Below are 61,255 nucleotides of genomic sequence, written 5' to 3' on the forward strand. Positions count from 1 at the left end.
TTCCTATACCCATCTCCCCTGCGGTTGTTTGGACGTAGCCATGTATACAATGCGGTTAGATAGCCACCTACGATGTGTGCAGCCTCATATGCTAATGCTAATGCTTTCAAATGTTCGATTGCTTATTTCGTTATTGTTTTGAATTGATTTTATGCCGAATTGCTGTGATATATTCATACAATGAACAGGATTCAAGGAAAATTTCACTTTTTTCATAAAGAAATTTATTCACGAGAATGATTGATACATCAATAACATGTAGATATCATAAATGAATGAGCAAAACACTAATAATGCTGATAAAAAAAGATTGCATTTATTTTCTACCAAACACACAAAAGAGAATAATTGGCCATTAACCGTTAAAGGTTATATTAATATAAAGAAACTGTATAGTAAGCAATTGAAATAAAAAGAACAGTAAAGATAATCATGTAAGAAATAGAAACAATTTCCGTTCACACACATTGTATCATGCTTCAAGTACAAAAAATAGTTGTGAACAGAATAGCGATAAGAAAACTGGCTATTTTAAACAATAATATTTTACTTCTAAGTTAAAAAATAGTCGCGCAATGCTGTAAAATTTCCGGCCAGCTTATCCTTTCAGCAAATCGTTGGCTTTGTTTTCCAGTGGTTCGATCACTTTGGTCATGTCGCAATCCTTTACAATCTTAGCGTACAGTGTTTTGCGAACTTCGGTCAACGTTAGCCAGAACGGTGCCAGCTGCGATATCAAACGCAGATGTTCCTCTAGTTCCTTGATGGAAAGTCGACCACGGTAGCTGTTCTCGATTTTGACGAGGACCGTTTCCATCGGGAGAACACTTTTTCGCTCCGTCACAAACACATTCCGCAAATGGCGAGCCAGCTCTGGGAGGCGTCCGTATTTGATAGCTTGCTGTTCGATAGAAGGTCGCCGAGTCATTTGATCCAACGCTTTCGCTGCTTGTTTAGCACGAATTTTTTCAAGAAGAGACTTTGGAACGTTTTTCAGACCAGCGTGTAATGGGTTCTCTGGTTTAGCTTTGACTTCGGCATCTAAAGGTGGAGCAATGTTCGTTTTATTGACTACTGGAGTATTATTTTGGCGTTTTCTCTCCTCCACGCGCTGAAGGGCCCGTTCCATAGCAGTACTGCAATTGAAAAGATTCCGAGCAGCCGACAGGACATCTTTGGCTGAAGAAAAACGTTCTACATTCGGCGGCTGCGGAAGCTCAGCCTTCTCGATCTCTGGACAGCCTTCCACATCGAAGCCCGGATGCCAGCGAGTTACTTTTTCACAAGGAATGTGCATCGGTGGATCCAACTCTAGCAGAAATTTTTGGTGATACTCCATTACTTTTGCCCGAAGAAGACGATCGAATTTTTGAGATCTTTCAGCTATAACTTGCGGATTCATTGATTGATTTTGGGCGCTGCGTATTAAATTAGCATCTTCATCCTTTGGTGTTGTACTGGGTTTATCTTTAATGTTAGGTCTTATCACCAGCTGATAGGTATCGTGTTTTGTTACTGATCCGTAATTTTTTGTCAGTTCCAAAGTAAGATCAAATGCATCTGGGAATAAAGTTTTTATCTGCGCTAGATGGCTCTCGTAGAGGTTCTTCCGTGCCATTCGCTGCACTGGAAGCTTGAGCTTTTTGAAAGTAATCTGCTCTTTTCGATTATAAAACATGGCACAAACAGTATCGATGCGATTAAACAGCTCAGCAAGGCAGCGATATTTGTAGGGAAGCGGAAGAGTTGGTCTTCCAGCCGCGGTAAGGTGTTGGAACCGTTGATAGGCTGGTAACTTGGTGGGGCTGGCAGTCACTGGAGTGGCAGATGGTTCCTTTATTGGACTCATTAATGTAGACAACCTCTTTGGTGTGACATTCTTCGAAGGTGACATGAGTGAATTGTGATGAGCCTTGGTTGGGGTGCGATGAAGAGTTTTTGTAGGCGAAGTAAACTGCTTCTGTGGACTAAAATAAGTCATTAGAAAAATTATCATTTTAAAGTAAAACAATAAATTACCTTATCGGTACTTCTACTTCCAGCGTTTGAAATTGTTTTAAATTGCGGGCTGCAGTACCGGGACTAGGCGGAACAGTTGGCTTTCTATTTGAAGTATCCGTCCGCTTGCTAGCCATGTTATCCAGCTTGTCAAAACCGCTTTGCATTTTATTTAAAGACGCTTTTAATTGCTCCAAACGAGCACTTCGGTTTATCTTGCTTTTGATTTCTCCTAATGTCAAATTTGCAACAGCAGGTTTAATAGGATTCGCTTCATTTTTTTCGACTTGTTTAGTCGGTGTCGTCATTCCTTTTTCAATATTACTAGCGTTAGACTTTGCTGAGAACTCCCCATTTACTGGGGAGGACGATTTTGATAGAACCATTGCTTTAGCAGGGCTTGCATCTTTTTGTATCATTTTCTTCCGTGGCGACAGAGTACCTTTCTTGAAAAAGTTGACCAACTTCGGGTGTTCTAACATTTCCCGGGTCTTCTCGTTGACGGTGACTGCTCCAATGCGTCGAATGGTTCGCGTAGCTCGGGTAATCCGTTTGCATTCTGAGGCATCTCCAATTTGATCCGTTTCGGCTGTAGCAGGGGCATTCTTGGAAAGAAAATTTTTAGTATTGGCAAAAACGACCCGGTTGGACGTATCCAGTGATTGTTGTTCTGGATTATCGGAGGATCTGATGGACGTTTGTTCCAGAACCAATACCTTGTTGCGAGCTGCAGAGGCACCTATTTCATCCGTTGCCGCACGCTTTCGTGCATTAAAATATGCTGCTACTGTTGGTTGTGACATTTTGCTTCAGGTTGTAATGTTAACTGATATCACTAACTGTATTCAAATAATTAAAGATAAACGCGTCACTATAAATGTCTGACCACTCAGGTAGATTTCATGCAGCTAATGGATGTGAACCTTGTGAACTGCTAGCGGTTTCCCTCCAATTTGAATCCAACTGCAGCGAAATGCATTCCTACGCACGTCACACTCTCAACATTGAATCGGGCGAATACAGTTCGATCAATGTGAAAGAAAGGTAGGGTGCGTGCGGCAGACCTCTGTTTTCGGCGTTTTCGGAGAATATGTCTGTGCTGCCAGAAATTATTAAACTACTCGAAAAATAAAAACAGCTCGAAACGCGAAGTGTACTACCTATCCAGCTTTTTACGAGCCATAATGGCGGGCGTGCTCGTAATATTTAAACAGCATTTTTGACATTTTCCCAATACATCGCACGTTTTCTTTCCGCGTGTTCACGGTAAAACTAAAGGAATGTACGGAAAGAAAACGTGCGATGCATTAGGGAACTGTCAAAAATGCTGTTTAAATATTACGAACACGTCCGCCATTATGGCTCGTAAAAAGCTGGATTATTCATGTCAATTTATCCAGCTTTTTATGAGCCATAATGGCGGACGTGTTCGTAATATTTGAACAGCATTTTTGACATTTCCTTAATACATCGCACGTTTTCTTTCCGTACATTCCTTTAGTTTTGCCGCGAACGCGCGGAAAGACAACGTGCAATGTATTCAGCTTTTTACAAGCCATAATGGCGGACGTGTTCGTAATATTTGAACGGCATTTTTGACATTTCCCCAATACATCGCACGTTTTCTTTCCGCGCGTTCTCGGTAAAACTAAAGGAAATGTACGGAAAGAAAACGTGCGGTGTATTGGGGAAATGTCAAAAATGCTGTTTAAATATTACGAACGCGTGTGCCATTATGGCTCGTAAAAAGCTGGATTGGGGAAATGTCAAAAATGCTGTTCAAATATTACGAACACGTCCGCCATTATGGCTCGTAAAAAGCTGGATTGCGATTGACGCTCGCAACAAGTTGACATAAATATTTGACAGGTCGCTGCTGGAATTTTACTTGCAAACTGTTTACAAAATTCTTGCATTTCGCGTTTTTGATGAAATTTGCAATAAAACTTAAGGCCCGCGCAGAATTGGTACTTTGCGGTTGCGTTTGCGCAAATCTGACAGTTCTCCCATACAATTTGACAGATTATCTGTCAAATCTACGCAAATGCAGTCATAAAGTACCAATTCTGTGCGGGCCTTTAGAAGGTCAGCAGTTACTTTGCTTATTAAAATGACAAATGACAAAAAATCTTGGAGCCATGGAAAATAATCTGCAAAATTCCTTACCCATTTTGATACAGTATGTAGGCTAACCAACGTATTTTGGACCCCCTCAGCAGCTGTACATAATTTGGACACTTACAGCAAAATCAAATGCAAGTGTCCAAATTATGTACAGCTGCTGATGGGGTCCAAAATAGGTTGGTTACCCTATTGCCCCTTCCCAGATAACACAAAATCGTAATAGAAAGTCCACATTAAATCGTTTTCATGTCAATTTCACATTGGAATTGTATAATGATTAGAGTATGTCAAATCGAAGTGAACAATAAGTTGTTTTGCAGTCGTGCGTGTCTTCATATACAATTCATGACTGTGAATTATAAAGCAGGATAGACAATTGCAATATTTCATTATATCTATATCATATATTCAGGAGTATTTAGTTGCGTGTTATAAAAACTGCGCAAAATAGAATTACAAATAGTTGTCAAAATTTTCGCACGTATATCGCCTCCACTTTGGTACATATATGGTCTTATATGGCGTGAAATATAACTTTTTCGTTCAGATATGATTTCGTATACCTCAGTTGCAATCGAGATATACAAACCAAATGGTTTACTGAGTTTTATGACTATTTAGACTACTGTGATAATTATTTAATGCAACGTACCGCATTTTGTACTGTTAATCTGACACTAAAGTGGCTTTTAGTTTGATCTTCTAATGAGTTTGACTTCTTTTTACTCCTTCCCCTTCTTTTTCACTTTATATTCTTTGAGCGAAATCGTGTGCGAGATTCGACTGTGATAATCGTGTAAATCGGGGTAGTCTAAATAGGTAAAACTAAAGGAATGTACGGAAAGAAAACGTGCGATGTATTAGGGAAATGTCAAAAATGCTGTTCAAATATTACGAACGCGTCCACCATTATGGCTCGTAAAAAGCTGGGTAATGGCGTATGCTATCCAGCTTTTTACGAGCCATAATGGCGGACGTGTTCGTAATATTTAAACAGCATTTTTGACATTTCCCTAATACATCGCACGTTTGCTTTCCGCGCGTTCACGGTAAAACTAAAGGAATGTACGGAAAGAAAACGTGCGATGTACTAGGGAAATGTCAAAAATGCTGCTCAAATATTACGAACGCCGTCCGCCATTATGGCTCGTAAAAAGCTGGATAAATTGTGTTCGTAATATGCGAACAAACTTTTTGACAACTCTGCATCCATCAAAACTGGGCACTCTTCTCTAGTACGGCAGTGTTGCTCTTTCTTTCGTTTACGCAAAAGAAGGAGAGCAATTGTTTTGGATACACTTCGCATATTTTTGCTCTCCTTCTTTGGCGTAAATATGCCACCCCTTCGGCAGGCAACCATGTTTTCGCTGCCAACATCTCGTGTGTGCGAAAATGAGATAGCATGTCAACATTGCGTTTCACTCAACTGCCAGCAGTCTGATTTGGGCCCGCTGTCAAATTTTGAGCCCAGGACATGCTGTCGCTGACGTTCACTGCAGCTCGATATCCAGCTTTCCACGAGCGATAATGGCGGATATTGAGCACAAGTGAACACAATCTTTTGACAGTCATTGGAGGAGTGTCGAGTTCGCCCTGACGGAGTTACTATGGATACATTCATGATTGTTTGTTGTTCGAATGTAAAAATGTAAACATTGTTCAATTTTGCAAATCAGCTAAAGAGGAACATAATCCAGCTTTTTACAAGCCATAATGGCGGACGTGTTCGTAATATTTGAACAGCATTTTTGACATTTCCCTAATTCATCGCACGTTTTCTTTCCGTACATTCCTTTAGTTTTACCGTGAACGAACGGAAAGAAAACGTGCGATGGATTATGGAAATGTCAAAAATGCTGTTCAAATATTGCAAACACGTCCGCCATTATGGCTCGTAAAAAGCTGGATTGAACGGACAACAAGTTTTATGGATTGTGGCTTTGCAGTTTTCGCAAATTTCAGGGAGAATGTCCAAATACGCAATGGAAAGTTTCTTATCAAGTCGAGACGCTGTTCGAGAGCAAACTTGACAACGGCTCGACCAACATGAAGTTAATATTTGCGTTAATGTGTAAAGTTTCGAATGTTTAATTCGCACGATTGTGAAAAAGTATTTTGAGCCAGTGCCTTCAGCAAATTATGGCCGCAAACCACTATAAAAGTTTGAATCCGTTTAGTTATGTTCCACTTCAGTTGATCTGCAAAATTAAACAATGTTTACATTTTTACACTCGAACAACAAACAATCATGAATGTATCCATAGTAACTCCGTCAGGGCGAACTCGATGCTCCTGCAATGAATGTCAAAAGATTGTACCCACTTGTGCTCAATATCCGCCATTATCGCTCGTGGAAAGCTGGATAGCCGCCATTACCGCTCGTGGAAAGCTGGATAGTTTGTGGTATTACTGAAATGTCAAAAATATCGTTCAAATATCACGAACACGTCCGGCATTACCCAACAAACATTTTTGTTGATTTGTAGCTTATTCAACCCTTGTATAGCTAATTACCGGGTAACAAGCGCTTGATAACCTGTTATTCTACAACAATGTTTGTTGGGTATGGCTCGTAAAAAACTGGATACCCTCTGCAGCGTTACGTAAGATTCAAACGGGACCTTAAAGTTACTCGAATTTTGCTATATTTTCGCCTGTTTACCTAGGTTCTACACCTTTTATGGCATTTACATTGAGCTGTCGGGCGAATTCAACCATGTTTGTTTGTGTAGACTTATAGATGAACATCATCAGACAGCGAAGCATAACCACAAGCAAGAGCAGCATAAAAAACTGCTGTAGAAGTGTAGCGTAGTAAGCGGTGGTAGTTGGTTGATTTAGTTTTCTTCGGTCGCGATTAAAAAACGCATTTTTATAAGTTTAGCATTTTATTTGGTTTTACTTGAGCGTAAACTGCACGCAAAATTGCTGTCAATAGTGCGTAGCTTCAAAGCCATTGTGGAAAATTAAATGAAATAAGGTAAAGTGAACTGCAGAAGGATTTTCATTTTTTTGGTGGAAAGAACATTTATGGCAGGGCGAAGATGAGAAAGAAGCAGTGTGTGTTGTGTGAGTGATAGCGAAACCGGGAGACTTGTGTCGAGTTTTTTTTTTATTCAGGAGCTGTCAAAGCAATAAGACGAACATCATCGCAGCACACATTTTCTACGGGTTCCGTCGTTTTTTGCCAAAAGAAGGAAAATTCCCGACGTTTTTACCTTTTTTTAAACTCGTAGTGCGGACGGCCGGTGAAAATTGTAAAAATTCGATGAAATTAGTGCGATTTTCTTTTTTATTTGCTTTTTAGTTTGCTATCTGCGTTATTTTGGAAGAGAACCTGTAGTGAGTTGCATAAGTTGGAACGCAGGATTGTGTTTTATGCGAAGAAGAGTGCACGCACTTCCTGTTTCGATTTCGGTGATAGGGCGCATATAGCTAAAAAAGCAAAACTCGATAGTAACGGTGTGGAAGGAAGAAAATGAATGCAAAATCCGACACCAATCGTCATGTATTAACGATCCAGGCGAAAAAGAAGCGTCATAAGACGGGAAAGAGAAAGGCAAAACAACAAGCACAGCAAGTAGCAGCGCAGGCAGCCGCAACAGCTCAACAGCAACAGAGTCAGTTGTCGTCTCCCGATAATGAGATGAATCCGGTTCCGGCGAATGACAATCAACAACAGCAGTATTCGAGCTTAGCCAGCAGCAACAAGAAAAACAGTAGCTCCAACGAATCGATTGACGACCGAGATGAGGACCGGTACCTAGACGATGCCGCTGGATACAGCAGTGACGAACGGGAAGGAGAACAGGAGTGTCGGGAAGATTACTGCCGAGGAGGTTATCATCCGGTGAAGTTGGGAGATTTGTTCCTGCAGAGGTATCATGTCATCAGGAAACTAGGCTGGGGTCACTTCTCTACAGTGTGGCTTAGCTGGGATTTGGAAGAAAAACGATATGTAGCGCTAAAAATCGTGAAGTCGGCGCAGCATTTTACAGATACGGCAAAGGATGAGATTCAAATTTTAAAATCGATACGAAACGCGGACCCCGAGGACCCGAAGCGTAACAAGACGGTTCAGTTACTTAACGATTTTCGGATTACTGGTGTCAATGGGACGCACATTTGTATGGTGTTTGAAGTGTTGGGGCACAATCTGCTGAAATTGATCCTAAAGAGTAACTATCGTGGAATTCCATTGCCAAACGTGAAATCGATTATCCGACAAGTTCTAGAAGGATTGGACTATTTACACACCAAGTGCAAGGTAATACACACCGACATTAAACCGGAAAACGTATTACTGTGTGTCGATGAGACCTATATTAGAAAGTTAGCTTGCGAGGCGACCAAAATGCACACGATGGGTTGCCGGTTGCCGTACTCTTTGATTTCAGCTGCTCCTCCACAGTTTCAGGAGCAACCACTTAGCCAAAATATGAGCAAGACTAAGAAGAAAAAACTTAAGAGGAAAGCCAAAATGCAATCGGAATTGATTCGACAGCAAATGGAGCATATTCAACAACAGGAGTTTGGTACAGCTGGTGCCCTATTGGAAAATGGTGCTACCGGTGAAGGCGAGATGGTCTTGGCCAAGAAGCAAGACTCACAGGATGATCGAGATGATTGCGAATCTCCCATTGTGTCACCAGAAAGTCCTCGAATGTTACTGCTGAATGGTGATCGATCCGGTACCGGCTCTGGATCCTCCGGCGATGAAGATGAGCCCCCTGTAAAACCGAGCAATGCAGCAGCGAATTCTTCCCCCAATTCATCCAGTCCGGATCAGTCTGCTTCCAACAATAACGATGATTCGGTGTTAAAAAAGGCCTCTTCTTCCTCAATTCCTACTGCCTCGTCTTCGCAACCAACGTCCACATCTGGGGGCGGAAAACTTGACATCAGTGAATCGATGCAAAAAATTTTGTCTCGAGTGAAAGAACGAAAAGATCCGGCCTTCGAAGTGTGCGATGTAGAAGTAAAAATTGCTGATTTAGGTAACGCTTGCTGGGTGGACAAACATTTTACAGAGGATATTCAAACGCGTCAATATCGTTCGCTGGAGGTGATTATCGGTTCGGGATACAATACTTCGGCGGATATCTGGAGTACGGCTTGTATGGCGTTCGAAATGGCCACCGGGGACTATCTGTTCGAACCGCACTCCGGTGATAACTATTGTCGGGATGATGATCATATTGCCCATATAATCGAGCTGTTGGGGCCAATCCCAAAGCGGATTGCTCTGTCGGGTCGCATGTCGAACCATGCATTTAACTCGAAGGGTGAGCTGCGAAACATCTCCGGTCTGAAGCCCTGGGGTTTGGTCGACGTATTGCGGGAAAAGTACGAGTGGAGCTTGGAAGATGCGATTGAGTTCAGTGATTTCCTTAGCCCCATGCTGAATTACGATCCGAAAACGAGGGCCACTGCCTCCGAGTGTTTACAACATTCGTGGCTAAAGCATTGAGACGTTATTTAAACCGCGTGTGTCTGACTGTGTGCCTGCGCGAGAGAAGTGAAAAATTGCTAGACAGTTGCGCTCGATAGTGACAGCAATCGCAAAGTGAGTCAGGAAAAAAAACAAATTAAGAAATGAAAAGGAATCTTCTGACGGTGATAGAAATAGAGGAGCCATAAATGATATTGCAAGTGTATAGACGGAAAACGGCGGAAGGATACTGTAGTGACTAGTGAATCGCCAAGGATGGTGGGAAAGCGGAGACCGAGACGGTACTGCGGATGATGTTATATACAGTAGAAAAATTGTAAGTTTTTACATCTTTGTTGTATGTGTCTTTGTTCCCTGCAAAAATCTTACCTCTTTACTCTTGTGGCAGCGCAGCACTTGCACTAAACAGGCAATTGCAAGACCGGTCAGTGTTAGTGGTGGTGGTGGCGGTGGGCTAGGATGCCAAGTGAAATATTTTTCAAGCAGACTGAACCTGTTTCGTGCAGAGCGCTATGTTTCACAATCTGCTTTACTCATTTTCCTCATCAGTTTCTTTTTCTCGCCTCATACATCGGTTGGTCAATAGAAGCATATAGGAGGTACCGCTGCGAAGGATAAGCGAATAATTGTTCACTGTAGTTAGGCCAGGGCAACACATGCCGACAATAGTTGGTGTTTAACCCGAATGTATAAGTTAAAAGGTAAATTTCACTACCGTTTTTAGTAAAGTTATCTTGTGAATTTAATTGCTGCCAGTTTTTAAGTGTTGCCTTTTGTTAACATGCGGGGTAATTTTACTAGTTTTCTGAAATATTTGAAGGTTTGTGGTATCGAAAGAAAACCAGAGCGATATGTTAAAAGCCGATTTTTTCATCGCTTGTAGGTATTTCCAGAGTGTATGAAATTTCATTTAGGGTAATAGAACCTGGTTCGGCCGAGGCAAAAAGTAACCCTGGGGTGACATCGCGATTCTCGTTTCGAGTCATTTTGGTTCGTTTCGACCTCGTTAAACGAATGGGCGAAACGAACCAAAATCACTCGAAACAAGAATCGCAATGTCACCCCTGGTTCAGCTCAACACGCACAAAATATACTTACCTTGTATGTCTTACGACTAACATCGAATATCCTTGTAACTAATATCGAAATACGAAAAGAAAAGAATTCGGTATAGATAAATGCTAAATATAAAGGATGGTTCTGACGAGATTTTCAGACAAAGACAAAAAGGCGAATACCTATAATACATATAACACCTTTTTTCGCATCTTAATAATAAGGTTTTTTTTTCTACAATGCTTGGGTTAGTTATGGACTTTCGAAATAAGCCATGTCCGAGAAAATCGAATAATTTGCTTTAGAATTTTCTGGGAAATAGGAGAGAATAAATTTGTTAACTATTGTTTTCATTAATAAACTACGCACATATGCAAAATTTCATGAAATTCCGGATTCCTTAAGCCCATTTTGTACGATAGTTTTTAAAATTGTCCATCTTTGTCCACAAAATAAAGACAAGTGCATCCAGTCCACCGGAAAAGTTGCGGTTTCCCATATTTTACTGAAAAGCTGATGCATCATCTGGGCTGACAAAGGTGAGTCAGTTTTGAGCCTCTCGGCTGAAATACACTGTCGTGAATCGCATAACAGTCCCATTTATATAGGAAACTCCATAGAAAATGGGACTGTTATGCGACTCACGGCAGTACAGTGTATGGCGCTCTATTAGATGTCATACTCTTGATGGCTGGTTCAATTTCATCCAGCGATGGCGCCTCCGAGTTAACGCGATTAATTCGACGAACTGCAGGCGTCATACGCTGCTGGTTTTGTTGGTCTCCGACATTTAGGACTCGGAAGTGTTGTTCATAATGCTCAGTCCATAGCTTAAGTTGTTAAGTAACTGATGAGCTCTGTGCTTTGGCGGCATCTTAGTATTCATTCCGGCTCCACAAAGGCGGCGAGAAATATCGTACAACAAAAGTATATCACCATTGGTGACGGCGGCGGATTCCCCTTGTTCGACTAGGGAGTTAGTCCAGGCTCTCTTGTCCCGCCTACTAGCTCGTTTAACAGCCCTCTCCAGTTCGGCGTATCGTTGACGGGCAGCTGTCTTAGCCGATCTGGTTCGCGCTCGCTCAGTGTCGGCTTTTGCCTCTCTCCGCTCGTCAATCTTCCTCCAAGTTTCATCCGATATCCACTCCCTCCACCCGCTTTACCGAGGGTTTCGTCACTGGTCGTCGTGAAAGTGTTTTGATGCCGGTCCATCGCTCTTCGATTGTTCCACCAGGTGGTAACTCAGAGGCTCGGGATCGGGATTCGACAAAACCCTTTCACCTCAGGATTCTCCAATCGGCAGACGTAACGGCACACAGCTTTCCCCCGTCGTTGGACACTTGCGACGAACAAAAGTATCTCAGCGATAACAATATGATGGTCAGATGCAATATCAGCGTTGCGGTTAGTGCGTACATCAAGAAGGCTCCTTCGCCATTTTCAGCTGATACAAATATGGTCGATTTGGTTTTCGGTTCGGCCGTCGCGGGAAACCCACGTGACTTTATGTACTGGTCTATGGGAAAAGAGCGATCCACCAATGACCATATTGTTATTACCACAGAATTATATAAACAACTCCCCGTTTTCACTCATCTCTCCTAGGCCATAGCGTCCCATGACGCGTTGAACGTCCGCATTGTTTAAGCCAATCTTCGCATTGAAATCGCCCATGTGGATTTGGACGCTGTTCAGCTGACTGTAAAAACTTTCTTTCTCCTGCAGGTCGGCAGCATCTGTTGACGCATTGCACTGGGTTGCTGTAAAGTTTCTAACCCGTGTTCTGAATCTAGCAACGATTATTCTTTCGTTTATCAGTTCCCACTTCATCAGGGCCGCATGTGCCCCTGGGCTCAGTAGGAATTAAACTCCTTTTTCTCGAGTAGCATTTTCATCTCGTATGCCAGAGTAGAGCAAGACTTGCCCGGACGATGTCTTGTGTTCGCCAGTACCCGGCCAGCGGACCTCGCTCAGGCCCAAGATTTCAAGCCTAAGGCGGCCAGCTTCCCTTGCAAGTTGAGTCAGCTTGCCCTGCTGGGCAAGGGTCAGTATATTCCATGTTCCGATTCGTGTCCATGTTTTCATGTCCAAGGTCGTTGCCAATAATCCAGATAGATTTCTCGCGTAACTTTTCAAAAGGACCTAAGTAACATTGAGATACTCTCTTTGGTCTCCCTCGCTTTCGATTATTACGACGACAATAATGCAAAGTGAAATTAAGCAGCACTCGAAGATCAACCTTAACTGCAATTTCGGTAATCGAAAAGTTTTTCTTCAGTGCATGAAAGCTTGGAAAGCTATGTTTATGGAAGACGTTTAAGCATTTCTAAGCAAAATATACTTTCGCACTAACAAATCTATATCTGTGAACAGAGCTAGTGTTTAAGTAATACTTATGCCTTTTTTACCATTCTCAGCCGTAATGGAAAAGTAAATAATAATTTTCCGTGGCATAATTTGAGACAAAGTCTGCAGCTCGACGTTCTGTTTTTGTTGGGCAATTTTTGAAAACCTTTTAATTAGATCCACGAAACGAATTTTTAGCAGGAAAATCGTTTTCATTGATTATTCGTCATGATTATTAACCCGAGAAACGGGAAAAAACGGCAGCCGGTATTAAGTTTATTAATTTTTTTAAAGAAATATTTACTCGCTACATGAAATAAAATCGCTTTGAGTTTAATTTTGAACAGTAATAGCACAAAGCTTCATAAACAGTGGTTTCTTGTAACAGGGATAACATATAGTAGAATCAACGGAAATCTGACGGTTTAACAGTGCTTGAGTTGATCTACAAATATTGAAATATCTTGCAGAGTTGCAGGTAGTTGCAGCTAAAACCTGTTTGATCTTGTAGAGGACACTTTGAACAATTAATTTATTCTGTGTATCTTTTAGCTTGGAAGTCGGTGGAACATTTTTTAAATGAGTAATCAAAGTTGGAGTTCTATTTTTTTGAAGGACAATATCTATGTCGTTTCTATGGGGCGATTTTTTTGGAGTGAGGTCAAAATGAATTCCTTCTATAACCAAAATTTATTCTACTAACCTTGATTGTTATTCTCCATTTTAAAGATTTTGATTACACAAACTATGAAACTTTTACTAGCGTGATCAATAACCTTCAAAAATGAAAGCAAAATTTGTAAGCCAAATCCACACTAACTTGACAGTTTGTACGCTTGTAATAGTAGTTGTGGCGCTTTCCCAAGCAAACTAATACTTGTTTGTATAGCAGAAGGCATCTATAAACAATTCTAAATACTTAGTATACCCGATTAAAAAAAAGTGAAAAACGATTTTTGTCTATGCCTCAACGCACTGTGCGCCGTGGCAACCGAAAGAGAAGAGGCACAAAGAGAATCTTTCATTGGGACTTAGGTCCTTTTGAAAAGTTACGCGAGATTTCTTTTTTCATTTCCGTTAACATTTTGTGTTCCGGTACAGTAGGCTGTTAACCTAAGGTCCTTATCCCGCTGACGGAGCTGCCATCTTAATGTGAACGGGAGCCACTGTGCTCCCATCCCTGTTAGCGTACGACAACCGAGGTTGCGTACCCCAGCCGGCACCACGAGGAGGTAGGGAGAGGAGTTGGTGAACAGAGGTTATGAAATGTATATGTTCACACTTTGCCAGGCCACTTGGCTATATAGTATTGTGAATAATTGTTACGAATTAATGTCGCACGCTATGTCCGAAGATACTTATTATTTAACTTACATGCACCTCAGATTTCTCTTCACAGGATGTTAGTATTAATCAAAACAATTAATTTAGAGAAGGTCTTAAAATATTCTATCTTGGGTTTTTTGAAAAATTCAATTTTCAAGGTTATTTAGGGGTCAGCCCCTCTCAAGAGGTCATATCCGTTGTAATCGACCACCTCCGATTTCAACCAAATTTGGTATAATTGCTCATTCCGACCCCACATTCATTTTCCCAAAGTTTTGTACGGATTGATTAATCCCCCTTGCAGTGACGCTTCTCCATATTTCTCAGAATTTCGAAAATGCTCATTTTTCACTGCATGTCACTGCATGGGGGATTGTTCAATCCGTACAAAACTTTGGGAAATTGAATGTGGGGTCGGAATGAGCAATTATACCAAATTTGGTTGAAATCGGAGGTGGTCGATTACAACGGATATGACCTCTTGAGAGGGGCTGACGCCTAAATAACCTTGAAAATTGAATTTTTCAAAAAACCCAAGATAGAATATTTTAAGACCTTCTCTAAATTAATTGTTTTGATTAATACTAACATCCTGTGAAGAGAAATCTGAGGTGCATGTAAGTTAAATAATAAGTATCTTCGGACATAGCGTGTGTCGAAGAGGTCGAACTCTACTCGTCGACCATATTGTCGAAACAATATGTTCATATGCAATACATAAATCAAAACAAAAAGCACACTTGCGCCACCTGGTGATTAAATAGTGGGCTAAACTGTCTATCATAGAATGACCTGATCAATCCTGCCGAAGACAAACTAGCATGTCATCAAGTTGTTTAACTGCGACCAATATTTATAGAATGGTATACGTACACCACCTGGTGGATGAATTCTGAACCGTTAACCAAGGTTCACCATATTTTGTCTATCTCAGGGTGGCTACCCAACCGGGAAAAGCAGAAAAAAGACGGGAATTTGAAATCACCGGCAAAACCCGAGAATTTTGACCAATCACTGGGAAAATCCCAACTCTTAACATTTACTGTTAAGGTGAAACGGTACTGAATTCAAACAGGGCCGGACATCCTATATCTTAAATCCCCACAAGGATCCCTTTTTTCCAGCCATGTTGGGATTCAGTACCGTATCACCTTAACACTAGATATACCAGACCAGTCATTTTGACTGGTCGTGCAATTTCAATTTGAAATTTCTACAACATCTAACATTTGACTTTAGAAACGATGTTATGACTTTTGTAGCTATAAGTAGGGAATACATTTTATGAACTTAATGTTACTTTGTATTTTGTATATATTAGTAACAAATATAATTTTTGTTTTTGCCATTTATATCAGCACCAGTCAAAATGGACACTTACAGCAAAGTCAAATGGAAGTGTCCAAATTATGTACAGCTGCAGATGAGGTCCAAAACAGGTTGGTTACCTTACAACGAGGAGGTGGAGATAGAAGTTGCTGGATAAGAGGCTAAGGACCACTATAGGGTCTGTGTTGCACATTATTCAGTCGTTCATCAACCGTTTCTTATCCACCAGTCATTTTGACTGGTTTTGGTATAAATAGGTATATTTAAAATGCTGGTACATCTAGTGTTAACGTTTTCATGTTTGCGGTGTAGCTACATCGTGCCGTGCTGTACTTTGAACTCTTTTTCGTTGCAGCGATGCACCTGTCATCACCTTAACTGGTTCATTTTTAGGCTAGGATGTGTCAGCTCAAAAGTATCTTCTCCGTTAAAAGTTGAAACGGAGTACACTATCAGTATTAATGTATGTGATAACATGCGCAGACGAAGGATGAGCGAGTTGAATTCAAGACGTCTTCGGGTGTTGAGAACATGTTAGCTCATTCAGTTGTAATTCGTTACAAATCTAGTTACTGTTTTCAACTAAACGCCACAATTTTTATATAGCTCATCACACACACCTTTTAATTGTTGCATTATATTTAGTTTCTGTTTTTTCGCTTAGTTTTCGTATTTAGATTTTTATTGCCAAATGAGGAGTCCATTACCAGGGGACTCTATGTGCGAGTTCTTTGGTGCGGGGGTGTGTTGGTGGGCTTCCTTAAAAAAAATATTTCTCTTATCTTTTGCGATTAAAAAAACTGGGAAAATCAAATAAATTTTATCGGGAAAACCGGGAAAAAAGCGGGAAATCAAAAAATCATTTTGAGTGGCCACCCTTATCTACTCCCATTTAGCGAGAACAAGAACGATTTACACGAGTAGAACCCAAAAGTTTGAGACCAAAAAAACATCGATTTTTTCCAGACGAACGAATTCCTAGCGAGCAAATCCTGTAAAATGCCATAAGTAACTTTAAAGATCTCATGTTCGCGAATATTTTTGTAGAAGCATCGTTCTACGTGGTATGGATTTCGTGATATAAACGTCACAAATCTGAAAAAAATCCGATTTTCCGATTTATTTTTACTAAAACCCCTCCTTGTAAAAGGCCCCCCCCCGCCAAGTCGCCATTCATAATTTTATCATTTAGTCCATTCAATTACCTTTGCAAAACATTTGAAAATTCGGAAATCCGTCTATTTTTCGCTGAGATATAGCAGTTTCAATTTTAGGGTCAAATTTATCCCAATGTACAGGCAACGAAGTATTTTTTGTAAAGACAGAAGGTTAAAGATCAGAAAAAAGTAAAGGACCCATGCCATGTTTCTACCTTGAGAAACGATGAAACACTGGATAGGGGTTTATGCGAAGTATAGTACGCAACGATTAATAAATACCTGCACCTTTACGTAGTCTTCGCCGACACGCTACACGTTTCGCAGGTGTACAGTGAGTAATGCGAATTAAGTTAAGTTAAAAGGTAGAGCTTTGATATGTTATGCAGAGTCCTCTGGTTTGAGCGCCAAATGTTTCGCAGTTTTGCAAAGGCACCTCTGCCACTTCTGATCCGTCTAGTTAGCTGTTAGGCTCGTGGCACCACCAGAAGACGTTTTCCGGCTACTAAGATATTGAAGGATTTCTATCTGCTCAACCTGTTGTCCCGCTACTGTGAAGTTGGTGGGATTGCCAGCGTTCACAACCATTGGCTTAGTCATTTCTACATTGACTATGAGACCTGCAGCCTGGGAACTCTCGAAAAGATGATTCAGCTTGCTCTGCACATCAATTCGGCATTGGGCGATCAAGTCAATGTCGCCGGCTAGGCCAAAGTCATTTAGCTGTTCCATCGTTAGAGGATTTCAAGGCATGCCTCGATTTGGTCTACTGTTAATTACTCCAACTAATATCTCATCCACATCGATGAGATGAACTAGCTTATCTAGACTTCTTTTTCGCCCAAGTGAAGTGTTTTCGTGATTGAGTCGCTAAAACGCCTTTTCAAAGTCAACGAGAACCAGCAGAAGAGCACTGAAATTTATTGATTAGCTCTACTCTAACGTCATGCGAAGCGTTGTCATATAGTCTACACACGATTGGGAAGCACGGAATCCAGCTTGCTGTGGTCGGGCAGTAGTGCCAATTATCCTTTGGATACTTTTACAGAGTAGGTACTTTAAAAGTAATATAGAGCAATGTGTTTCCACGTCAGTCACCGTATTCCAGGGTCTCCTATTTAGGGACCTTGGCCAATATACCTTGCAACGAGTCCACCTGCTTGCTGGGCGTGCTTGCATTTCTTTTCTTGTAGGTTCTGCTATAAGATCACCCGTTAGGATCTAGTACAGAAGTAATGCGTTCCTCAGTGTTCAACTAGTCAATCCCCTAGAGGTTACAGATTACAAATTCAACAAATAGTTTTATGCATACACTATTGATTTGAAACCCAAGTACAAGAGACCGTGGAAAGTTCATATAAAGCAAAATAAACATTTCAATGTCACAGCTTAAAACAATTGAAAACATGTTAAAGCACGATACTGTCGAGCCACACATACTAATTCCTGATATTTAAATCAAGGCTGACATTTTTCTGCAAGGAACAATTATTCGCATATTCGCTATTTTTACAGGCAGGCCGCCTTATGGGTATATATAATTTAATTTAACGCATATATCATTCTCTCTCACCTACAGAACTATTTGCGGACGGCGAACGACTGCAGCAGACATTGCCAGCAGAAGAAGATTTTCGTAGTGAAGCCTGCAACAATATCTAAATTAGTTGCTGCGAAAAAATGCTGAACACTATAAGATTATATGAAATACGATTAAATCACCAGGAAGAAAAAACAAAACAAGAAGGATGTTTGTTTGTAACATTACAAATGAATATATAACAAAAAATTGGCATATGATAGACTCAAATGGTTGCTAACTGCACAGAGCTTTTCCCTGCGTCAGTGCTATCAATGCTGCTCTCCACAACAGTCCATTTTCAGCACGACAACCGTGGAAATACATGCTAGTAACCTACTTTGTACATTACCAACTACTGCTCCTGCGGAACCGGCAACGAGATATGACATTAGTATACCAACACGACGTTTCTTTGCCGGACCTCAATGGGAAAGCATACAATGACCAACTGTAGGATAAGAAAGATTGGTCGGTTGTAAGTCAGTTCAAGTGTGATTTCGAATCAAACTCTCCCTCCCCATTTGCTAAGTAAAGAAAGTAATTTGTAATTCTCTGTGGGCCAATTAGAGCAGGATGATAACACTGCAAACCAACATGCGATCAATTTTCTGTTTTGTCACTATGCTCAGGCTTGAGGGAATAAAATGTTCATCGCTACTAGAGGGGAGGGCTGAGTTCCCAAGGCATGATCTGAAACGGTTAAAAATATCAAACAAAGTAACAATAACGTTAATAAGTTATAGTAGTTAGTTTGATGAGATGATAATACCCGTGGCAAAGTTAGTGGAAAACTGTGTAATCCTATATTGTTGATAGACAAAAAACATTGAGATAGAAAACGTGAAAATAATGTCAAGTACAGACACTTTTTAAAGGATTATATCTTATTAGGAAAAAAAAGCAAACATTAGTAGCTTTACATAACACATTCGTACATAATGAAGAATATACACCTTCGTACCCATTGAGACACCTCCACGCATTGCAAAATACCCACGTACACAGACGGACAGAGATAGCTTTGCACGATCATCTTAAAGCAAACCCAAAATCCGACACATATGCATACACACGTAACCGTAACGTATTAGCTAATAATAGAGAATGTAAGCGAGAACGTCGTCAAAGTTGTTGGCCCTTCTTGGGATCGTCACCACAAACTATTGCCAGGTCGTAAGTGTTTGTTACTAATTTTTGGTACTCGGGCAGTCCAAAGTTTAGTGCTGATATCAGCTGAGTTAATGCTATGGAATATTCGGTTTCAATCGAGTCCAAAATTCAGTTTGTTATAACAGATGTTCAAAGTCGGCTTTGTTAATTTAATGGGAAATAATTGCATGCATGTAATTCCCGGCTTATTAGAATGGTGCTACATTCTATTTTAATTTGCATTGAACTACATGTTCTTTTCCATGTTTTTGCTCCCGTGTTCAGCTGTGATGCCTGGAATTCCCTTGGCTATAACATTGTTTGATGCTGAAAATCAATACATTTTAATTGTTGGATGAGTGTCTAACTATCGTTTTCCTCGGTATGTTTTGATTCCTGTTTTATTGGAAATGTTGATACGTGGATTGTAGCCGTAATATTGGCTAAATATTTCAAAAAGAAGATTTATCGCTGCAACTGGCAAATAAGACGCCCTGACCAATTTATTTTTGATTTTATTATTTACTAGTTTATATAGAAGCAAAAACTGAGTCATATAACACATGAAATTAAAGTTTTATGACAATAATTCAAATATAGGTCTCGAATTATATTAAAGATCCTTTTTAAATAATATTACACTTCCTTGTCTTCACTTCAACTTACGTTTAAAAAAGTCTATGAAATGCATAATATTTTACTTGAGTTTAAAAGTTTAAACAAATAACTTCAACCAAGTCTAATATACTAAGTGCTTCATTAGGCACCGTTAGGCGGAAAAGGTGGCGGCTCGGTAAGAATTGCAATATAAAATATTTATATACTGGCATTATTGACGATCCCAAAAAATTAAGAAAAATTTTGGCCTCGCGGCAGACCATAAGGACACAGCGCCCGTTGTCAAGCCGGAATACAAAATTTGAGATAAAAGTAAAATTATATGGTTCGGAAGCAGTGACGAAGCGTAGCGTCTACAGGGTAGAAAATATGTGTTTTTATAGCAAATATTAAACATACCAACCAACAACTACCAAACACAAACAAGGCCAGCGTAATGTTAGTAGAAAGCCAACACAAGTCGCGGGTGCGACAGCAAAACATAGGGCTTTAATGTCACTACTTATCCTTGTTTTCCACATTTTGTTCTGTCCGTTCGTAGGCATATAACTATCTATTATTGTTGGTTAGTTTATGGACGATTACTCACAGGCTAAAATAGAATAGATGGCATATTAAGACATGAAGCTATCACTGGGTTGCCATTGATTTGTGAGATGTAGAACTACAGCAGAATTTTTATTGAAATGAGATTTTATACACTATTGAAACCATAACAACTACTACTATCCAGAACAGACTTAACGGTTAACGGACTCGATAGGAAAGGACTCGTCACACACAGAGAATATTGCATGGCATGTACAGGAGAAACAGTGAAGCAAATAAAATCACGTGGAAAAAAATCAGCGCAGGTGACAGCGAGGGTACTATTGAGAACTCTACCCCGGTGGATTACATTATATCCAATGGAAGTAAGCGCATGTTATATCGATTATACATACCTAGATAAGAAGTAGAACAACAGAGTCAGAGCCAGAACGAAAACGTATTTGTTTTTCTTTCTTACTGTTTAATCTATTTATTTTGAACAACGGAGACTTGAGGCGTATGAAAGCTGTAATAATAACGATATAAATATAATTGAAAAAAAAAAAAGCAAAACCACTCTGTAGAGAAGTAGCGATTAATCTAGTAATAAATGATCATGGATAAGTAATTGTGGATGTGTTTGTTTAAACTAGTATCACCTTTCCGATGGTGTAAGCCATTTACTTGTCATATATTGCCAGAGTTCAAAAAAATTCTAACTAAATTATTCAAAAAGGTGTTCCGAAAGACGACTAGGCAAATAAAAACAATATTTCTGTCAATTCACTTCTAATGATGAGGTATATTGGGATAGGTATTGGTATTGGACGCTACTGAAATATGTACGCAAGGCTTTTAAGTTATTTATGTAAATAATGGTTTTGTTCTATACTACTTTGTAATCAGGGGATAAACTGCGTCAAGAAATGTGTTCACTTTTAAGTTTCTCAAATTGTAGGTCTACATATGTGCAAAAGTCAAGGTGTGTTCTGTATTTCAGTGCAAGAGAACAGAGAAAGAAAAATCGTCTTTCCTCTTGATCTGCCACTTACACATAATTTTGCGCTTAATTTGAAACTTTGACACGAAAATTTCATCTATAGTAACGAAAATTAACAAACACTTTCAGAATGACGACATTGAATGAAACAAGAAAGCACCACCGGTTGTTACGTGTCCGGCAGTTTATTCTATATTTACTGTCTATCAGCTGGCACGACGGGTCAGCCAGCAGCTCTATTATTTGTGCGCACTTGCTTTTGCGAGGAAACATCGGCCGGCTCAAGAAAGACACGTCGACGCACGCGGTGAATAATTATGTTCCGTCCTGCCATTCATGGTTGGGCAGTGAGATAATCAATCAACCGAGGAGGACGCGAACTGCGTGAGCAAAAAAGAAATGTGCAAATAGCGGTAAAAGTGGTAAAGAACCTAGGAGATGGGCGGCGTAGCGGAAAAGTGTCTAGAGTAGTGCCACTTTCCTTCCATTGAATGGGGTGCTAGTAATACTCGAGACAGGTTAGTAACGTTAATAATAGTGTTTAAAGAAGAAACTGCATCGTTCTGGTTGAGTTGATTGCATAAATTATTGAAGGAAGAAAGACACGATAAACAGAAAGTTCGGTATTTTGAACTTCAGCAATAGTTGCTGAACGGTTGTTCGTTGAGGAGTATATTGGTCTCTTCATAAAGTTACCTTTACTGTCAAGGCCTAGTGAAATTTCTAACTCATGAAATTATTTTTTTAATAGTTTTAGTGAGTACTTGACGACGAACATTTCAATAGGGCCCAATTCCAACATGTAAATAAACCGAGTGAGGGTTCTTTTTTGTATGCTGGTCCAGCAAAAAAGACCCGTCATCACTTTTATATCTGACAGCTCACGTGTGATTTGTGATGTATGTCAAAGTAATAAACTGTTTGGTTTGTATTGGCCATTTCATCGTTCAAGGCATACTCGACCAACGACAACCGGCGTTACGAGACGAGTTTAGCGAGTAATTAATCCTTTTCGTATTATAGGCCTGTAAACGTCAAAGCCTGGTTAAAAGTTAATCTGGACGCATAGAACAACCTACAATTCGGGACTGGAATGTCGCAAATAAAAACCATAAATGACTGGATTGCAGTATTTTTAGTCTTTTAGATTTCACAGCATAAATTTCAAATTTTTATTCTTAATAGAACTCATTATACCCTGGACCAACCTCGTATTTTCGTCGTGACCTTGAAATGCGGCCAGGCATATAAATTAATATTATTTGAAACGATAGTTCTTTTACAATTGACGACAGGACGGTAGGAGAAAGTAATAAAATTTTAAGTGAAGAAGAAAGAGCGGAAAGGTGAGAGAGCTCCGGGTTTCTTAAAAGTTCTTTGCAACCTTTTCACACCTAGGTACTCCTTATAACGCTTCAGAACATTATACACTGTTTGTATTGGCAGACCACTCTGGATTTTCCAGATGTTTGTGTAAGATTTTTTACGTTGCTCCAGTTCCATTCTGTACTATTCCGCAATGCGGTGAAATATTTTAACGAAACTTCATAAACCTGTAAACAAAGTTATGCCAAATGATTTCAGTTCCTACCACAAAAGGTGTGCCGGTGCCACACGAGAGGCAGATTTATTTTTAGTCAGACTTTACCGCTCTTCTATATCAATAAAACAGCGACGATCGAGACTTCGACAGACAATAATATCCAATCTTCCAATCAGGTTATCGTGCCAAACACAGTACAAAGACTGTTATGCTTAAGGTCCCAGATGATGTTGCTATTGCTATTGATGGCGGCAGGCCAGTTGTATTAATTTTGCTAGATTTCTCCAAGGCTTTTGACACGATCTCTCACAATATTTTATGCAGGAAGTTCCAAGCTAATTTCAATTTCTCAAACCATGCATCAAGTCTTATTCATTCATACCTTACCGGAAGAAGTCAAAAGGTTTTTAACGACGGTTCGTATTCTAGAGATATCTGTATAACATCGGGAGTACCTTAAGGATCTATATTAGGACCACTATTATTTTCAATGTACATTAATGACCTTCCTGATACACTAAAGTTCTGCACAGTACACCTTTTTGCTGATGATGTGCAGCTATACTTCAGTTTTGAGTGCATGTCTTCTTGCGACGTGGCGGCTAAAGTAAACTTCGACCTTACCAGGGTTAAAGAGTGGTGCGCTACCAACAGACTATCTCTGAATATATCCAAAACTAACGCTTTATTCATTACTAGAAATACGTGTCATATTAGTCAAAAACCTATATTGAAACTTAACGATGTAAAAATTAATTTTGCCGATAGTGCTAATAGTCTTGGATTTACCATCCAGAGTAATTTGGAATGGGATAAATACCTATTTAAACAATGTGGCAAAATACAAGCTGCTTTACGATCCCTGCATAAATTCGCTATGAATTGCAGCTCCATTATAAAATTGAAACTTTTTAAAAGCTTAATCCTTCCGTACTTTGTTGCTTGTGACTTTCTACTCTCGGAGGCATCTGCGTCAATTTTATCTAAATTGAGAGTAGCTTTAAATATGTGCGCTCGTTTTGTTTTTGGCCTCAGTCGACTCTCTAGTGTGTCCCACTTACATAAACTGTTAATTGGATGTCCTTTCGAAAACTATGGTCGTATGAGATGCTGTTTATTTTTACACAAGCTAATTGATAACAAGGAACCAGGCTATTTACTCAACAAACTTTAGCCTTTCAGGAGTACTCGATGCCGCAAATTCGTTCTAAGTCGCCATAACACCTCAAAATACAGTGATACCTTTTTCGTCAGAGGTGTATCCTATTGGAACTGTTTGCCAAATGACTTAACTTTGGAAATATCTCATACCGCATTTAAGAGGAAATGTATTGAGCACTTCAATCAATGAGCTTTATGATTAATGTTAAAAAACGTACAGTAGAATTTTTTTTAATAGTTTACGTGACACTCATTCTACCTTTTACACGATGTGACATTACAAGACACTGTCTTAAGTTACGAATAATAAAGACCAATATTAATAATAATAATAATAATAATAATAATAATATTACACGGGTCAGTGGTGAGATACCAATCGCAATGTTCAAAAAAGTAGTCTCAAGCATAGTCGCTCGAAATTTTCTTCAACAAGTGATGGTAGATACCAATTTTTGTATCTAAAAAAAACACTCATTAATTTTGTATGTTTTTGTGCCATTTTATACGTATTTCAAGTACATCAGCAAACTCCTACTTATGGACCACTAACTACTGACTTGATTGCATCGGAATCGATTTAAGGTAGTGTGAACCGGCGTGATTGCTCATTGTAGGTTTTCAAAACAATCCACCGAATCATTGTCAGGATCTAGGAGGAATAACAAATGCCAGAGGAGTGGTTGGATTGCCTCATTTGCCCTATTTTCAAAAAAGGACATCAACGAGAGTGTAAAAACTAGTATAGTATAGATGTTCCTACGTATCTGCTCTGTAGACTAAGACCGGTAGCGGAGTCTTTAGTAGGCTCGCTCCACGACGGAACAGATGTCTACCCTGCGTCAAACTTGTGAACTTCAAGGCGGCATACGATTCAGTTAAACGAAATGAGGCGTAAGGTGTGACAGATAATGCTAGAACATGGTTTTCCGCCGAAACTAGTTACGCTGATTCGTGCGACGCTGCATGAGTCAAAATCATATGTCAGACTAGTGAATGAGACTTCAGCGGTTTTCGTGACGTTGCATGAACTAAAGTAAGATAATGCACTCTATAACCTGCTGTTCAACATTGCCTTGGAAGGTACAATGCAAAGAGCAAACGTAGAAAGGAACACGACTATCATCACGCAATCGCATGCTTTTTGGTTTTGCGGATGACGTCGATATCAACCGTAGGGCAGAGGAAGAGGTCTTTAGGCCTTTTAAACGGGAAGCAGTGAAATTGGGACTTACCGTTAATACCACTAAAACCAAGTACATGGTTGTTGGCAGGGGAATGTGAGAGTCCAAATGGTGTTGGTACCGAAGTGGAGCTGGATTACTTACTTAGGTGGCTTGCCGTCCTAAGACAAAGCCTGTTGAACAATGTTTCTCCATGCAACTCGGTTGAGGGCTACCGCTCTCCAATTCCTCGGACACCGAGTACTCTCCGCCAGATCTCGCTCCACCTGGTCTAACCATCTTGCTCGCTGCGCTCCTGGTCGTCTTGTTCCTATCGGATTTGAGGCGAACACCATCTTTGCAGGGTAGTTGTCCGGCATTCTTGCAACATGCCCTGCCCATCGTATTTGTCCAGCTTTAGCCACGTTCTAGATACTGGGTTCGCCATAGAGCTGTACGAGTTCATGGTTCATCCTCCGCCTCCATACTCCCCAGCTAGCACTTTCATATGTACAAAAAGGTAAAAATCAGCATTACGTACAGATATATCGTATTTCATGCGCAAAATTGGCATATCCGTACTATTTTGGAGGCGATATACGTGATTACGAATAATATTGAGCGTTACGACTAAATAAGTATTTATATACGATAATATCCAATTAAGCGCGAGTCGCTCCGTACTACTCTACGATTTTGTGCTAAAAATCGTATGTATGTCAGTCATTATCATTATATACGACAGAAAATCAACTTTATCCCACTTTATTCAGCTTTAGTTACGATTTAGAGTTTGTTAGGAGATATTTACGACAGTTTTCGTACATTGATATACGAGTTGGTGCTAGCTGGGTCCGTTCTCCTGTACGCCGCCGAAGATCGTTCTTAGCACTCGTCGTTCGAAAACTCGGAGCACTCGCAGGTCCTCCTCGAGCATTGTCCATGTTTCATGCCCGTAGAGAACAACCGGTCTAAGAAGTGTCTTGTACAGGGTGCACTTTGTACGGGGACTTAGTCTGCTCGACCGCAATTGCTTGTGGAACCCACAGTAAGCACGACTTCCGCTGATAATACGCCTCCGAATCTCACGGCTGGTATCATTGTCCGCCGTTACCAGTGGCCCAAGGTAGACAAATTCATCGACTACCTCAAACTCATCGCCGTCGATCAATATACTACTGCCCAAGCGATGTCGTTCGGCCTCGGTTCCGCTGGCCAGCATGTACTTTGTTTTAGACGTATTTACCTTTCACCCAATCTTTTCTGCTTCGCGCTTTAGTCTGGTGTACTGTTCAGCCACCGCCACAGATATTCTACCGATAATATCCATGTCATCGGCAAAGCAGACGAATTGACTAGATTTGTTGAATATCGTGCCCCGCGTGTTGATATCCGCTCGGTTCATAACACCTTGTAGCGCTATGTTGAACAGCAGGCATGAAAGACCATCACCTTGACGAAGCCCTCTGTGTGATTCGAATGAACTTGACAATCCACCCGAAATCCGAACACAGCACTGTGACCATCCATCGTAGATTTAATCAATTTGATGAGCTTCATAGGGAAGCTGTTCTCGTCCATGATTTTCCATAGCTCTTTCCGGTCGATGGTATCATATGCGGCTTTAAAGTCAACGAATAAATGATGCGTGGGAACTCTGTATTCACGGCCCTTTTGGAGGATTTGTCACAGTGTAAATATTTGATCCGTTGTAGACCGACCTTCGACGAAGCCGGCTTGATAAGTTCCCACAAATCTATTCGCAATTGGAGGACGGCGGACGGCGGAAAATGATTTGGGACAGTACTTTATAGGCGGCATTGAGAACGGTGATCGCTCGATAGTTCTCACAGTTCAACTTGTCGCCCTTTTTATAGATCGGGCAGATAACCCCATCTTTCCACTCCCCCGGTAGCTGTTCCGTATCCCAAATTCTAACAATTAGTCGACGCAGACAAACGGCCAGCTTTTCTGGTCCCATTTTAATAAGCTCCGCCTCGATGCCATCTTTTCCAGCTGACTTGTTATTCTTTAGCTGCATGATGGCCTCCTTAACTTCGCCTATCGTTGGGGCTGGCACCTCTTCCAAGTTTGTTGCACCGTCAAAATCGCTTTCCCCGCTGCCATGGTTCTCCGCCTGGGCGCCCTTCAGGTGTTCGTCGAAGTGCTGCTTTCACCTATCGGTCGCCTCACGATCGTCCGTCAGAATACTGCCAGTCTTATATCCCGACACATTTCGGCTCGCGGCACAAAGTCTTTGCGGGATCCGTTCAGTTTCTGGTAGAACTTTCGCGTTTCCTGAAAACGATCCAGCCGCTCCAACTCTGCATATTCCTGCTCTTCCATGTAGCGCTTTTACTGCCGCAAGATTTGGTTTCGCTGCATCTTCTTCTGTTTGTGTCTTTCCACGTTCTGACGTGTGGCACTGCGCATCTTGGCCGCCCGCGCAGCGTTCTCCTCATCCATCACCCTCCTACATTCATCGTCAAACCAATCGTTCTGATGATTCCGTGCCACATGCCCGATGGAGCTCTCCGCTACACTGCTGATGGCTGTTTTGATAGTGTTCCAATAGTCCTCGAGAGGGGCTTCGTCCAGCTCGTCCTCTTCCGGCAGCGCAGCTTCGAGTGAATGCGCGTAGTTTGCGGCGACATCTGGCTACTTCAGCCGCGCGAGATCTAATCGAGGCTGGCGTCGGTACCGAATGTTGTTTACAACGGAGAGTCTTGGGCGCATCTTAACCATCACTAGGTAGTGGTCCGAGTCGACGTTAACGCTTCGATAGGATCTGACGTCGATAATGTCTGAGAAGTGCCGACTGTCGATCAAAACGTGGTCGATCTGTGATTCTGTCTGATTTGGTGACCTCCAGGTGTGTTTGTGATGGATTCTGTGCTGGAAAAAGGTACTACGTACGGCCATATTCTTGGAGGCGGCAAAGTCGATAAGTCTTAGGCCCTCTCAAGAGCACTCGAGTGCTCCATTGGAAGTTGAGAGATCGGCAGTTCCACGTCCCAAGTTTCCAATCCATAGTCCTTTTTCGTCGCGTGGGTCTATTCCGATTGTTCCAGTAAGAAATTATTTGTTCTTCGTTCCGTGCTTTAGTATTTCTCGTGGTGACGGCTTGCAAAACCTGCTACACCAACCCCCTGTTTCGCCGGAGGGCCAACGAAGCTCGAAAGAGCCCTCCTTTCCTGTCAGCATACGACCTTGGCTTCCACTCGGGGGTTGGTTACCCGATCTCCACCAAAGTTGCTCGTATCCCGGCTGGTACCACGAGGAGGTAGGAATAGGAGTTGCTGAATAAGAGGCTATGAACCACTGTAGGGTCTATTTTATGGCTACACGTGCACAAGGCACCGACGGTACGCATTATTCAGCCGTTTACCAGCCTTAGGAGCTGGATTAGGAACGATATGAAGTAGTGAAGGAATTCATGTACCTCGCTACGCTTGTGATACGGCAACGCGACGTTCATCGCAATCGGGATTTGTAATTAAAAAATGTTTATTTAAGATTTTAGCTTTTTAGGACGATTTCGCGTGGGATTGTACTTAAAACTTGATATGCTCTAGCACAAAAAAATGAAACAAATCAACATGTACAGTTTTAAATTTATATTTGTGCAAGTATCTATGTGTATACTGTGTCTGTTTGGAATGGCTCTCTTATAATATAAAACTCAAAATACTGTAGTTAGGGCACGAGAAGGTATTTTCAGCTGGTTTCTAAATTCAGCCTATTTGCCTTTTCTTTCGCCAATCAAAATACTTTTCCGACATACAATTTTAATATGTTATAACTATTTTCTCAAAACTGTAAGTAATCTACTATTTCTTATTCAAAGAACATCAAAACCACCTGTTCTTCCACTAGAACTAGGCAATAGGCCGAAAAAATAGTTGCAATCGCTTAATGGGCTGAAAATACCCTCACGTGCCCTACTTTCCCATCATAGAGACGAAAAACGACATTAGATCCAACTTTGACATTAATTACATTCAACAAACTTTTGATGACCATCAACATTTAGTACACCCGTTTAGACAGATAAAATATATAAGAACTTACAAACATTCTTTAGTGGAATAATTATCCATGTTCAGGCGGGAGTCGTCATACGGAAACTTCACTACGTCAGATCAAGATGAGTTTTCGTCTATAATGGACAGACAGCAATCGTTTACAATTTTATTTTTTTTAAAAAAAAAGGTGCGAGATAGTGCAAGGTTTCTTATATTATTTTTCGCAAAAACGATGAGACAATCCGTAATGTACATGTATAGAGAAGAAGTGTAGAATTCAGCTCGTGCCATAAAATTTAGTAGTTCACTAAGCAATTATTTTTCAAACTCGAAATAAAATTTGGATCGTCTTAAGCTACGACGAGGGGGGTCAGGCACCCTACATCAATATTTATTATTCATTTTTTTTCTGAAATGTATCAAAGTTATTGACGCCCTCGGAGAAATTCCTCGAACTTTAGTCGTTCTCTTGCCGCGTTATACTGCGTCATTCCGCAGCATCGAATTAAATTTTGTAGATGGTTTTTAAGTCCAAAGACACTGTCGTACAATCTGCGAATTGTATTTTTAGAAATAAGATATTTTCGGCATCACAGAAGTGGTGTGTGACGCATTGGTACGCCTATATGATAACAGAATGCGAGCGAATATGCTTGCTTATGGAAGCAGCAAATGGAGTCCATTCTGGCAAGTCAATATCTGTATACGCAGATTAACGGTATTGTAAGGATTTAGTTTTGTAAGGAAAGATACTAAAAACATTGCATCAAGGTTTGATGGAGAAGCATGGTTATGGTCACATGCGTACGCCCTTTACTCAGTTATCCTTCTCTGCGCAATTGGAGTGATTCAAAATGTGAACGATGGTAGGCATTGTAAGTGCAAATAAATGTCATTGAATAGCAATCTGAAATTTCAGCTTTATCAATCGTTATCACTTGTTCACCTTACTCGACAATCAGTGAGCGAGTGCTGTGATGTTCGTATGAATCTCATCTTCATTAGCAACAGCCGATTTGAAAGTACCTTTTCCGTATCAGGAGCTTTATTGTGTGAGTGCAATATTAATCTTTGTTTTGCATTTCTATCCCATTTACTATAGAACCTGTTTCTGCTTGTAGTCTACTGCCATGCTTTTTGACTGTCAGTAGTATTTTTGGAGAGGATGAATGATTTCCGTGATTTTGGAAAGCTATAGCAACAGGTGTTAGTGCAAAATAATCAATTTCAAAATTCTTCCAAGGTGAAAATATTCATAACCCACAACGTTTGCACATTAAGCGTCAGGTCAAGAATTACATTTCGCAACACAGAACACGGGAAAACACAACATAAAAGCGAGGTAAGGTAAGTAAAATACAGTCTGCTCTTAACAAGTTGCTGATGGAATCATTCAGAGTTTTCAATATGTACTTCTTGTCACTGTTACTGTATAAGTGTAACTAATCGCAGTAATTAAATTAGAAAATTCTTAGAAAGACATCCTTATTGATCCGACTTTGTTTAATTGTCGTTTGCACTGGTTAGATGTCCTGAAGGTCGTTTTACTGATGCGAGTGATTTTGCACAATATGTTAAAATTTAAAGCTCAAAAAGGTGAGCGTTTGAAATTTGATCTTGTTTACATTTATACGTAAACAACCCTGGAAATTTAATCCATAAAATACTTTTAAATTCTTGGTCAGCTTTGAAAAAACGTAAGCACGTTAGTAAATTGAGAAGAACAAACGTCTTATACGTCAAAGAACTGCTTGATTGCGGTATGTCTTCGCACTTATTCGCGCAGAAGATAAGAAGATCTAATTTACTATAATCTGTATTCAATTTGATTCATGTTGACAATTTATAGTCAGATGAAGTACCCAAATAAATACAAATATAAAATACACAAATACAAAAAGGACGAATAAGAAATTGAGGTCCTGGTAAAATTGAACATAGCTAGAAGAAGTACTATTTACCATTTCTATTTAGTTGGAAGGACTATCATCGTGACTCAAACGGAGATGCCCAACGAAGGCAGTGTTCGAATGCAAAACGCAAAGTACACTGCTTTTTAACTGTATGCTTTTGCTTGCTTTTACTGTAGTACTTGCGCTGCCACTGTAGTACGTAGGCTGCATTACTGTCTCATGTGACAAAAACTGAAAATCGCACTAAAAGTTGAAATTCAAATTTTACTAAGATTATCTAATTTCGTTATTATTTATTCTTTTTTGATAAAATGGTGAAAACTTATATCAATTTTGTATACAATTTGCTAGTGCATGTTAGATATGCAGTGAGTAGAATATACCTACGTCCATTTTACCAGTAGAACTTAAATAGGCTTTAATATTTTTTTAGGAGTTTTTCTAGATAAACACTTTATTTCGATTTAATATATTAAAAATGCGTATGAAATTATAACGCTAGACATCATCAGATCAAAAATGGTAAAATGTATCATGGGACAGTTATGCTTCCACTGGAAGTGGGGACCTAATACAAGGTAATATTTTTTTTCTAGCCTTCAGTTTTTGATCTTTATATGCAAATCCTTTAATGATATTCTTTGCGCCAAGAAGAATATGTTTATGTTTTCAGTTGTACTTATTATACCTAAATTTCAAGTCACAAACTAAACCCGACTATACTAAAGACGAAAGCATCTATGATTGGCACACGTAAAATGATAATGCTCGTTATCGATGATGTAAGTACTGATGAGTGAAGTGTAGGATTTGCAACAATTAGTATATATTAGAGAGGCGACAGAAGATCATGTGTGTATTGTACGCTCTATTTATAAAAGAGGCCTGTAGCCAAAAGCAGGTCAGGACGTCATAAGAGGCTTACCGGTTATTAAAAACAGGCCCCTGATAGGACGTCATGTTTTCATAGCAATGAGTTCTATGCTCAGTCACCTCACTGGTCGACTGCTGGACTGCTCGATTGCTCAGCTGGTTGACTAGACTGCTCCATTGGACTGGTCGATTCGACTGCTTGACACATTTGTTCGACTTACTACTCGACCCGACTGCTCGAATTAACTGCACGATTTAACTGCTCGACTGCGTTGCGACTGACTTGTTGACTGTTCGATTCGATTGCTGGATTACTTGAATGGACAGCTTGTTTTTATTGCTCGACTCTACTGTTCGGTATAAACACTCTACCTGACTGCTCGACTCAACTGCTTGACTTAACTGTTCGATTTGACTGCTCGATTCGACTGCTTGACGTTTAGTCGATTCAACTGCTAGACTGGACTACTCGACTCAACTGCCCGACTAAACTACTCAACTCAACTGCTCGACTAAACTGCTCAATTCAACTGCTTGACTCAACTACTCGAATTACTCGACTACTCGATTCGAATCGGCTGCTCGACTCAACTGCTCAACTCGATTGCTCGACTAGACTACTCGATTTAACTGCTCGACCTAGCAGCTCGATTAAACTGACGACTGGACAGCTTGATTCATCTGCGCGACTAGACTGCTCGACTTAACTGCTTGACTTAGCCACTTGATCTCAACTGCTTGAATTAACTGTTCGATTCGACTGCTCAACTCTACTGCTCGATTCAACTGCTCAACTGAACTGATCGATTCTACCACTTGACTTAACTACTCGATTTCACTGCGAAACTAAACTGCTCTACTGAACTACTTGACCCGACTGCTCGACTAGACTGCTTGACTAAACTATATGATTCTACTGCTCGACTCAATTGCTTAACTCAACTGCTCGATTCAACTGCTAAACTTAACTACTCGATTTAACTTCTCGACTGGACTACTCGGCTCAACCGCTCGATTAAACTGGTCGATTAGACTACTCGATTCAACTGCTCGACTGGACTACTCGACTCAACTGCTCGATTAAACTGTTCGACTAGACTGCTGGATTAAACTGCTCGACTTGACTGCTCAACTTACCTGCTCGACCCGTCTGCTCGACTCAAATGCTTGTCTGAACTACTTGACTGAACAGTTTGATTCAACTGCTACACTATACTGCTCGATTTGGCTGCTCAACTCGACTGTTCGACCCAACTGCTCGACCCAACTGCCTCACTCAACTGCTTGATTCAACTGCTCGACTCGCCTGCTCAACTCGATTGCTTGTCGCGATATCATATGGTCGGTGTTAAATCAGAGCGGCCCAAGTCGCAAAATTTAAAAAAATGAGTTAATGACAGCAAACGATCAAAAAATTTCTAAGCAACATTTTACTCTAATCAGACTACATGAATGTTGCAAACAGCCAGCGTTATAAGATGATTTCGAACGATTGATAGCTATAAACCATACAAAGCAGCAAACTTTAAGTGAGTTTTTCTCGAAGTCAGAATTTTTCACTTGGTTCTGCCTGACTCAACACCATACGAACCGGTTCGTGGCAGAAAATGGACGGTTCGAAGCCACTTACACAAAAGAGCCATTTTGCTCACCTCTAAAATCAGCACAGTTTTAACTGAATGTTTTAATTCAGTTAAATAAAATCCAATGCGAGCATAAAAACTATTTGTTTCAGTTTCCGGCTAAGACTTTTATATACAACGTGGTAAGAGCTATATTTTGCAATATAAGAACTCAAAGTATTAATACAAAGATTAAACATCTTGGATGTATCCGCAGATGGAATGTATCCGCAGTTTTCTGAACAGACATTTATATTTTCCGGATCGTAAGATTCGGGCTCAACTAGTGATTAATAGCATTTTATTATTTAGCTCTTGACAGTAACGATGAGCATTTTGCGTGGTTTATAGAAGTTTATAATACAGGAATCCACCGAATAACGCGGTGGGTGGTGCTGTACGCCCATGGCGATTTCTTAGTTGTCCATTAACCAATAAAGTTGATTTTTGGCAGTTGACTAGGTTGTATCACATACTAACAACGTACCAAAAATCAACTTTATTGGTTAATGGACAACTAAGAAATCGCCATGGGCGTACACCACCCACCGCGTTATTCGGGGGACTGCTGTATTAGAAGCCGTGGAACTAAAGGTGTTGTTTCGGCACTAAAGCTAAAATAGCAGATTCATCACGAGGTTCGGTAAAGGGGGTTCCACATCAAATTGCACCACGAAAGGAACGCTGTAAAAATTACCTAATTGACCGATTCTTTTCAAATTTTCAGACAATAAAATATAACCCATTAGTAGGCTTTTGGCATATTTTATTTCAATTTCAATACCATAAGCGTATGCTCGCACCTTACACTTAGTTCCACTCATAAGGCCCTGTACAACATCTTGCTGCAGTTTCTTCTGTACGAAAACCCACCTTTTTTCACCTTTCACCTTATTGAGTTGCTTCCGTAGTGCCTGCTTCATAATCGCCCAGTATTTTTCGATGAGCCACGCTTGTCAAATCATGTATTTCTGAAAGTTGAAAGTTTCTCTTTCCTTATTTCCTTGTGCTGGGCGTAGGGCTGTCTAACCGGTAGTACCGAAACCGGTAATACCGGTCAGTTTTTGGATACCGAAATACCGGTTTTGGAAAGGCAAAAAACCGGAATTTTCTAATCTGCTTGTTTTTCCAACTCCTTATTCGAATAAGAACTAAATTTCATAAAGGATTATACAACTCTTAGAAAAACAACTTGGTGTTAATGCCAACGAGATTCTTCGACTACTAACAATGAAGAGAGTGAAATTGTGGGTCAAATCATTATAGCTCGAGTTCAAGGCACAGTAGAATTATTTTGCTGTAAAAATGTTTCATTGTATGAGCCAGACGTCGCGTTTCAATTTATTTTTGAACAACTTGATATTCAAACGCCACCAAATTATGCAAAGCTCTCAAATAACGAATATATGAAACAAGATCAGGGCCCAGAAACGTCACTTATAATAGTAAATTGTTATTCAACAATGAAGTAATGAAGCTTCAGTTTCAACAGAAACAGCGCAGCTTCGTTTAAAAACTGGCTTCAATCAGCGTCATTGAAACGATTTTCACTTCATCATGACGACCGGTTTTAAAGTTTCATTTGTTTTAATTTTGTTGATCACCGTATTGTGGCTTTCGGTGAACCGAGAAGCATCAACCCGAAAGCCTCAACAAGTTTCATTTGTATTTCTCTATCAAATATTCAGAAAAAGGTCAGCATAGACTTTGAATGCAATTGAATAGATTTTGAATAACATTTCCTGCAATTTAACGCATATTATGATTAATCTACTCAACGTCGACAAATCGTCCCTGACTGTTAATCGTCGTCATTTGACACAGTCAATAGCTTCAGCTGAAACTTGCTTGAAACGTTCTGTTCAACAAATGAAATTAGTCGCTTCATGTATGAAGCGAAGGTAAGGGAAAGTTAGCTTCATTTATTTGTTTCGACGATGCCGGGCTCTGATCAGAATACAGGAATCTTTGAGCATTCTTGCCATCAAAGGATCTGCTAGGAAAGAATTTGGAATATTTTCAAGTCTTTCGAGTGATACATTGATTACACAAGGAGATGAAATCTGCATCCCACTATATTCGAATAGTAGGATTGATAACAGAGAGGAGAAAGTATTTGTGAACGATGATGAAGAGGATGACGTTATGCAGGAGTTCCGGTTTGGGGATGGAGAAAAAATTGTTGAAAGGCTGTAGGAGACCGAGGCATTAATTATGCTGGAAGCTACAATACAAGATATTTTGTAAATAATGAAAGGCGGTTTTTCCTACCATAAATTTGAAGAAATGAAAGGAAAATTCCTGATGTGCTTAGAGCCGTTCGCCAGACATCGATGAAAGCGGAAGTTTTTTCAATTGTTGGAAGTGTTGGCAATGAAATTCGTTCTAGTAAGGGAATTAAATCGCTAGGTGTATTATATCTGCTTGAATTCTACTTTGCTAAGCAACAATACTGAAGCTAAAGTTTCAAAATCTTTTTAGATTTACTGAAAAACATCGACATTTCTATTGATTTCGAATAATCTGCCAATACCGGTATTTTGCCGGTATTACCGGTATTTTCTACGCCAATACCGAAATACCGGTTTTCACCAAAAGCGCCCAATACCGACAGCCCTAGCTGGGCGGTAAAGAACAGTAGAACGGGCGGTGAAGAACAGCTATCGGAAGTCCGCGTAAGTCTCATCATCCATGATGAGACAATGGTTCGTCAGCATCTGGGTGTACACTTTCCGGGTCCCTGACTTTCCCACCGTATTTTGTCGTTCGTCACGGTTTGAAGCCTTCTGGACTTTGTACGTATGCAGTCCCTTCTGTTTCTTGGCTCTCTAAACGAAAGACTTGGACAAATTCAACTTTTTGGCCACATCCCTGACCGAAGTATTGGGATTCCGCATAAACGGTTTCATGACACCCTTGCACAGTGGTCCAAACAGCGAAATACGTGATCGTTTGATATTGCGCCAAAACGTGAAGTTTTTCGCATATAGTGTCTTTAGGAACATTTCTTGGTATAACAAGCCCCTTCTTGTGAGAGAAATCTTTGGGTGATTAATTCCCTTAAAAGTGAGATAAGAAATTTATTTTCTCGTACATTCGAGATACAGGTTTGGTACTTTCGGCAAAGTTGTAGTAAATATCAATACAAACAACTTTGTTAAAGACACCATACTTGTATCTCTTCCTGGAAATTGTCTATGAAGCGTTATTCATGACAGACCCTTCAAAACAGTTTTCAAACCCTGAGTTATTCTGGTCAACTTTTACGTGTTCATAGTGTTCTAGAAAGTTGTTTATTTTGCTAAAATCAACGTTTTTGTAGAACATTATTTTACGTGATTTTCTGAAGTTTCAGAGATATTGAGCATTTTTGATGAAAAATAGTACTACTTTGAGCTTAAATATTTCCCAATGTGGCAAATGGTGGCAGATCAAACAACTCGTACGTAAAGGTACAACAAAAAGATGTGTTGCTTATTTTGTTTTTTGTTTGAGTAAAGTTAATTGGTAACTGCTTGTCAATTCGTATTTTCTAATTAAATAGACTAAAAAGTCATTCCGAGAAAATTCGGTCTTCTGTGACTGTTGTTGAAATTCGGTCATTTGGATTTCGGCCATTCGTGATTCGACCATTTGTGTTTCGGCCATTTGGTACCAGCCCATTATGAGTGTGATCTTTTGAAAAGACACCAATCGAAGGTATTGAACAAAATAGACTTAAGTTAGTTGTTTGGAAGCTTTTCTGTTATTATTTGCGTGAAATAATTTTGAGTCTACATTCATTTTGACTCGAAAATAAGCGAAAAAATTGCTGGTAACTCAACTTGTTAGAAAGAGATTGTCAACATAAACAAAATGGCGTTTATTGCATCCGAAGTACATTTTAATTGTTCGATAAACATGACTGTGATGGATTTTTAAAACAACTATAACCTTTGAGGATACAAACAGATACAGTCAATTGACACTTGATTTTGAAGGTTTTTTATTGTACTTTTAAGTAGGAGTTGTTTGGTCTGCCACCATTTGCCACCTTGGGAAATATTTAAGCTCAAAGTAGTACTATTTTTCATCAAAAATGCTCAAAATCTCCGAAACTGCAGAAAATCACTTATAATAATGTTCTGAAAAAACGTTGATTTTAGCAAGATAATAAACTTTTTAGAACACTATGAACACGTAAAAGTTGACCAGAATAAGTTAGGGTTTAAAAACTGTTTTGAAGGGTTTGTCCACGAATAACGCTTCATAGATAATTTCCATGAAGAGATTCAAGTATAGTATCTTTGACAAAGTTGTTTGCATTGATATTTACTACAACTTTGCCGAAAGTACCAAACCTGTATCTCGAATGTACGAGAAAATAAATTTCTTATCTCACTTTTAAGGGAATTAATCACCCAAAGATTTCTCTCACAAGAAGGGGCTTGTTATACCAAGAAATGTTCCTAAAGACACTATATGCGAAAAACTTCACGTTTTGGCGCAATATCAAACGATCACGTATTTCGCTGAATGAACCACTGTGCCTTGTGATCGTGATCACTAATAGAACATCTTTTCTGACCGCATTTGTCCTTCTGTTCGAAGCTCATAGTTTCGTAGTAACGTTTAACCCGTTTAACCACACGACTCATAGTTGACTGTACGATTCCGAGTTGTTTTCCGATGTCCCGATAAGATAGTTGAGGATTTTCCAGGTGCTTGCGCAAAATCAATTCACGACGATCCTATTCGGGTGACGCCATTTTTTTCAATTTTTAAAAAACTGACAGCGACAAAAATGCAGTGTTAATAATACACTCTAAACTACTTCTACCCAAATTTTCAAGAGAAAATTCTTGCATAGCCGGTTAACCCGTACCCCACAGTGGCCCAGGACCACGTGAGGTAAACTAAATGAGAAAAATATTAAAAGTATTTGCACATATTTTCAATAAACGAGACCTCCATTTTTACCTTTTTCCAGAAAGCTCAGATTTTTTTTCTTAACATCTTCAAAAATTCAGAAATGTACATTTTTTTGAGATAATTAAACAATTTTAACCCAATAATGTAATGGAGACGCATTGTTTTCAGGATGCTTTCTCACTACTACTAAATCTCAACTCTACTAAATCTCAATAGAAAATTTTTAGTGGAATTGTTGTTGTTGCTTGTAGTTTAACTGTCGTGAAATGGGAAAATGATAAGTTGTTTTGTTGTGATTAACAAATAATAAAAATTCTCATTTACGTTCGTTGCTTTAGGCAAACTAAGCGATTACATTGCCTTAAGAAACACGTGCATGCTCATGCACTGATATTTAATTTTGTATTTTTCTAAAAGATATGCATAACAGGCATCGACACTTGACGGTTCTTAATTAATTAATCACATAACGTCCCACGTTGAACAGAATTAGAGTGACAGCGTAGCTGCTGTCTACGGTCTACTGCTTGTTTTAAATACATTCCTCAGCTTGACCGGTGAACTTTACACAAATAAAGTATTTCATAAGCAAAAATGTTAGGTAGCGTGTGATACTGAGATATAATATATTACGTTCGAACTAGAAAGAAATAATAATTTTGCGATGATAGTTACAATTGGGGAAATTTCTCCACGGTTTCTTTTGAGAAACTAGAACGTTTATCGGTCATTTTCAATTTCCTAGGTCACCAGTGCAGTAGTGGTACGCGATGCAGCTGTGCGTGATTGGTGCTGGGGTGGTTGGTCTTACCACCGCCTTAGAGTTGCAGAAGGAATATCGAAATGCGACCGTTACAATTGTGGCAGATCGTTTTGAGCAGGACACCTGTAGCGACGTGGCAGCCGGGTTGTTTCGCCCGGGAACAAGTTTCTGCGGACCGACCGAGGATATCACTAGGTGAGTACCTCTCAGGAAGTCTTATCGAAGTATGTAGATTTTTATACAATGTTGGTACGAAAGTCAAACCCCCTCATTTGCTATCAAAAAGAAAGTTATTGTGTTGCCGGGTTAAGACTGAACAGGTGGTGCACCTGTACACATCGACTTGCGTAATTTCTTATTTCTTGTACGAGCTTGATAGAAAGGTAAAACCGTTCTATTCGTTGTTTGATATATTTTCGCCACAAACCGCTTGAACCTATATTGTATAGGCTAGGCTCAAGTGCGACGTGGTGTGTATTTCGGTGTAGCGACTTGCGGCTCGGCTTCGGGTGTATGGCGACCGTTAGTGGTTCCAGTTATTTTTAGCACGACTGTTTATATTTCCGTGCCTATATTTACAGTTTATAAACACCCAATAAAATACGTATGGCGAATGAGTGGTATGCACATTCACACATGTTGCTTTACTCGTGCAGAGCAAATCTAAGAAAAGTTATTCAACATAAATAAATTAACTTGGCTAGGTTGATATGTTGATGGATTGGCATTAGACATGCGTACTGATTTTACATCGAGTGGAAGCGGAAGAGCGTATACTTTCTATGGAATGAATCAGTTGTGTGACAAAGTGATACATTCTTTCAGGTAAAAATAGTTTCCCTGATCGACGCTTGAGGTGAGGGTGAATTTTACTGTGTTTTTGCCCTGTCTATCTTTCCTTTTGTAGGTAGGTAAACTAGCCTATGTTTGATCCGTTAGTGTCCAAGAATCAAGCTTTGTTCATCTTTTCATTCTATCACTAGTAAAGTGAATTTGCCTCCCAGTTTTGGCGATAAACGAAAATGTAAAACCTTGGGCTTAGCTATTTTTTAAAGACTAGCTCCTACTCTCAGGTGCATATGGCAACTGGTGGTAAAATTCCCAGTCGGGAGAAAGCGCACCAATGTCATGTATTTTCTATTTTGACGTAGGACTACGTCTTACGGCAAGTTTTGAGATAGGGTGTCATTCCAAAAAATCGAAAAATGCGAGCGTCACGAAAAATGATAGGTTTTGAGCGCTACTAGCTCAGCGGTTTTCCGATCGATTTTCAATATTCTTACACCAATCGATCGAAAAATCTTCTAAGAATTGACCCAAATGAAGAAAAGCATGGATTCTTGATGTTAAATTATTGATCTACACGGATCAGGAAGGCCAGGGGTGCAGGTCAGCGAAACATTTGGCGCTCAAACCAGATCACTCTACATTCGAAAAAGCAAATTTTCAATTCAAACGTTAAATCCGTACTGCTGTATGTCTACGAAACGTGGTACGTCCCAGCAGACGGCCGATAGCAACAGAAATGTGTGAACGTAGGTGGAAGTGGATCGGTCATATCTTGAGGAAAGGAGCGAATGAGATCTGCAAAGAATCGCTCGACTGGAATCCGCAAGTGTCTACAAACGGTAACACGATAACAGTGGGCTGGCTCCCGCCGATTCCCGAGAAATTGGTAGGCTGAAGAATAATAGACCCGCCGGTAAGAACCAACTCCCAGCAGAACTCTACAAAAATGGCAAAGCACTACTAGCAACGATACTTCACTGGATAATTACAAGGATTTGGGAGGAGTAAAAGTTACGATAGAATAGATGGAAGTGCGATTGGTTCGTTTTCTGTAATTACCGCGGCATTACGCTGACGCCACCTACAAGGTGCTCTCCCAGATGTAACGTCGTTTATCCCCAATATCAAGATTTTGCAGGGCTTTATCAAATTTTCACTCTACGACAAATCCTCCAGGAATGTCGAGAGTACAACATGTCTAGGCATCATATTTTTGTGGATTTCAGCAAGTTCAGGGCAGTATACAATACAGCTGAACGCGAACAGCTATAGCAGATAATGCACGAGAACGGTTTTAAGCATCAGTACAGGATACAGCCTGTGTGCTGCTACTCCGTTATTGACCAGGACCGATGAAAATTGCAAAACGATAACTGAAAAAGGAATACTTGGAACAGCACACTATTTCCCATTGTGCAACCTTATCAAGTCCCTGCATTCTGATCAATACTGACGCCGGCCACGTCCGAATGCGGGTCCTGGTGGGATGGGAAGGAATGTTAGTCCAAGACTTGTTGCTATTAAAGACCAGGGAATCCTTTGCATCTTCACAAGCATTTCGGAAGAGGAATTGCTGTTAGTAGAAGGGAGAGCTAGATAAAAATCTAACTTAATGAATAATAATGTAATCTGTCGAAAGCTACGCGCGGTGTGGTTTCATTTAAACGCTTACGAAGTCTGTTAGCGCCGACTATCTCGGAAAAATGGACCTATTTTCGGATGGTGATAAAAATAAAACTAAGACAGCTAATTGAGTGTGATAAATTTCCCATGGAAGGTTATTATATTAGTTTACTTGCAAAAAAACTGCGCCCTTGGGAGCGGCCTTCCGGCAGTTAACCGGAACATTCGCCATAGCGGACGAAACCATGCATGTAGACATGTTTTTGAGTTCTTTCTTCGTTTTATTTATCAATTCCTCCTCAGTTTTCGCGACAGAATTGTTGGAGTAGATCTTACGCTTCAGGTTTGTCCAGAAATCCAGATCCGGCCAGAACACCACGTCTTCACCCTTATGGTATTTCTAGATAATAAATGCAACTTCCAGCAGGCACTTCGTATTATAAAATTCCCCGTTCACGGCCAGTTCGGGGCGAAAGAAGAGCGGCTTTGATCTCCATCGCGCTGATTGTCAGCCACAGCACCTTCTTAGGCAACTTGGTGTTTGAAATGAACTTCACCTCGAAGCTCACTTCCTTCGTGGGGGAAGTAAAATACGAAGTGCCCTGTCAGTCGTTGCCATCGAGGGTGAGATAGGTCTCATCATCCATCACCACTGCCACGTCGCGATTCGCCTGGAAAATCGTCTTGACCATCTTATTCAACCGCTGCCGATGCGTCATTGCCTGCAGCTCCGAGACCAGTGGACGGGACATGTCGCTTCTTGATATACATGCTCTTGTTCATCAGGTACTTTTTCACTTTTTGGCTGGTTGCACCGACCTCCCGACTAAGCACACGCAGCGATGTAGCCACTTTTCCCTCGGCCTTCCTCTTCAGCATCCTTTAGAGCTTCGTGTCGCTCAGGGTTGTCAGTCGTTCAGAACCGGGATTTCTTTCGATGCTCTAATTATTGTCCAATAGTGCCAAGATGTTGTAGTTGCCGGAACGGGCGTATCCGGCGTCCGCAAAGTGCCGCACGATGTCCGTTTTCAACGCGGCGGGGTTCAGTTCTTTGAACATGCACGCTTCTGAACGGAGTAGCTTCCCTGTTTTCGCCATCACGGTTAGAGTTCGACTGATAGAACTGTAGAATTTTTTTGCTTGTAAACAAATATAATAACCTTCCATGGGAAATTTTTCACACTCAATTAGCTGTCTTTTTTTCTCACCATCCGAAAAAAGTTCATTTTTTAATGCAAACGTTAGATAATGCACGATAACGGTCTTCCGGACAAACTGACGCGCCTGATCAAAGCTACCGCACTGGAGCGAGTGCTGTGGTACGTGCACGGTTCGGGGACACTCTCGAGTCGCGGCTAGGGCATAGACTGTCCTGTATGTTATGCAAGATCGTTATTGAACGTGTGATCCGTCGAGTGTGCATCGAAACGAGAGGATCGAACTTAAGCAAGCGCAGCCAACTCCTAGCCTTCGCAGACGACATTGACATCATTACTAGATACCTTGGGATGGCGGAGGCAATCCATTCCAGACTAAAAACGGAGACTAGGAGGATAGGGTTACAAATCAACACGACGAAAACCAAATATATGGTAGGAAGAGGGTCCAGAGAAAGCAACCTTTGCCGCTTATTTAAGCTTCACGAGCCAAAAGCGATAACTTTGTAGGGAAAGGTCCTAGAGATTTTCAACTCTCTGCAAAAACGTATGTTTTGAGTTCCATACCTTCTTGTAAAACGTAACCAACATAAGCTAAGTATGAATAACTTATTTTTAAAGAATTTCAGAAGAAAATGTTCTATAGCACTGTACTCGATAAAGATAGAAATATCATTTCTTTAGCAAAGTTGTTTTCCTTTATATTTTATACAACTTTGCCGAAGAAACTATGTGTCTATCTACTAACACCGTAAAGTGGACGTGTATCAAGCCTATACCGAAGATTAAGAACATAAAACGTATTCTTTCTGTATTTCTTGCCGTACTCTCATTTGGGTGGTTGGGGACAAGCTGCACCTATACAAGTATGTAGTACTCGACCTAAGGTTTAAGGTGAATTACTGATTTCATAAATTCACTTGCCTCATTTTATCCCATAGGCTCGTGAAGTTATAGAAATTTAAAGCTTGAATATATGATAACTTAGCAAGTTAAGGTCCATCAGATTTGCGGTCTTCTGCAAAAACGTTTATTTTGTGTGCTTCGATAATTACCTACCTAGCACAATATACGCTTGTAACATGCAACTAACAAGCTAAGTATGAAAAACTAATTTTTAAAGAAGTTTCAAAGAATATTCTCTATAGTTCAGCACTTCTGAAAGATAGAAATTTTATTTCTTCAGCAAAGTAGCTTGTTTTTACATTATTTACCACTTTGTCGAAGAAGCTATGACTATATTACCTAACACAAAAAAGTTATTTATTTTATTATAGTAAGCGATGAGTAACTTTTGACATTTAGTTATTAGGGGGGATATTTTTACGAACAAAAGTCCTGAAGAACATCAATGATAAATGAAAGCAAAAGACAGTAGGAAAAAAGTTCCACTTTTCGCCCTTTTAGATCACTGTGCAGGGGCAGGACATTTTTAGAAAAAAAATGCCATTGTGCAACGTATGGGAACTCTTTTTATTGGTAGATGCTTAGAAAAGACTCATCTTATTCATCTTTGTAAACAAAACAAAGCTCGATAAAAATAAAAAGAAGAAAAAAGAGCTCTGGAAGAGGAACTTTGATTTCAAATAAGACTCTTTCTTTAGAGTTATAATGAGTTATAGTTACCATTAGTTAGAGTTACAATTAGCTTCAATATTAGCCTTTATTTTGAGCAATTAAAACAACGCAGACGACTTCAATATTATTGATGTGAACTGTACCCAGACCCGAGCAGGAGCGAGGCGTAAAATAATACAAAAACAATATCAAACTGTGTTATAATGGTATATTTTGTTATTGAATAGATATGGAGATACATTGATAACACTTTTTGTTGTTGAGTAGATATTTAAAACAGTGGTTGTAAGATGAGTATAATAACTGATTTTATTATCGTCTTATTTTGACGTTAAAATGACATTCGATATGTTTCATACAATTTTTTTTATTGATTAAAGAAATTTTAGATTATAAATATTTTATAAAAGGATTTTTTAATATCTCATATACTACTTCACTTGTTATTCAATACCTTAATAATACTAAAATATATTATTCTAAGCTCTGAATACAGCTGAATACACTGAATGTGGTTGCTTTGTTATTCAAATAACACAAGTGGTTATTCTTTTAGCCTTAAAGGAGTAAAATTTTGATTTTATTTTTTGTTATTTTACCAACTATGTCAGCCAAAACAAGACCAAATTTTGATATGAGTTATTCAACTTCCAATAACACATTTTGATATAATTTTGCTATTCGCTCCTGCTCGGGGAGGCTAGAGCTTTGTAAGAAACCTCTGGACAATATCTTGTGATCAGTTTTCATTAACAGAAGGGGTATTTTGCGCTGCTTCAATACAATAGACTACAGTAAATTAGATATGCAATAGGGTAGGCGGCCAAATGATTAGCTACGATAACATTGAAATTACCTTTAATTAATATTTAATGTAATAATACGAAATACGCTTCAAAAATGAACTGTGATCTATCCCCAGCTAACTGCCCTGAAGCATGTATATTTGCTAAAATATTGAGCTAATTTACGATTGTCTAAAATTACAAACATTCACACAAAAGTTAAGAATGGCTTTGAAGCCGTTTGGAAGACTCTCCACCCAATTGTGTGAAATAATGAAACGACGAGCGTTTAAAGCATTGAACTATACTCTTTCATGATTTATATTTGAAATTATCCGTATGCAGACGAATATAGAAGCGTCGTTATTCAGAATTTATTCCTACCCTATAGATATACCACGCATATTCAACCAGCTATAACTATTAAAGATGTCCAACGGTTTCCATGAAATATACACTATATATAGGACATGAAAGACACTGGGCTTAGTTATTGATTGCTATCTTCACCATATGCTTCAACATACCTCTCGCCGCAATGACTAACGTTCACGTCCCACTCCGCGGGTTGTTTTGCTCCAGGTGGAGAGCATCCGCTTTAATAGTGTAAAACTAAAATAAACCGTTTAGAGGTGCAATCACGTCACGTCGATTCCTGACAACGTTTTTTTTACCATTTGCTTCTTTTTCGGTGGAATGAAATCAGCCGCCAATATGCCGTTCAGAATGAAAAAGAGGATATTGCGTGGTTTACTCCCTAGCGATTTCATTCTCGGAAACAGGACACATAACACAGTGCCAACGAACGGTTGTTGGTAAATTGAAAAATAATTCTTTTCAATTGCAAATCAATAACTCTGTTAGCTTTTGCTTTGCTGGTCGACTGCGAAATATCACGCGTCTCCATTAGCTACATTTGGCTATGGAGGAGAATGTTCCCTTATGTCACTTACATCTTATAATTATTCTCGAAGAATAGATTAGTTCGGCCTAAACTTAAAATTGAAAGGGTTGTCAAACTTTCAATAAAGTTGAATTATTCTCGTTCATTCTATGCTGAGCTGCTGAGCATTTTTGTTTTCATTGTATAACGTACAAAAATACTCTTACTTACGAACCACGCTGCATCGCATCGTGCGAGCAAGCAGTCGGACAGAGGAAAAGAGTCTCAAAAAGCTTCGATTCAGGCCATCCTTTCCACAAGCTGTGATGGGAAAGGTTATTACCGCCAATCACGTACCCAACTGCTCTACATTGTGACAACAGGAAGAAACCGGGATCGACGGCCTGGAAGTTGACTGTGTCAATCCTACCTTTGTATGGGCTGGCACAACCGTGTGCTTGTGTGCAAGTATACATACATGGAAAAGTAAAGATTTTCACAATACATTTTTCATTGTCATGAACTAGAATGGAAATTGCTATATGCAGTATAGAGCTGTGTTGTATGCACAAGAGACTCATGTCATGAGAGTTCACGAGACATTGGGGAAGAGATTTTTCGATGCGAGGGAAGGTTGACTAAATTCCAAAACATTGCCCTAATATTGTATTTAGAACTATGTTACCGAAGCGACTGAGTAAAAAGTTAGTATTCAAAAACTTAATTTCAAACATAAATACATTGGACTTCCTCGATTGCTCATCTTCAGCTAACTGAGCTGTTTCTCGCTCAACCACACTATTATTGAATTTACACCTGATGCTAGTCGTGAAAGTTTTTTTATCTGCTTGAGTTAGAGTGGTTCAAAGGTTGAGCTTTCAAAGTTCTACGTAAATGTGCCGAATCTGTCCTGGTAGTTTACACCAAACAGACAGAGTTATTTTTATGGTAATCCAAACCAGCGAATCTATAGTTATCTTATACTTGTAGTGAACCATTCTAATGTACATTTAACATCACATGGAATGCAATGTAGCTGGTCAGAGAAACTAAAGTTTCGCTGTACGCAGCGAAGCACTGCATAATTGACATTCCAGAGAGAAAATTGATTTTTAAATCGATTCCTTTTAGCCGCATCGTGATTTTCCAACTGTTTTGTCCTAGTATGCTTTAAAGGTAAAGCAGCGGCAATCAGATTGCATTTAAGGCATTTTACATGGAAATTGACTCTAAATGGAATAATATGTACTAGTGATGTAGTACTGCTAGTAATTTTATCACTGTGGTATTTTTAAAATGTTTGCTAAAGCCGCAAAAAATGTCAATAAACTTAAATTATTACTGTGAAAAATTTGACATCTTGACTTTCCTAGCATTTCTTGTGAAAAGGTCTAAGTGTGCAATGAAAGGTTGTATCTAATCAAGACTGGATACAAACATTTTGATGTATGTCAAGAAGGCATATTTTTGTTCAAAAAGCGCAAAAATTATGCAGCCATAGGACGATGATATATGTAGTACGACCAGAAAATAGATGAAAGGCCCTTTCATATAAAAGCAGTCGACGTTTTTTCGGCGTACGAAATGTGAGAAGCAAAGAAGAAGCGAATTTACATAGCTCTGACTATCTGAAGTCTTTGTTTTCGGGAAACTTATTCACATTATGAGGACTCACTGGCTATTATTGTTTCCTTTCATACACCAAATGAAGAAAGAGGCATAATTTTTGTAATCCTTTGCCCTCATTGAATAACCCGTATGGTTCACTCTTCTTTTTTAGGACAGGAAACTAGAGAGATAAGAAAAGTGTTCATAGAATTTTGTTTTCAATACGTTTTAAACATATGTTTAAATATTCGAGAAAGGAATATAAATGTATATTTTGCTAAAGTGGTCAGAGGACGAGGTTCGCCATTTTCTTATGATATATGAAATTAGCTTGTTTTGTAATTCGCGTGTTGATACGTTCGTGTTAATAGTCAACTCTTATTTTATTATATTGTACCCAGGTAACCAATAAGCAGTAAAATAAGCAGTAAATCAGTCGTTTATTAGCATCCCTGGCGTTTTATACTGCAGGTTGCTGTTTATCAGCTTTTTGACTGCATAACTGTTGTAAATTGGCATGCACAATTCTATTTAAATTTTTCTTGTTGGTAACTAGCTGCAAATAAGCATTGTCAGCACTATAAGAGGGCTAGCAGTAAAGTAGCCGCATATTTTGCCAAAATAGCATTTAAGTAGCATTTAAGGCAACTTAAATGCTTATTGGCTTGCTTTTAAATTGCATTGGAAATGCATATTGGTTACCTGGGTAGTATGCATTCAGAAGTAAGTTGTTATATACTGTTCCAAAGATCACGGACGCTTCAGTTTTCTTGCAAATTCAGTCAAAATTCCAGTGTTGTTTTTCATGACAACCGTAAGTTTTTTGACCCCTATAAAATAATAGCATAGTTTTTACTAAATTAATATGTAAAGTTTTTATTTTTTCTAGACAAACTTTTCATACACTGTCTTTGAAATGCTTCACATGCAAGATGCAATTTTTAATGTTTTTGCTCTAAAATAGTGGTAGCACAGACAAACAGACACGATTCTTGCGCTAATTTCATCGTGCATCGTCGAGTATTGCAGTACTGAGCAAACTTTGACAGAATGACCTTTCTCCTTTCTATTAGCGTGTATAACTTCTGTCCAGGAAGTTGTTTGAAGAATATTTGAAATTATTACCGAGCGTTTTAGTAGAACTTATGAATAACCGAGAACAAATTGAAAATAAATTCCTTTTAGTTTTACTACTTTCAACTATCGTCACGGAAGCGCGTATTACATCTAGGACTTGTAGCCTTCTTCAGATAGATACAACTCAGTCTAGTTTGATGAAGTTAGATCTTGGGATTACGACGTCGATGTTGTTTATATTTCGTGTATCATATCGAAGTGACTGTAAGTTTAGTTATTGTTTGACCGGATTTTTAAAATGCAGTTTAATGTAAACTTAAATACAACAGACTCATCACATATTTTCCTTGACATAAGAGAATCATCACTGAGGGGTTGACAAAAGGGAGGGCGTAACAAGTAAAATGCGTCGCGTTTCTCTTGTATTTAGACAGATTGCAGTTGCGCAAGTAGCTAAGTGACAAAAATCCTGGGGTGGGGGTGGAGGTTTTGGAGGACGCGATTGCATCCTGGAAGAATATATGGAAAAAGGTTCATTTTTCTTCCGTTATAACGATTTTTAAAGTGTAAACAGATGCATAATTGGCAATGTGATAGAAGGGGGAGCTAACTGGGACAACGGGGGAAGGGGGACGAGGATCATGAGTAGGAATGTATGTTTCGTTATAACTCCGGTTTTTTTTCAAAGTTTCCACACATGTTATTTGACATAAAAGAATTAGCGCAGAGGAGTTAATAAACCCGACGATCTTTTACAAGGGGAGATGGAGGGTATGGGTGAAGGCGTGCGTTTCATCAGTATTTGGACTGATAGTCGTTGCACAAGTGGCTGGATGGGGATAGGGTTGCCAAAAAGTATGAAAAGTTTTGTCCCACTTTATAGAGATTACCGAAAAGAAGACAGATTTATAAGGGACCAGTGGACAAGTGGTAGGGAAGCTGACAAAGGCAGTAGATACATTAAAATAAAGAAAAAAGGTTTTGTTTCTTGCATTATGATTATTTACGTTACAAAAACAGATGTACAAGTGGCTGAGAGACGAAGGGGTCACGATTTTTAAAATTTTGCAGGAAATTTCAAAGCAGGCAGTTTAAAAAACTAAACGTTGAGACTTTAAATAAAAATTTAAAGCAAGAAAATTGACTGATAGGTTAGACGAGCAACCATTCAATACTGCAATTAATGAATGTATTGAATTGACGGGTACCAAGCTGAGAAAGATAAACACTGTCAGCAGCTCAGTAGTCATGTCCATGGGCTGACAGATAAAAGAATATTACCATTATAATATACACAAGAAAAGATGTTGGGTTTTGCGCCACCTAGAGAATGCATAGTTTGTGCAACTCCAGGTGGCTTTTCCCAGCCTGTTTCATTCAGACCACGAGTCGGTTGAAATTAAAATGAATAAATAAATAAAAAACGGTGCAACGTAGGGACCATTTACAAACTATGTGACGAATGTCGGGCCACTCAGAAATGCGTTGAGTAATAATTCCCCAAGTTACCCCTTTCTTCACAATCGAACAAACAAACCGTTTAAAAAAAGAACTTGTGTGTAAACACATAATTTTCGGAAAAAAAACAAAGCATTTTAAGGGGACACATACAACTAAAAATTTTGAAAAGTTCATTATTTTTTATTTCATATTTTGATTCTTCAGTCTTTTCCGCTTATTTTGATACTAATTTCATGATTCGACCATAGGAAGTGGCCGAAAAACGATCATACACATAAGCGTTCCAGTTAGGGCTGTCGGTATTGGGGGCTTTTGGTGAAAACCGGTATTTCGGTATTGGCGTAGAAAATACCGGTAATACCGGTAAAATACCGGTATTGGCAGATTATTCGAAATCAATAGAAATATTGATGTTTTTCAGTAAATCTTTTTATTTTGAAACATTAGCTCCAGTATTGTTGCTTAGCAAAATAGAATTGAAGCAGATATAATACACTTAGCGATTTAATTCCCTTACTATAGAATGAATTTTATTGCCAACACTTCCAATAATTGAAAAAACTTCCGCTTTCATCGATGTCTAGCGAACGGCTATAAGCACATCACGAACTTTCCTTACATTTCTTCAAATTTATAGTTGGGAGACCCGCCTTTAATTATTTACAAAATATCTTGTATTGTTGCTTCCAGCATAATTAATGCCCCGGTCTACTACAGCCTCTCAACAATTTTTTCTCCATCCCCAAACCGGAACTCCTGCATAACGTTATCCTCTTCATCATCGTTCACAAATACCTTCTCTTCTCTGTTATCAATCCCACTATTCCAAGATAGTGGGATGCAGATTTCGTCTCCTTGTGTGCAAATTCTTTCCTGGCAGATCCTTTGTTGGCAAGAATGCTCAAAACGCGCAAAGATCCCCGTATTCTGATCAGAGTCCGGCATCGTCGAAACAAATAAATGAAGCTAACTCTCCCTTACATTCGCTTCATATATGAAGCGACTTGTTTCATTTGTTGAACAGAACGTTTCCAGCAAGCTTCAGCTGAAGCTACTGACTGTGTCAAATGATGACGATTGACAGTCATGCACGATTTGTCGATGTTGAGTAGATTAATGTAGGAAATGTTACTCATAATCAATTCAATTGCATTCAAAGTCTAGGCTGACCTTTTTTTGAATATTTGATAGAGAAATACAAATGAAACTTTAAAACCGGTCGTCATGATGAAGTGAAAATCGTTTCAAAGACGCTGATTCAAGTCAGTTTTGAAACGAAGCGGCGCTGCTTCTGTTAAAACTGAAGCTTTATTGCTTCATTGTTGAATAACAATTTACTAGTGTTGGGTACCGCTAGTTCGCTAACCGAGCAATCGCGAAACGCTAATTAGGCTTCATAATTTATACTCAGGCTAACCGAATTGTTGCTGATCCGTAATTCCAAATGAAGTGCCGCTGTTAATTTTGAAATAGTAAACTGTAGAGGATTTTATCCATTATTATAGGTTTTGATCTTAGTTATATTAAGAAAGTAATAATTTGTACAGTGATAGATTACAATGCAAGTTGTTGTGATATGTTCAAAAATAAACTGTGACTGTTAATTTGCAGTTTGCGATTAGTGAAATTGAATTGCTTAGCGAATTAGCGGTGCCCAACATTGCAATTTACTATTGTAAGTGACGTTTCTGGGCCCTGATCTTGTTTCCTAAATTCGTTATTTGAGAGTTTGGAATAATTTGGTGGTTTTTGAATGACAAGTTGTTCAAAAATAAATTGAAACGCGACGTCTGGCTTATACAATGAAACATTTTTACACCAAAGTTACTCTACTGTGCCTTAAACGGGTTCAAGAGCTGAAATGATTCGACCCACAATTGCACTCTCTTCATTGTTAGTAGTCGAAGAATCTCGTCGGCATTAACATCAAGTTGTTTTTCTAAGAGTTTTATAATTTTTTATCAAATTTAGTTCTTATTCGAATAAGGAGTTGGAAAAAACAAGCAGATTAGAAAATACCGGAAATACCGGTTTTTTACCTTTTCAAAACCGGTATTTCGGTATCCAAAAATTGGCCGGTATTACCGGTTTCGGTACTACCGGTACTACCGGTTAGACAGCCCTAGTTCCAGTGCGGCGTGGAACAACTTCGACGGAATAAAACGCCGCTCCTGAAAAACCACGATCTTTGTACCTTTTTCTCAGAATCTACACAACGTATTGGAACAAACTTTTTTTGTTTTGTTGGTAGTAGTTTGACAAAGACTTTTAAAACTTTTGAGCTTTGTAAACGAAATACAACTTGAGAAAAACGAAAAAGAAGAAGAAAAGATGACTGAAAAAATCAAATTTTGACTTCATTTTCTTTTTTCTCTGGTTGTGTTCCATTTACAAAGCTCAAAAATTTAAAAAAGTATTTGTCAAGTTACTACTGACAAAACAAAAAAAAAGTTTGTTCCAATACGTTGTGTAGTTTCTGAGAAAAAGGTACATAAAGTTTGAAAATCGCGGGTTTTCAGGAGCGGCGTTTTATTCCGTCAAGGTTGTTCCACACCGCACTGAAACGCTTATGTGTCTGATCGTTTTTCGGTCACTTCCCGTGGTCGGATCAATACAAAATTATTATCAAAATAAGCGGAAAAGACTGCAGAAACAAAATCTGAAATAAAAAAATAAAGCAACTTTCAAAAGTTTTAGTCGTTTATGTCCCCTTAAATTTCGGCCTACCTTTGTTTTATGAAATTGCTGACATATTATATTGTACAAGGTAAAATCCAGCCATCATCGGTAAGGAACGTTATTCAGGTAATTTTAATACAGCCTATGCACGTGATTATTGTACGATGCAAATTAATTTATTCAGAAAATACTACCACACACGGAAAGCCCGCACAACGTTCATTAGACCGAAAAATTCCCATTCATGATTCTCACCCTACCTTGAAATCTTTCTGCACTATTATTGTAGAGTGGCAGCGATAAAAAAAACTACTCAGGCTAGTTGGCCGGAAGTTCGTGCGATTAGCAGGCTCGACCGCGTCACTATGCTCATTAGAGAAGAAAAAATTACAGACATGCTATTCAAAAGTTACGTAGGCGCAAATGTCCTTCTAAAATAAACAAAAACGACTCAAAAAATAGTGGCTTTAAGTTTTGTATAGGTTAGTGGGTAATTGGATTTTTGTTTAATTAAAGCAATATAATATTTCGACCTTCATATAAGAATTACTGTTCTTACCTTCCTACAAACTTGGGCATTCCACAATATTATGCATCAAGCATCATGAATGACGCAACAAATGCTCGATCGTAATGTTTCTCCTCATCCCACAGCTCTTTCTTTAATAAATGCGCGAAAGCTTGATGAGAATTGGATTGGGAAATATCGTGTAACTCCATTTGCTATCGAGATATCCTCATGAAAGAAGAGCGCTGAATTGTAACATTGGTCATTTGATAAGCGTTTATTTGTTGCTTTCTTTTCTTTTCGAACGAATTAACTGACTGGAACTTGGTCGAACAAAGTTTATGCTATTTTATGCTCGCTGATTCGAATGGAAAATGTGTGGTGTTTCATAAGGTTCCTTTTTCAGACCAGTCATCGACTAGGAGCAGGTCATTCTTTCGCGTCATCACGCTCCTTCATTTCCATCGACTGAGGCTTTAATTATAATTATGTTTCAGCACAGTACCTAAATGACTTTAATATTGGTTCATGCTATTTCTTCTATCCCCCCGTATGTACGTGTGCCGCTTAATCAAGGAAATGGATATCCGATGCTTATCGTTACTGGGATGATATCAGAAAAACAGAGGATGCTTCCGACGCTGGAGTGGCACAACTTTCTGGATATATTTTCTCCAGCACAGACCCTGCGATTGTTAGGGTGAGTTATTTCAAATTAGCACAGATTCATTCGCCACCGGAACTGGCATTAAACTTTCCTTCGCCTTTTTTTGAACTGATAATCAAAACAGCCATTGCATTGTAGGTATTTTACAAGTTTACAGTGGATAATAGTAAACAAAATGTGTTTGCCACTGCCTTATGGAATAAGCAAATAACTAAAAGCTGTGCATTTTTGAAAGAAATCAGAAAAAATGCTCTAGTGCAGCGGTTCCCAAATGGGGATTCGCGAACCCCCAGGGGTTCGCCAAAACTTTAGTTCGCTGCAGAATAGTATAGGGAAATCCGTCAGGGGGTACGCGAACCGAAAAAAGGTTGGGAACCGCTGCTCTAGTGCATATAAACAACTTCCATTGAATTTAGATCCAGTCTATCATCATCTAATCATAACACTACATCCTATATCAACGTGCTTTCAGCTATAATCATTAGATGATCGAGACCGTATAAGACGCTAGGCCTAAAACACGCAATATTGTTTTTACCACAAAATCTTTCCTAAACATGGCGTCTCCATTGATTTTATCGAATGCATTGGTATTTTTTAACTTGCCTCACCAACGGTTCAAGCAATATTTCTGACAAAACTGCAAGCTTTGAAATTCGTATTTTTTTCGTTCTAACTACATGAAATTAATGTAAACTCAATAATGGATTCTCCCTCAGAATCATTACATCGAGAAAGTGCTTCCGTTGTATCGACCAGTAACCGAACAAGAGCTGACGCTTTGCCCAGGTGAATGGAAGTACGGATCGTTCTTCACGACAGTTCTAACCGAATGCCGTTTATTCCAACCATGGGCCACTAAAAGGTAAAAATAATATTACTAGAAAGTGTTCTATTAACTTTTTATCGCTTTTAAATTTGTATGATAGATTTTTTATGATTTTAAAACTACATGCTTTGTAGCAAAAACCTAGTTTAAGGTTCAAGCTGTCGCCATTCAATTTTTGGATTTCAAAGCTTTTAATAGTGCGGTGAATATATTTTGACGAAATGAATATTAATTTAGCATAAAAATTGCTTATGAAATCCAAAAAAATCGGTAACTGCTTTATCAAAATCAAGAATTGAGTATTGTGTAGAAATTTGATGTGTGTAAAATGATTTTTTTTTAACTCAAATTCCTTTTCTACAGATTTTTGCGTCAGGGCGGTCGAATTGTTACCGAAAACCTGGAGGGTTTCCACAGATTGACCGGTAAATTCAGCGCGGTTGTCAATTGTTCTGGCCTGGGGGCTAAGAAGTTGTGCAATGATTACAAACTCGTTCCGATCCGAGGACAAGTTATCAAAGTCAAAGCTTCCTGGGTCAAAACGGCTTTCTATGCGGACTACGACACCTACATTATACCCGGATTCCAAGGAGTCACCCTAGGTGGATGTCGCAATTTTGACAGCTATAATACGAACTTATGTCGGCATGATTCAGCAGCAATAAGGGAACGTTGTGAGGCACTGTTACCTAGCTTAAAGGGAGCACCCGTCATAAGGGAGGCCGTTGGATTGAGACCTCACCGAGACCCGGTTCGGGTAGAGCCTGAATGGATGCAATTCCCCAGCGGAACACTGAAAGTTATCCACAACTATGGTCACGGAGGTTATGGAGTAACTACGGCTCCCGGAACTGCAATTTATGCTACACAATTACTAACTGATTTACTGAAAAGCAATAGTAAATTGTGAATTTCTTCCATCAAGTAAATATTTTTACTTTCGAAACAAATAAAATAAATAGTATATATATTTTTGGATAACAATCTTAAGCAAGATTTAAGCAAATTGTAATGGTAATTGCGAAATACATTCCAAATGTACCGGAATAATGAATCTAAGCCAACTTTCGTTGATTGTAAGCAGTGGGTACCATACAATTCTCCTAGTGTTATCGAAACATCAGCATTCAGTCCAGATTTGAATCTCATTGAACATCTTTTGAAATCATTTCCAAACTATAATGAGAAATCATTCGTTTGCTAATCAAGTAGACTTAAACCGACTGCCTTTAAAAAAAGGTCAGCAATTCATACAGGAATATTTGAGAAAGTGCTTGATTTTATCCCAAACAGATTAAAATAAGCCATCAAGAATCTAGAAGGTTAAGCAGGAAAGGACATTTATTTTAACTAACTTGACTATCCGAAATTTTTCTAAGTGCATTGGGCAATTCAAACTATATAAACTCCTTCACAGCGGAGTTTAAAAACAAAGAAATTCTTTGCAAAAATACTAGCCAATATTAATAAAAGAAAAACTTATGAGATTTATTAATGCTGGTTCGTTGGTGACGAAAATGTTGAAATATTGCTGATAGGGGCAACTGCCAATATATTCAAATACTTATGTACACAGATTTACACCCCTATTGTTTTTCGAACCAAAGTGGATGTGGACGGTATTCTTCATTCCGCCAGTTGCAAAACTATTCGTTCAAAACAAACCGAACTTAATGAAGATCCATTCGAAATACAGAACAGGGGTGTTAGTCAAATAGCCTTCTGCGGCTGAGGTGGTAGTCTGACAGACACCGAAAATCAGACAAATGCAAGAGATGCGTTATGTATTAGGCCATATGAATAAAACGGTTTGCTTTGCTTTTCCCGTTTAAATCGTATGGGAGCATTTGCTCTGACTCTTATTCATACCATGGTGTATAGAGCTATATAGCTCTATACATCATGATTCATACGGCCTATTGTATTGTAAATTTTGATGTTTGTAGTGTCTCATCGACACATCTATGGTTTTATTACATCCAATATGTTGCTAAATATATGTTCTCAATTCTAAAATAAAATCTACACAATTCATTAATAAGAATCATTAAGTTAAGTTTGGATGTCTAGCAGACTATCACCTATTACGTCAGCATAATCGTTAAGATTAGGGCACCTCAACCGTAGAAGGATAGGATATTCCGAGCTTTCCCGTTTTAGCATGAAATTACTTTATGGTTGAATGTCCGCGCTATTAGGATTACTGCGGCTTGTCAAATCGGGAATAAAAAGCATGTTTACAATGCTTATAGAATCACCATGCTTCATTAACGGGAAACTAGCAGTCATTAACTTTTCGTTAGAAAACCCAAATTCAGAAGCAGTTTTTCGGCCTAAGAGCGGGATTCTGTTTATAAAAATGTAAATACTGCATTCTTCTTGCCAATCTGAACACAGCGAATATATTTTCATCATGGAATTTTTGTTTCTAACAAAAAAACTACTTTTGAAATTGACAGAATCGATGACGACTAATTTCATTTCAATTTTATTAACGATGAATTTAAACGTCAATCGTGCAATCATCAAACGCTTTTTCGCTTGCTTGCTTTCTTTCTTGCAGCTTTTACACCAACCTACTGATGTGTAGACTTTGCGCGAGCTAAATATCAGAAAGCAGGCGAAGAGCTTTTCTGCAGGGTTGTACGAAAAAGTAAAGCAAAGGTGTGTGACGATCAGCCGTCACATTCGAGTAATTCGCATACACTGAGGCAAATTTCCGTATACTCTTTATGTGTGAAACTATATATACATTATTTTGCAATTTGATCTGATAAATAACATATATATGTGAGGCACATAAAAATCATATGTATCGCCATGAATAACATTTATGGTCAAATTAAAAGTATGTACACGGGCATATAATTTTCGATTATAGGATATGAAACGTAATTTTTATGGCAGTTCACACATGAATGTAATTTCTAAGTCATATCCAGCTTTTTACGAGCCATGGTGGCGGACGTGTTCGTAATATTTGAACAACATTTTTGACATTTCCCTAATACATCGCACGTTTTCTTTCCGTACATTCCTTTAGTTTTACCGTGAACACGCGGAAAGAAAACGATTGACGTATTAGGGAAATGTCAAAAATGCTGTTCAAATATTACGAACACGTCCGCCATTATGGCTCGTAAAAAGCTGGATAGATGGATGAAACTGTGAGGGTAAAGAAATAACTAAAGGACTTAGGCGCACATACGGTAAACGGTATCAACCATTTTTATGGTGCTTAGTCGTGCTAAGCTCTGGATTTTATTCCTTTCTTGTAGAGTACAGATGGTCGGGTAGCCCGTACCCGTGCCCGATGGGTTTCGGTCGGGATCGGGTAACAAAAATAATAAACTTGCGGGTTCGGGTCGGGTACGGGTTTTTAATTTTTTTTGCTTAATCGGGTACGGGTCGGGTTCATGTATACTCAACCCCCGCTAATATGAAAAACAGCTCGTTCAGATTGGGCGAGTTCATTTTTAATCTGAATATTTGGTAAATCTATTCATTTTCACACACGCGCAAGATGTGCACCCCATGAACTTGTTGTTTTGATTTGACGAAAACAAACGTTTTCAAAACATCTCAAACATGCGCGAATTCTAAAGGTTCGGTTTGTATAATACGAAATTAGCTCGGCAGTTTCGACTAAAATGGTCTATTTTGAGTGCTGGAGAGAGATAAGTTGCATATGAGCTATATTGCCAAAGCTCCTGAGCAAGAGGAAACGCATTAAGATTTTTTGCATTTTTTTTAATTTACCGGTCCACTTTAACGTCAATTGTGCGTGACGCTTGATCGGTTTTTAATGTGACCGCATTCATACCACCGGGGTACAGATTAAAAATGTTCAGATTAAAGAAGGTCATACCAACGGAGGTAGACGGTATTCAAATTTTCATACCCGACCATCTCTACTGTAGAGCCATATCACAACTGCGTCCATTGATAAGGACTATTGTTGTATGCCCCATTTTTGATTTGGTGCTAGTGCTAGCTCTGGAAATTACTAGTCGGACATTCTTCTTTTAGTTAATTGCAAAAACAGTTTAATCGACATAGTTTTGTCAGTGTTTGATCTATAAGAGCCAGTAAGGTATGGCTAACGTCAACTGGATAATTATACCAGTAAAGTAGCTACTTAGCTACTTAGTGCGTTCCACCCTTTCGGTGGTTAATTGTGGTTAGTGTACAATGCTTCATTATTTTCAGTTTTTCAATAGTGTACACTTCCGAAATAATAGTGTTCATTTGAGCCAATTCTTAAGGTCCGCGCAGAATTAGTACTTTATGGTAGTTTCTGCTTAGAATAATTTGTCAAATCGTATGGGAGAACTGTCAGATTAACGCAAACGCAACCGTAAAGTACCAATTCTGCGCGGGCCTTTAGAAGGTGTTCCGATCGATGGTGCAAAAATATTGAAAATCGGGAAACCGCTAAGCTATTAGCATTCCAAACCTGGCCACTTTCCGAGAAAATTTTTTTGGAATGACACCCTATCCAGCCAAACCTTGCCGTAAGACGTAGTTCTTCGTCAAAAAAATATGTAAGATATTATCAATTTGCCACCCTTTCGTACGCGATGAATTATAACCGTCGCGGGCGAAACCGTCGCCAGAATCGTCGCGGGGGCAAATATCGTTTATTTTGTTACGTAAATCAATAGCTTACGTGCTAGACAAGCATAATATATACTTATAACTTACATACAGTCAAGCAGATTCTTTTTGCGGCGATTTCAAGCTATCAATAAAGTGAGCAGCGCGTTTTGTTACCAAAGAAACGGGCAATACTTAACAACCCGTCATTTTTACGGTAGAATCTTTCAAAAACATGAAATTTATGACGAGTACAATATATTTGATGCATTGGTTATCTTTTCCGACGATACATTTTAATGTTTTTATTGCTGCAAGGCACAATACCAAAATCGTAAAAAACATGAAAAAAAAGAGTTGAGTGTGTATGAACTACCCTAACATAATGTTATCAGAGCTTTAGCAACAAAAGATTGAAATTCTAGATAGAATTAACAAAAGGGCGAATGTCGCAAATGTAAACAAACCGGGTGAGAGTTATAGCGTTTTTGTTTTTTAACCTGAGTTAGTTCCATACCCAAGCAGCACCATTTGTTGCATGAAGGGTTACGCAACTATAATTGAAACATTCAAATATGGTAAAAGTTCGCATCAGTTACCTTTATCGAACTGTTATGTGATTGAAAAAGCGCAAGAGGTGGAGCCTATATGCAACCAATTGTTACACAGATGTTTTATGGAACATCAATGCGCGTTATCTATCCATTCGCGACTACGATACTAAAAGAGATTTTAAGCCTGTTCGCACTCCCACGAAATCCTATGCCGCGTTGTCCAAACTTGCGTGAAAACATAAACAAAAATACTTCCTTCTCTTTTTTTCTCGCACAAAAACCAATGCGCGTTATCTAAATACAAGCAGGTATTCGCGACTACGATACTAAAAGAGATTTTATGCCTGTTCGCACTCACACGAAATCCTATGTCGCGTTGTCAAAACTTGCGACAACGATACTAAAAGAGATTTTAAGCCTGTTCGCACTCCCACGAAATCCTATGCCGCATTGTCAAAACTTGCGTGAAAACAAAAACAAAAATACTTTCTTCTCTTTTTTCCTCGCACAAAAACCAAACAATTATGAGCAACTTCATCACGAATTATGTTTAGCGGGAACCGGGATTTCTTCTCTGGGCTCCAAGACAAAAATTATTTACATTAATATTCTTAATGCGACTTTAGTTTTTTGGGCCTATTATGAGCTAATCTTCATGCCATTCAAAATTTATCGTGCAAAATATAATTTTGCTTTGTATTATTTGATGGGCCTTGTGAAAGTTATTAATTTATTAATTTTCAAGTTTAAAGAATTAACCCAGCCAGATTAAGAATTCGTTTACGATGGAAAAAAGCGGTGTAAAATCGAACTAGATAC

General features: G+C 39.1%; 3 protein-coding genes across 7 annotated transcripts; 2 read left to right on the top strand and 1 right to left on the bottom strand.

The window, feature by feature from the left end:
• Positions 1-598: 598 nt before the first annotated feature.
• On the bottom strand, positions 599-2,801 carry LOC128736286 (DNA replication factor Cdt1). The gene is made up of 2 exons (XM_053830760.1): positions 2,020-2,801; positions 599-1,967 (listed from the first exon to the last, which is right to left on the bottom strand). Exons 1-2 carry the CDS (start codon positions 2,799-2,801, stop codon positions 599-601), a joined length of 2,151 nt encoding a protein of 716 aa, XP_053686735.1.
• A 4,165-nt stretch (positions 2,802-6,966) lies between these two features.
• On the top strand, positions 6,967-21,278 carry LOC128734673 (SRSF protein kinase 3). 2 transcript variants are annotated; one of them, XM_053828972.1, is made up of 3 exons: positions 6,967-7,102; positions 7,430-9,890; positions 18,368-21,278. In XM_053828972.1, the coding sequence occupies exon 2, from the start codon at positions 7,601-7,603 to the stop codon at positions 9,590-9,592; it is 1,992 nt and encodes a 663-aa protein (XP_053684947.1). In that variant the 5' UTR covers positions 6,967-7,102; positions 7,430-7,600; the 3' UTR covers positions 9,593-9,890; positions 18,368-21,278. The 2 variants fall into 2 exon arrangements, with proteins under 2 accessions (XP_053684947.1, XP_053684946.1); XM_053828971.1 differs by having other exon boundaries at positions 6,967-9,890.
• Positions 21,279-21,718: 440 nt separating this feature from the next.
• On the top strand, positions 21,719-56,399 carry LOC128734995 (D-aspartate oxidase). 4 transcript variants are annotated; one of them, XM_053829441.1, is made up of 6 exons: positions 30,482-30,612; positions 30,682-30,902; positions 39,625-39,837; positions 54,367-54,490; positions 55,177-55,322; positions 55,650-56,399. In XM_053829441.1, exons 3-6 carry the CDS (start codon positions 39,650-39,652, stop codon positions 56,194-56,196), a joined length of 1,005 nt encoding a protein of 334 aa, XP_053685416.1. In that variant the 5' UTR covers positions 30,482-30,612; positions 30,682-30,902; positions 39,625-39,649; the 3' UTR covers positions 56,197-56,399. The 4 variants fall into 4 exon arrangements, with proteins under 4 accessions (XP_053685417.1, XP_053685416.1, XP_053685415.1 ...); XM_053829440.1 differs by having other exon boundaries at positions 30,682-30,907; positions 55,650-56,398; XM_053829442.1 differs by lacking the exons at positions 30,482-30,612; positions 30,682-30,902 and adding an exon at positions 21,719-22,186.
• Positions 56,400-61,255: the final 4,856 nt, after the last annotated feature.

This window comes from Sabethes cyaneus, chromosome 2 (assembly GCF_943734655.1).
Source record: "Sabethes cyaneus chromosome 2, idSabCyanKW18_F2, whole genome shotgun sequence".
Classification (NCBI taxonomy): Eukaryota; Metazoa; Arthropoda; class Insecta; order Diptera; family Culicidae; genus Sabethes; species Sabethes cyaneus.

Coding starts and splice junctions, on each gene's coding strand:
- LOC128736286 (XM_053830760.1), bottom strand. CDS start 2,801: ATGTCACAACCAACAGTAGCAGCATATTTTAATGCACGAAAGCGTGCG. Junction 1,968..2,019: donor GAAGTAGAAGTACCGATAAG/GTAATTTATTGT, acceptor GACTTATTTTAG/TCCACAGAAGCAGTTTACTT.
- LOC128734673 (XM_053828971.1), top strand. CDS start 7,601: ATGAATGCAAAATCCGACACCAATCGTCATGTATTAACGATCCAGGCG.
- LOC128734995 (XM_053829442.1), top strand. CDS start 39,650: ATGCAGCTGTGCGTGATTGGTGCTGGGGTGGTTGGTCTTACCACCGCC. Junction 39,838..54,366: donor CCGACCGAGGATATCACTAG/GTGAGTACCTCT, acceptor CGCTTAATCAAG/GAAATGGATATCCGATGCTT. Junction 55,323..55,649: donor CAACCATGGGCCACTAAAAG/GTAAAAATAATA, acceptor CCTTTTCTACAG/ATTTTTGCGTCAGGGCGGTC.